This window comes from Phascolarctos cinereus, unplaced genomic scaffold (assembly GCF_003287225.1).
Source record: "Phascolarctos cinereus isolate Bilbo 61053 unplaced genomic scaffold, phaCin_HiC Scaffold_5;HRSCAF=322, whole genome shotgun sequence".
Lineage (NCBI taxonomy): Eukaryota > Metazoa > Chordata > Mammalia > Diprotodontia > Phascolarctidae > Phascolarctos > Phascolarctos cinereus.
In genome coordinates, this window is record NW_027555958.1 from 204324915 (window position 1) to 204397003 (window position 72089).

The 72089-nt window shown below is 34.1% G+C and overlaps 1 pseudogene; it reads left to right on the plus strand.

The window, feature by feature from the left end:
- Window positions 1-24994: 24994 nt before the first annotated feature.
- LOC110217932 (CBY1-interacting BAR domain-containing protein 1 pseudogene) lies at window positions 24995-50576 on the plus strand (annotated as a pseudogene).
- The last annotated feature ends 21513 nt before the right edge of the window (window positions 50577-72089 follow it).

Genomic DNA, 72089 nt, shown 5'->3' on the forward strand with positions numbered 1-72089 from the left:
AAAAAAGAAAAGGCTCTTTCAGTAGAGGGGAAACGGGGGAAGATGAGAGGGAATGAATGAATCTTATTCTCATAGGATTTGGCTTATTGAGAGAATAACATACACATTCAATTGGTTACAGAAATCTGTCTTACCCTACAGGAAAATAGGGGGAGAAGGGGACAAGAGAGCAGGGGGATGATAGAAAGGAGGGCAGATTTGGAAAGGGTAATCAGAACAAATACTTCTGAGGAGGGACAGGGTCAAAGAAAGAATAGAATAAATGGGAGGGCAGGATAGGATTAAGGGAAATAGAGTTAGTTTTTCACAACATGTCTACTGTGGAAGTATTTTGAATAACTACACACATATAACCGATATTGAGCTGCTTGCCTTTTCAATGAGGGTGGGTGGGGAGGGAGGAAGGGACAAAATTTGAAACCTAAAGTTTTTAAAACATATGTTCATAAAAAATATTTTCACATGCTACTGGAAAATAAGAAACGCAGGAAATGGGGTACAGAAGTCTATACTGTGCTACAGGAAAATAGAAGGGAAAGGGGATAAGAGAAGGGGAGAGAGATAGAAGATAAGACATACAAGGGGAAGGGATATTCATATTGCATGCCATCTTTGGGTGGTGGGAGGGGTGAGAAGGGGTGAAAATTTGGAACTCAAAAAGTTGTGGAAGTCCATTTTGAATTTCAAAATGTTTTCTGTCTCTTGTTTGGTCATAAATTCTTATGTTCTCTATAAATCTGACACGTAAACCATTCTTTGCTTTTCCAGTTTACATGTGGTATCAGCCTTTATGTTTAAATAATTTACGAATTTTTACTTTATTTTGATAGTGTAGATTTTGGTCTATGACTAGATCTCCCATACACTTTTTCTAGTTTTCCCACAAGTTTCATTCAAATAATGGATTCAAATAGTGAGAAGCTGGGGTCTTTGGGTTAATCAAAAAGTACATTTCTATAGTCATTGGCTACTGTGTCTTCTGTACCTAACCTATTCCACTGATCCACCACTCTATTTCTTAGCCAGTGCCAAGTAGTTTTGATGATTGCTGCTTTATAATACAATTTAAGATCTGGCATGGCTAGGCCACCTTCCCTAGAATTCCTTTTTATTAGTTCCCTTGATATTCTGGACCATTTTTTCCCAGATGAATCTTATTATTTTTTCTAGCTCTATAAAATAATTTTTGGTAGTTTGATTGATATAGCACTGAATGAGTAAATTAATTTAGTTAGAATTGTCATTTTATTATGTTAGCTCAGCCTACCGATGAGCAACTGATGATTTTTCCAATTACTGAGATCTGATTTTATTTGTGTGAAAATTTTTTTTTCTTTAATTTTGTTCATACAGTTACTTGATTTGTTTCAAAAGGTATACTCCTAAATATTTTATAATTTCTAAAATAACTTTAAATGGGATTCCTCTTTCTATCTCTTGCTGTTGGGCTTTGTTGTTAATATATATATATATATATATATATATATATATATATATATATATATATATATATATATATATATATATATATATATATATATATATATATATATATATATATATATATATATATACGCCAATGATTTATGTTGGTTTATTTTATATCCTGCTAATGTGCTAAAGATGTTTATTATTTCACATACTTTTTACTTGATTCTCTATGATTCTCTAAGTATATTATCATATCATCTGCAAAGAGTGATAGCTTTGTTTCTTCTTTGCCTATTCTAATGCCTTCAATTTCTTTTTCTCCTCTTATTGCTAAAGCTAATGTTTCTAGTACTATACTGAACAACAGTGGTGATAATGGATATGCTTGTTTCATCCTGATTTTATTGGAAATTCTTCTAGCTTATCCCCATTATATATAAAGCTTGCTGAAGGTTTTAGGTAGATACTACTTATCATTTTAAGGAAGATTCCATTTATCCCTATGCTATCTAGTGTTTTCAGTAGGAATTGATATTGTATTTTGTCAAACACTTCTTCTGCATCTATTGAGATAATCATGTGGTTTCTGTCAGTTTTGTTTTTGATATGATCAATTATGCTGATAGTTTCCCTGTATTTCTGGTATAAATCCTACCTGACATTGATGTATTATTCTCATGATAAGTTGATGTAATCTATTTGCTAATATTTTATTTTTAAAAATTTGCATCTATATTCATTAGGGAATTCCTATCTCTGTTCTTACTCTTCCAAATTTATGTATCAATACCATATTTATTTCATAAAAATAAATTGGCAAGACTATTTATTCATCTATTTTCCCAAATAGTCCATACAGCATTGGAATTCATTGTTCTTTAAATGTTTATAGAATTCACTTGTAAATCCATCTAGCCATGGACATTTTTTCCTAGGCAATTCATTGATGATATGTTCAATTTCTTTTTTCTAAAATGGGGTTATTTAAGTATTTTACTTCCTCTTCTCTTAACCTGGGTAATTTATCTTTTTGTAAATATTCATCCATTTCAGTAAGATGGTCAAATTTCTTGCCTTACAGTTGGGCAAACTAGTTCCTAATTATTGTTTTAATTTCCTCTTTATTGGTGGTGGATTCACCCTTTTCATTCTTGATACTAGTAATTTGGTTTTCTTCTTTCTTTTTTTTTTTAATTGAATTAACCAAAGATTTATCTATTTTATTTTTTTTCATAAAACCGTCTCTTAGTTTCATTTATTAGTTCAATAGTTTTCTTAATTTCAATTTTATTAATCTCTCCTTTGGTTTTCAATATTTTTAATTTGGTATTTAATTAAGGATTACTTAATCTGTTATTTTTCTAGTTATTTTTTTAGTTGCTTGCCCAATGCATTGATCTCCTTTCTCTATTTTATTCATGTAAGCATTTGGAGATATAAAACTTCCCCTAAGAACTGTTTTTACTGCATCCCATAAGTTTTGGTATGTTGTCTCGTTATTGTCATTCTCTTGGATGAAGTAATAGCTTCTATGATTTTTTGTTTGACCCATTCATTCTTTAGGATTAGATTATTTTGTTTCCAATTATTTTTTAGTCTATCTTTCAATGGCCCTTTATTACTTGCAATTTTTATTGCATCATGATCTGAAAAGGATGCATTTAATATTTCTACCTTTCTGTATTGGATTGTGAGGATTTTATGCCCTAGTACATGGTGAATTTTTGTGTATGTGACATGTACCATGGACAAAAAAGTATATTCCTTTCTATCCCAATTCAATTTTCTCCATATTTAACTTTTCTAAAATTCTATTCATCTCCTTAACTTCTTTCTTGTTTATTTTATGTTTAGATTCATCTAGCTCAAAGAGGAGGGGTTTGAGGGCCCCCACTAGTATAGTTGTTCTGTCTGTTTCTTCATGTAACTCCCTGAACTTCTCTTCTAAGAATTTAGATGGCATGCCATTTGGTATATACATGTTTGTTAATGATATTACTTCATTTTCTATGGTGCCTTTTAGCAGGATGTATTTTCCTTCCTTATTTTTTATAAAAAGATATATTTTTGCTTTTGCTTTTTCTGAGATCAGAATTGCTAACTCCATTTTTTTCACTTCAGCTGAAGTGTAATATATTCTACTCCAGCCTTTTCCTTTACCTTGTGTGTACCCCTGTTTCAAATGGCTTCCTTGTAAACAACATATTGTAGGATTGTGGTTTTTAATCTATTCTTCAGTGTAATTCTGTTTTATGGGAGAGTTCATTCCATTAATTTCCACAGTTATGATTATTATCTGTCTTTCTCTCTATCCTATTCTCTCCTTCAACATTTATGCTTTTCTTTCTCCATTTCCCTCCTCACTAGACTTTTGCTTTTCACCACCAACTCCCTCAGCGTGCCATCCCTTCTAGCAGCCTCTTCCCTTTTCTTTCTCCTTTTCCCTCCTCCTGCTTATATGGCAAGTTAAATTTCTATACCTGAGTGTTTTATTCCCCCATGTGCCAAATTTGATGAGAGTAAGGTTCTAATATTGTTCATCTTCCTCCCTTCTTTCCCTCTACAGTAATACTTTGTGTCTCTTCATGTGATGTACTTTACCCTTTTCTGCTGCCTCCTTTTCTCTTTTCCATTGCAGTTCATTTTCACCACTTCATTAGGTTTTTATCATGATATCAAAGTCAACTTAAACCCACCCCCTCTCTCTATGTATTTCCCTTCTAAATGTTTTAATAAAGATACAATTATAGAGAGTTATAAGTATCATCTTCCCATATGCAGATGTAAACAATATATTCTTATTGAACAACATGTTTTTCCCCTTTCCTTTTTACCTGTTTATGTCTCTCTTGATTCTCGTATTTGAAGATCAAATTTTCTGTTTAGCGCTAGTCTTTTCCTTATAAAAGTCTAGAAGTCCCCTCTTTCATTGAATACGCATCTCCTCCCTGAAAAGATTATGCTCAGTTTTGCTGCATAGTTCATTCTTTGTTGTAATCCAAGTTCCTTTGCCTTATCGAATATCATCTTCCAAACCCTCCAGTCTTTTAATGTGGAAGCTTCAAGGTCCTGAGTAATCCCGACTGTGGTTCCATGACATTTGAATTGTTTCTTTCTGGCTGCTGGCAGGATTTTCTCTTTAACCTGATAATTCTGTAATTTGGCTACAATATTCCTTGGCATTTTCCATTTGGAACCTCTTTCAGAAGATGATCAGTGGATTCTTTTGATGACCATTTTACCTTCTGGTTCTAGGTCCTCGGGGCAGTTTTCTTTGATCTCCTTTAAGATGCTGTCCAGGTTCTTTTTTTTTTTTTTTTATCGTGGCTTTTAGATAGACCAATAATTCTTAAGTTATCTCTCCTAGATCTATTTTTCAGGTCAGTTGTTTTTCCAGTGAGGAATTTTACATTTTCTCCTTTGTTTTCATTCTTTTGATTTTTTTCTACTAATTGTTGAAGTCTCATAGAGTCATCTTAGCTTCCAGTTTCCAATTCTAATTTTTAGTGAATTGTTTTCTTCAGTTAGCTTTTGTATCTCCTTTTCCATTTGGCCCATTTTACTTTTTAGTGAGTTGTTTTCTTCATATACTTGTTTTGTTTTGTTTTTACATTTTTTAATATGAATTCTTCAATTTTTCTTCTACTTCCCTTATCTGACTTTTAAAATCCTTCTTGAGTTCTTTCAAGAAGACTTTTTGGTCTTGAGGCCATTTCAAATTCCCCTCTGAGGTTTCAGATATAGGTATATTGACAAGGTATCGTCCCCTGAATTTGTGTTTTGATCTTCCCTATCACCAAGATACTTTTCTATGGTCATTGTTTTTCTATGTTGCTTATTGCTCATGTTGTTTGCCCTTTTTCTGGCTTTTACAGTTGATCTCTGCTTCTGAAGTATTGAGAGCACTATCCCAGGTTTCTTTTGCTAGTTGCTAGGGACTGGTTGCTGGTTTGCTGAAGTAGGGTTTGTCACTGGCTTGCTGGAATGCATCCATTCCTGTATTGGTCCCATTCAGCTACAGCAAGAAGAATTTTTCCCGTTATTACCACTAGCCTCATGAGCTAAAAGAACACTGCATTTAGTTTTTCTGCTAACTCTACTATTTCAGGCTTTTTTCCTGGAGCAATATTCTCTGGGTTTTACAAGGTCAGTAAGGGAGAGTGAGAGCAACTTGTTACTTATTCTGCTATCTTGGCTCCTGGAAGTCAAAATAAGTAACTTTCAAACATTCAGCGTGCAAGCTAATAGCTCCAGAGCTATTACTGCGGTTGCTGCCTCCACTGCTAACACAACCATTAATGATTCAGTTGCTCCCAAAGCCTGTTCCTGGTTTACTGGTGCAGGAGTTGTCTTGTATGCCCTGTAGCCCTGTGCTGGATTGTACTTTTCTCTTACTTCCAAAAGACCCCTCTCGCTGATGTTCTAACTTTTCTCTGGCGTCTTTGGGCTGAGAAGACTGGAACCTGCCATTCCTGCTCCAGCTTTGTTTAGACTGGGTCTGTTGCTTTGCCCTAAGTGCTGGACATTCTTCTCTCTTTTTTTTTTTTAACTTGTTATTTGTACATGAGTTATTAAGTAACATAGTAAGAAATATTATTCAAATCAAGCTTTGCAAATAAATGAGAATCATTGTGCCTTTAGCAATAAAATGAGTTTTTTCTAAGCACAGTTCTTGATTTATGTAAATTCACATTACACAAGTTTGACTTCAAGTAAATAATTCTGAAAAAAATCCACATTTCAAAAGAACACCTATGTACAATTTTGTGCTCCCTCTCTCCCCTTCTGTCCCTAAACTTGGTGCTTGTGGCCTCCCCAGCCCCAACCCACCCCATCATGGCCCCCCAAATAAGCCTAGTCAAAGCAGAAGAAAAGATGCTAAGTGGTCTGGAGCTTGACTTGAAATCTCAGGCACCAAGAAAGGAGAGCTTTGCTTCACTCTGCCCACCTGCGGGCTGGATAGTCATCGCTCAGGCTGATGCAACAGACCTTTCCTGTTGACCTTCCAAGTTGTCTTAGGGTAGAAATCTGCCATGCTCTGTCTCTTTATGGGTTCTGCCACTCTAGAATTTGTTGAGAATCACTTTTTAGAGGTATTTGAAGAGAATTAGGGGAGAGGTCAGGCAAGTCCCTGCTTTTACTCCACCATCATGGCTTTGCCTCTACATATATGTTTTAACAAAAATACTTAAAAACAATTTGGTTTAGGGACAACGTAACATGTGGTAATTCCAAATCTTCATAACTTCAGAACTCCATATGACATTCATATGTCCACAACTGCCAGCAAGAAAAAAAAAATAACACTGTCTCTGTGGAAATAGTAAACACATTTTTCCTAAATTCAGCTAATATAGAAAAAGGCTAGGGAAGTATCATGATACATATAAAAAGTCTTGTAGTTAGCAACAGAAGATCAAGTTTAAGTTCCCAAATCTCCACTAATTAGGTATCTAAAATTGGCCAACTCACTAACCTTAGTGTACTTAACAAATCTATGTTGGTTTATCGAATTGATCTTTCTGACTCTCAATTTCCACATTTATAAAATATGTGTAATAACACTTTGCCAATTGTGAGGATCAAATTAGGTAATTCATATAAAATAATTGTCAAATATATATGTTAATACATGTCCACATGTTCATATTTGTATATACCATATACACATATAAATATATATAAATATATATATATATATACACTTATAATTTTTAAAAGTATTATCATGTCCACCATCATATCTACACAGAAAAGCAACCAGCCAAAAAGACACAAATCTCATGTGAATGTCAATAGAATTTTCCCTATTTCATAGTATAAAAGAATACAAATAAGATCAAAAGAATGAGAAGGTATCATAATAAAGCTCTTTAAAAAAAAGTTTTCCATGGCCTATTTAACTCAAGTTTTATTTACTCTATCAATATTCTAAGACAACAAAACTGGGTCAATATATTGGACCTGATTTTAATAGAATTGGAGCTATTTTAAAATGTTCAAGGTAGAGAATCAAATAGAAAAACAAGATAGCAAATACATGTGGAATTGGATGACAGTAAAGGCATGAAAGCACATATTTAGAGCAGATAAATTGTGCCAAAAGGTCGATATGCGAACATTAAAATGTAAGTAGAAAGCAGTCTAAGTATAACTTCAGGCTAAATGCAGATGAGAATGGCCATTATAGGAGAAAAGTTGAAATGAAGAAAGCTGATGACTGATAACATGTGAATACTGTACATCCTAAAGACCTAGGAATAGATCATTTTTGTTTATTTTTAATTTCTATAAAATTGTTGATGACAGAGAATATAAAGTTAGGATCAATATATCAATTCCCTTTCTGATCACAGAGATACAATAGGACTTATAAATTGTAAATTAGCTTCTTTAGATTGTTTGCTTTTCTAATGTAGACTCTCTAAACTAGAATAATAATAAATTTCTATGTCAAGGCTAATATCACTTAGGAAATAGGGACTCTCCTATCAGGAATAAATAGTATAAATCACAGAGCTGAAAGAGACCAAAGGGTCATGTAGCTCAATGGTGCTGTTACTGTTTTAGGAAATATTAACTTTATTTGGGTCACAGTGACAAAATTTTCCCCCAGAGAATAGGGGTTTTAAAAAATACATATAATTTATATAGGTATATATTCCTCTGTGTATGCGTACTGTGTGTATATGTGCATAGCCAGAGAAAGCTGTTGAATTTCAAAGGCCAAGATCTATTTTTAGTGTATTTTTACTGAAGAGGGAAGAAACAGTAAAGCTACACAAGACCCTCATACTTGACAGGTGACCTCAGGCTGCCTGGTATACAAATGGGAGCATTGCCTTTATTTCTATCTTCAGAGCTTAGTCTAGGATCTGGCTCATAGTAAGCTCTTAGCTAATATTATTTGACTATTATTTTCCCCATTTTGCAGATGAGGAAAGTGAGGCTCAAGAATTTAGCAGAGTGCATATCACTTAGTAAGTGGATACTAAAATCTTATTTACTGAAAAATTGGCTCAGGAAATAAGAGAATAGAAATATCAATCTGATTAAGGGTTAAATGCTTAATTGTAAGCACAAATTAGCAGGCATATTTGGGCAAAAATCAAAATTCAGCATGAAGGGACACTAAAAGTTTGCCTGAAATGAAAGGTTTCATAACTTCAATGAAAACGTGTGACTCTTTTGTTCCAGCAGAAACTCCTAGGGAAAAAAAAAGAAATGAATTAGTTTTCTTTGAATATTCTGCTATGTTAATAGATTTCTGATTTCAATGATGTGAATATTCCTCTTAATAATGCAGATTATCTCAGTGTCACTCCTGTCCACAGTCTGCTGTAAGTCATCCATGGGCTATCTATGCTATATGCAAGGAATCTTCCTATAGACCTCTTGTCACTATGCAAGTACCTATGGAACATGTTGGCTAATTGTCTGTTTCTTGTCTTGTATTTCATCTTACTACATTGGAGCACTTTTTCTGGAAATATATCTCTTCTGTTGCTTCTTTTATGTCATTCTTCAATGTTAATGTTTCTGATTACTCAGAACCACCATAGAGCCCCTTATTGAACTTAGGGTGACCAAAACATAATCTTCATAAACAAGACGTATTCCATCATTTTTTGGAAGAAACAAGGAGGAAACATGTGCCAGGCAAACTTAAGTATCACCAGTACCTCAGCCACCATATAGCCTCAGACCCCAATGAAAATTGCCAATAATCCTGAATTCCAAAGCATTGGGATTACAGCAGTCCCCTCACAGAACATCAGTTCTGCTTCTAGTGTGGGACTAGTAGCTATTATTGAAGAAAGCAATCAATATGGAAAAGGAGCCCACCTTCCTGGCTACCACCACTAAATGCTCACCACAGGCCATTGGTCTTAAGGAAATTCCCAATAGCTCAGGGTGAAGGAGCCCTTCTTAGACCACTGCTTCTAGTCCAGGTTAGCACAGCTAAAATTCTGGGAAAACTCCAGAGTTATGGAGATTCACTCTGGCACCTTCTTCTGTGGGTACTGAAACTACAGCTCCTGAAGATACAGAGTAGATTAGAAAATTTTTTATACCAAAATCTGAGGCATTATCAATAGTTTAACATCACAAATTGATGTGTTTTTAATCAGGAAAAATGGCATCATAGAAAAAAATCATTGTATCTCTCTTGTACATTAAAAAAGAGTTAGGAGATCTGGTAGCTGAAACCTTCAGATATGTTGCTTTCCCAATTGAAATGCTTTATATTTCAGTTTTTAGATATGATGCTCAGTAAAGTGCTTTACACGTAATAAGCATTTTCATTGTATAAGCATTGTCCCAGTATCAAGCTACAATAAAAACAAAAAATAAAATAAAAATTTGTTTTACAAATTAAAAGGCATATATTATATATCTTATATACTATCACAAAAACAACAAAATTATATGTAACACATTTGAAAGTTTTACTTTCTGTTATATACACAAACATACAAACAAATATATATGTATGTTTGTATACATATACACATATAATTATGTTCACATATGCATATAGAGACAGGCACATATACATATATATGTAATCCTACTTAATATATATTATAACAGTATAGAAAGGCATATGTGTATAGTATATAGTATAGATATATGTGTATACACATGAGTATGCATATGTACACTGCTGTTAAGTGTGAAAAGTCAAAATCTATTTTCAGTATGTACTTACTAAAGGAATAAGAACAGTAGAGAAACACAAGATCCTCATATTTGATAATAAGTAGATGACTGCAGGTTGTCTGGTATAGGCATGGGGAAGGTGACAATTTTTTCTAACAATCTACTTCTTTAGGAACTGAAGATTAAATTGAGTTAGACAGAGGCAGTAATTTAGGAGAAACTGGCTGTGTATAGAATCATGTAATTTAAATTGTAGCCTATCACTAGTGACATACTTACAATGGGTGACACATTTGTGGATATTCCAAAGCATGTGTTGAGAACTGAGTATATTTATTCTACTTTTAGTTCCTTTTTTCTGAAGTCAAAAGACTGGGCAATGAAAATATGGTCTTCATGACTAGTTTTTAGCAATCTTATAGAATTTTGAAATCCATGAAATGGTAGTATTTATCCTTTTTGAAATAATAATCAGAACCTTTGAAATAACCAAATACTTGATGTTTATAGGAATTTTAATTTGATTTATATTGCATTGTTTGTGGATTGAAAAAATACCAATTTTAAAGTCATAGTAATTAATCTCTTCAGGAAAAAAATTCAATATGTTGTAATTTTTGACAGTTGTTATTGAAGCATCTTGAAGTATTCTAAGCATCATTCTTACAGTTAATTATTTCACTTCCAGAGTAAGAATTTTTCCCTTCAATTAAAAGCATTGAGAATACTATTTTAAGCTAATTATGTTTTCCAAGATTACAGTTAAATTTCATTTTCCAGATAGTACATTTACTTTAAAAAGAAACTTCCAGGATATTCTAATACTTTTAAAATTCAGAAATTCAGTAAAATAACAAAGTTATTAAAATGACAAAGTAATATCAGTATAATGATTTTTTTTTACTTATTACTGAGAATTCCTGTTCCCACTTCCTTTCAAACCCCACTTGTCCCAATCAATATCCTGAGTTGATTTTGCTTAATCATGTCCTAATGTTCATACTACGGTACCACATGCAAAAACACAAATGAACAAAATAAAAACTCCATATAATTATTAAAATAGTAACAGGGACATAGAAGAAATGTCAAGATGTCATGTGATCTATCTTTACAGCAGTGGGAAAAATTACCATAGTGATAGAAATCTAAGAGAAGCAAAGTAGGTAGACTGACAACTTCTAAGCACAAAAGGCTGATGGGAGGTCTGATTAGGGCTTACAGAAGAGCAGGAAAAACTCTTCTAAACACCTTTCCTGTGTTGTTCAGATGCAAACACTCAATCATTTCCATGTTGTACTACCTACTCACCTATGCTGAAATATTTTTTTTATTTTTTTCTCCACGTGTATTTTGAATTTCTTTATATATTTGCCTACTGTATTTTCCTAACAATGCAAGCTTCTAAGGGGCAGATAATTCTTTTATTTTTTTGCCTTTAAATCATTAGGGCCTAGCATAGTACTGTGAACATAATAGGTACTAAATAAACATTTGTTGAAGTGAATTGGATTGAGATGATCTTTCCAGGATCAGGGACTATTTTTTTTTTTTATCTTTAGGGGCTTCCTTAATCTTGTGTGAGTGCGAGTCTGTATGTGTGTGTGTATGTGTGTGTGTATCATACACTCCATTGGTAGATTATTCAAGTTTATGGACCATTTCTGGGAATAATGTGTTAAAATGCACAGAATAAAATAAGATTACAGAGGAAATGAAGTATACTGAAATTCAATTGGCAAAATAATAAAACTTTAAAAGTTTACAAAAGTTATGTTAAATAACCCTGACACAGGTTAGGCCAATTTATGGTCATTGAATAGTGCTATTCCTCTGTGTAAAGCTGAAGTAATCAAATCACCATGAGTATGTAGGTATCCCATATATTACTAGATATCAATAATTTCACTGCACAGAATTATTAATCAAGATTGACTACCTATCCTCTCTCTCTCTCTCTCTCTCTCTCTCTCTCTCTCTCTCTCTCTCTCTCTCTCTCTCCCTCTCTCCACACACACACACACACACACACACACACACACACACACACACACATATATATATAATATAAAAATAATTTGTATGCATTGTAAACTTTTTTTTCTCCATGGAATTTTTTTTCATACATATTCATTTCCTGAGCAGGAAAAAAAAAAGCAGAGGGAATATATGGCTGATTGTGTAAATGAAGATGGGAAAACATTGTACATTTTTTCCTTTAACAAACAGTGAATTCTGTCTTTGACTAAAAAAGGTAATTCACTAGGATTCACCCCCTTTGAATCACAGATTTAGAACTAGAAGGGACCTTAAAGATTACCCAGTCCAACCTTTTCATTTTATAGATAAGGAAACTGAGGGTACAAATGTTTAGTGACCTGCCCAGTGTCACATACCTAATAAGTGTTTAAGTCAGGAATTGATTCTAGGTACTACTGACTATAAGCCCAACTTTTGATCTACTTACTCCCAGCTGCTTCTCCATGGAAAGCAACAACTTTCAATACATTTTCAGTTGCATCTATGATCTCTTCTCTGTAGATACTCTTTCTGATAGGGAAGTCCTAAACCTGACCATCCTGTTCTACTCTTTTCCATATTCAGCCAACATTCTGGGGCTCTTCCTCTCATTCTCTTGACATTTCTTGATTATTAATATAATATTGTGAGCTAACATATAATGAACATATGAATATAATTTCAATAGAGGGCAAGGTACAGATGTACATTGGTGTTGAAATACACCTGCAAATAGTAAGTCTTTTCAATACATATTACTGCTATATCTTGTTTTTATGTCACCCAGATTTCCCCTTTATTTTTTTTCTCCTGTGGCAGGAGAAAGATGAAATGACTGAGGAAATAAAGGTTTCATCTTCTTAGTATATCTATTTATTAAGCAATGCACACTACTTGATCAATAAACCTGGACCAGGCTGCTTCCTCACCTTAGGGCTGGATCCTGAATGGAGAGGGAAACAGACTTTTATACATTTAAAGCAATTAATCAAATAACAGCAATTAATTAAAAAGAAGAAATACAACATTAGATAATCTGATTTCTAATGTAACAAAAAATTAGGGACTTTCCAATTTGGAAGGTGGATAATGAACAGGTTCAATTCCCTGAAATCAGAAAAAGAAAGTGTCCCCTTTCCCCTCCCCCAAGTGTCTATAAGCAATCAACGCAACATGGAAACAGTTAACCAATTTATCAGTACGGCGTCGGTTTTCAGAAAAGCAATAAGGGTTGCTTGAAATGTAAAAATGTGAGAAAATTCTTTGCATTAGTCTTTGGATCTGAATGTGCTTCTGTTGAGCATAATCTAGGTACTTAGTAAAGCATCTCTATGCGGCAGGTAGGCTTGGTCCAGCTTTCTAGCCCAGGAGGGCTAGGTTGAAAAAATGCAATAAGATTTTCTCTCAAATCTCACAAAATAATAAAATTTTCTCACAGCACAGGAATTGGAGTATATCCATAATTGAATAAAATATGCATACATGTTTATATATACATTTTTTCCTTTATTCTACATCCTAGCACAGCACCTTGAACATAATAGTTCTAAATAAATATTTGTTGAATGGAACTGAATTGGATACGGACATGCATCCACACATGCATACATGTAGTCTGTGGACCTCCACCACCACAAAAGAGGTGGTGACTTTTCACATTTTCTCTTTAAGGCCATTCTTTGTAAGTTCTTGCCATTCACTTTGTATTATTTTTGTTAGGCATGAGAATGAGCCCCAAAATCTAAAATAGATTAGAAAGAAATTATTTGTTTATTTGAGAAGGAAAGCCAGAAGGTTTCTTCCTCATTCTCTGCAAGGTTTACTTTATATAGGGTTTCAGAGAAGAGTACCAGCATGTAAATCGCATGTAGCAGTTAAGCTATAAAAGGGCAGTTCCTAGGCAAGGTACGTTGAGATGTATATCAGTAAGCATAAATGCTCAAATATGAGGAACCCAAAGCACAAGCTTTGGGTAAACTCAAAACCCGAGTGGGATTCAAGCATTCTCTGCAGCCATCTGGCTACACAGTGAATGTCTCTGAGGACATCCTGACCTCTACACCTCGGGATTAGAAATTTCTAGCCATATCAAACTAGGTTCAAACAATATTACTAACTAAGATTTTCTGATCAATGTAATATAATATTTCCTTAAATGTTGCAGTTGTCCTGTTCTTTTATATTGTTATAGTCATTGTGTATGTTGTGTTGTTGGCTCTTTTTACTTCTATCTGCTTTAGTTCATGTTTCTCTGCATGCATCATATTCTTAATTCTTACATTACAATAATTATATTCATGAACCACAATTTATTTAGACATTCCCTAATAAGTGGGCATCTATTTTGTCTACCTTGTAATTCTGAAGAATGATTTATGAATTTATTAATATACAGGTTAAGATGATTTTATCCAAGATTAAAATTAACCCTAATAACATTGTTCTCTGCCATCACAATCCTTGTACACAAAGGTTATACTCAATAAAAGTTTCAGTTAATCTAATTCTACTGTGTTTTATAACCTTGCTTTTGGATACAGACTGCTTCTAAATAATCTTCCTCAAAGTGGAAAGGCCTCTAAACTTGAATGTTATATTATTAATTGAAATTAATTAGAAATAAAATAGATCAAGAATTTAAAAAAATCCAAGAAGCATTGATAATTTAATCCATCTCTCACATATATAGTTGTTTTTTTTTTTTTTCTGATACCTTTGTAATACAGCAAATAGAGTCGAATCCATATTTCCTAGGAGCTAACTTATAATCTACATGCAGTAATAAATAATAGAGGAAAGATGCCTACCATATTTTACCTTCAAAATACATTACTATTCAAATATGTAACACAGTAAATATTTGATGGTTTTTAATACTTGTATCTTTAATTAACTTATATAATGAGCTAAAAACATATAATGGAGTCAAGATCCAAAAGAATCTCTCGACACATGTGATAAGACCAGAGGTTTACTGATACTGTTTCTGTGACTCTGACACAGTTTCCTCCTCCCATCCAACCTGATTGCCTCCAGCTTCTTTGATACCATTTACTGCTCTAGGAGTATAAAAATTCTAGTCAGTGTGATCAGTGACTCTCAGATTTGGTGAGTTCTCAAGACCATATGAATTGTCATGTACCATTGAGTGACCAGATGTGTTTCTAAATGGGGATGCATCCAAAGAAGCTCAGTACCACTTTTTTAGTGTAATCTTGTTCAATATCCTTGTTGTTCTAGCACAAAATAAACATATTCCTTTAAAACATTCAGTGACTTGTGAGTACCCCATTTAGTCCCACCATGGAAACTGACCTAAGAGAGTTCTGGATTTAGATTTCTAACTATAATAGTATGTTAGAAAAAAAGATCTGATCCAATAAAATAATATATAATTTATATTTCTATGTTGCAATGAACCATATGAACATGAGTACTGTCCCAAATGATATGGATCCCAACGCACGGACATCAGATCCTTCGACTTGTCAGTAAGGTTCAGAAATAAGACTAGAAGCAAATTGTCCATAGTTTTGTGACAAACTTTCTACTTTCTATGCCACACTACAAATTATTTGTCCATATCTTCAAATCAGTCCTTGAAAGGGTATGCAACTGTCATGACTGGGACCTTTGTCTAAATCTCAAATATTATATGAATATTACTGTACTGTACAGTTTCAAATTTTTAACCAATTCTTTAGTTACCTGATTAGTCCATCTTTTTTGGGTGGTATATGTCATTAATTACATATTTTCTTTCATACCACATGCAATTCAGCATTGGTAATATATTATAAACTGCATATCTCCATCATAAATCTTTCCATATCTCCTCTATCTTTTTTGACTCCTAATTTTGATTCCTAAGGTATTATAGTGTTTCAAGATTTTCTGATATATAGCATCACTCAAAGAATATATGATTTTCAAATATTTAAAGACATAGGATAGAGATAGTGGAGTGGATTACATTTAGGAACTTTCATAATGCTTCTAGTTCCCCAGGTGTATCATATACAACCCAGATATAATCCCCAGCTTCCTCATTCTATACATCGAGTCAGCTGCCAAACACTATTATCTCAACAATATCTTTCATATCTGGCCCCTTCTCTGTACTCACATAGCTATCATCTTATTTGAGGTCATAATGTCCTGAAGTATTGTATTAGACTCCTGATTGTTTTCCATGTTTGTAATCTCAACCCTCTGTAGTCCATCTTATGTGCTGCTGCCAAAATTATGTTAATTAATACAGACCTGACCCCATCATTCTTCCAATCAATCAATTCCAGTGCCTATCTGTTGCCAACAAGATAAAATACAAACTTCTCTTTTGAGTTTATAAAGCCCTTCTCAATTTGGCTCCAACTAATCACTCCCCTTATATGGTATACATTAACCTCCCTCTCTATCCTATCCTTTAGATGAAACCAAACTAACTTTCTCTCTGTTCCTAAGACATCACTTTGTATTTCCAAGCATTTGTGCTGACCTCCCTCCTCACCTCACCCTCACATAATCTGTCTCTTCTTTCAAGATTCATCTTATGGCCCACTTTCTAGATGAAGACTTTCCCAACCATTCCATCTGCTAGTACCCTCCTTTTCAAGCAAACTTGTATATAAATACTTCGTTTTTATTTTTATTAATTTCTTTTATATTTATTCTATGTATGCTTAAATTTGTAAGTATCATTCTCCCACCTAGAATGTAAACTACTTGCAAATAGGGATTATTTTATTCTTTGTATTGTATACCCAATGACTAGCACATTGCTTGGAACATAATAAGAACTTAGTAAATGTTAGTTAATTGAATTATTGACATGCAAATTAAATATTTTTGATAAAGCTACACATATACAGAATAAAAATATATCACTACAAAAGTTCATGTAACGATGAGCTGGACTACAATTTCAGTTTGTGTTAATGTGTTTTCCTCATTCCCACATCCTTCCATCCTCATCCCCTGGCCTTCAGTTTCCTCATTTATAAAATGAAGTTTTTGGAATTGATGACTACTTCAATAGCCTACAGTCAATGAATATTTATAAAATGCCTCCAATGTGCTAGATACTGTGCTAAGCACTGGCAATATATATATATATATATATAAACAATCTCTGCCATCAAGGCATTTGCAGTCTAATGAGAGAAAACTACACAGAAAAGAAAGCTTGAAAGTGAAGGAAGAGAGGTAGCAAACTTACCTGGTCCATGGGTCATGATGGAAAAGACGTTCAAAATTAGTGAGCCATAGAAGTAAGAAAAAAAGATCTAGAATGGATGCAACAGCACATAAGAAATTATGAGACATCTGAGGAGAAGCCTTTGATACCATTCAGCTCAAATTTCAAGGAAATTTGTCAATGATACTATCATTTAATGGTAAGCAAAAGCAAACAAATATGCAAACATACATACACAGATGTACACATTAGTAATTTCTTTCTTCAATATTGCAGTGGAACTGGGATCTCATCAATCTTGTTATTCCTTCTTTCATTAAAAATCTCAATCCATTGCTAGATGATTCTTATCTCATACCATTCTTGTCCACATTCTCCCATAGATCATTTACAATCTGTCCAGTATGCATGAAAATTTATTTTTATGTTCTTTCATATTCCATGTATACTATAACAGTACCAGAGTTGTTGATCTGTTATCTCTTACTTTCATTTCATGATGGGTCAACTTTTATAGCCGTATATTTCCTTGAATGGATAGCTTATAGTATTTGGACCATATAAAGCAAAAATCTTTGGAACTGTGCTTTAGTCTGCTTAACCTACATGGATTTCTCTATTGCCCTTTGGCTCAGCTGTCAAATGGATTTACTTGATTATGCCTTTAAACCAAAATCACTCTGGCTCTCACCAATTGGCCAATAATAAGTCACAAACCAAGCCTTGCTTGCTCATTATTTCGGTTTTGATTACTCAGAATGTGTATAAGTAGCAATAGTTTCTCTTCTGGCTAGAAACCCTGAGGATCTTCCTCTCCCAGAATGATGCTTTTGCCTAGGCAAACTAGGCCATGTTTTCCTCAATTCTTAACTTGCTTTAAATCACTAAGTGGGTATTGCCTCAGACAAACTGAGACCTGGGAAAGAACTTAACTTAAAAAGGCCCACTCTATCCAGGACCACTTCTAGTCATACTGACCTATCTCTTAGCACTAGACTCAGATGACTCTGGATGAGAGTGAGGTTTTGTACTTGACTTTGCACAATCCAGCCTCACTTAAATCAAATTCACTTGAAAGTCAATACATCACCCTTATGATGTCATTGGTCCTCTTTGAGAATGAAGGATGAACAGCAACAACGAATTTTAATTATTTGGTGATTATAGTTTCCCAGATTTAAATACGAGAGAACAAAGGGGTCAAACACTATCACAAAAGTTGCATGTAGTCTATAACACTCCCAACTGTGGTCTTAACAAGAATAAAATACAATTAATAAGTATCTAACAAAATTACATATATATATATGAAATAAAACAGATAATATTACATTTTAAAATCAAGTCAATATGTACCATATAGGGATCTTTATATATAATTTATAGCCTCCATTTCTATTTGAGTTTAATACCTCTGCCATAGAGTATCATTAAGAGAATATTTGTCATGTAGGATATATCTTTGTGCTATGAAGAAACGTGAAACATTAAAGCACTATGAAATTTTACAAAGGTGACCCCCACCCAACTTTCTTCAACTATGCTGTATACATGGTGCTAGATTTAGAATCAGGAAGATCTATATTCAAGTCTTACCTTAGTTACTTACTGGATCTGTGAACTTTTATAACTAATTTAACCTGTCTGAGACTCAGTTTTCTCATTTGCAAAATGTAGGGATTGGATTCATTGACTTGTAAGGCCTTTAGTTCTAAATCTAAAATTATGTTTATTCAATTCTTAGCCCAACTCATCACCTTTGTATCTTCTGAAAAACCATTCAACTGAATGACATACTCTGATCAATAAGCATTATTTTTTAAAATTGCAAAACTTACTTGATTTAAGGGACTTTTGATTTTCAATGGTGAAGGATTTTAATATTCTTAGACTGGGTGCAAAATATCTTCTGTAAGCAAGGTAACGTATGAGAGCTTATTATCTACTGGTAAATTTTCTTTTATTTGGATACTGTTCAGTACATTCTCCATGAAAATGACATGAACCTCTAGTGAACAAAAAACTTGATTTGTGCGTTGCTTGACATTGATAACCTGGGCGTTATTTCTGTAAAGATATCTCCCTGATTTGTTTTACCAAAGAAAGTTATTGCTTTTATCTAGGATTTGTAAAGTCATAATCTACAGAAAGAAGGGGATATTTGCATTTCACTCTGCACAAGGCAGAGCACACAGCAAATATTTCATTAAGTTTTATACTATGCATTTTCAGGACATCAACAAATTAGTATATCTGCGACCAGAATGGTAAAAGACTGAAAACATGAAGTGTGAGCATATTTAGAAAGGAGGGACAAAAAAGGAAAGATTTACAAGGAATATAACAGCTGTTTTCAGGTATTTGAAGAATAAGAGAACTTAGAGCTGAAAAAGGCTTCATAGATCATCTAATTTTCCTCATTTGTAAAATAAGGAAACAGATGACCAATGAAGGGAAGTGACACATACAGATCAATCACTGTAAGAGAGCTGACAACCAACCCTTTTTTTTCTAAATCTCAGTCCAGTGAACTTACTTACAAAATTGCACTGCCTCAAAGAACCATTATATGGAAGATAGGTTAGATTATATCTTTATCTCAGAGCATAGAAAGTAAAGAGAAGCTTCTAGCTTTAGTTGGAGGGCTCAAATACTTTGCATTTACAGGAGCTTGAGAAATCATTTATTCCAACCTACACCTGAATAAGAACCCCTTGTACAATATATTTAACAGTTGCTTATTAACTATCTCCTTTAAAATGTCCATTGAAAACAAACTCACTACTTCCCATTTCCTTTAAATAAGTTTTTTTGTTATGATTCTCCCTTATATGAAGCCAAAATTATCTGCTTCCCAGACTTCATCCATTGCTCCAAGTTCTACCATTTATGACAAAACAAAACAGGCCTAATCCTTGTTTCCCATGAAAGTCCTACAAATACTTGCACAGCTATTATGCCTCCTTTATTTCTCCTCTTCCAAAAGATAAACATAGATGGTTCTTTACATCTGACCTTCTAATGGGAAATAATTCAATTCCCTCACCATCATAGTTGTCTTCCTCTGGATGCACTCCAACTTGTTAATATCCTCTTAAAAAGTGGTGCTCAGAAAGAAATACAATATTCCAAATGTGGCTTTATCATGGAAGATGCTCATTCTTAGATGTTAATAACGTTTAATGTAGCCTAAAATTGCTATAGCTTTTGTTTATTATTTGACTAGCTATAGCACACTGTTGAGACACATATAAAATTTTGTATCCCAGCTGTGATCCCTGATCATTTCTCCAAGAACTGCTATCTTATCATGCCTCTATCATCTCTTTTTGTGAAGCTATTATATTAAAGTATATGCTATATAGAATAACATTTCAAATCCATTTTAGATCTAAAATTCTGTGATTCTCCTACCAAAACCCTGCAGGGTATAGATTAGCAAGTAGATGAAAGAAAAAAAAAAGTTCTTTAGATAGCATGCATCAAGATGGCAGAACAGGGGCAAGAATTCATATGAACACTCCTAGAATTCCACTTTAATCCCCTTTAAAATACTTCTTTAAAATGAATTCTCAATTAGCAGAGCAAAAAATAAAAGATAAAGTTGGGGTTAAACAATTTTCCATCCTAAGACAATTTAGGAGGTTGGCAGGAAATGTTTGTCATTGGGGGGTGGGGGGGGGGAGTTGAGCCTATAGTAAGCCAAGGCAATGCCCAGAGCAGGCCTTGGAGGTGGCTGAACCAGTGGCACCAGCATCTTCAGAAGCTCTCAACTTATAGATATTAAGAGGGTCAAAGAATTGTACAGAAGAGATTTTGCTGGCTCTGGGATCAGGACCCTGTTGCATTCCCCATATTGAGCTCCACATGGAAGTTCCCAGTCTCAATTCCACAGTGAAGAAGAGCACTAACACTTGCAGCAGAAACATACAGGAGCCCTAATCTTAGTTCCAAGGTGTAGAGGAGCACTTTTGTTCATTCACAAGGGAGCAGGTGCACTGAACTTGGTTCTAATGTAAAAATTACCACTAACTCTAGGGGCCACAAGAAAGCAGGAGCCAGAGTAATGCTTCCAGGGCCAAAAGCATCTGCAACACTTGAAGGCAGAGGTGAGAAGGGCACTGATCATAATTCCAGGGTAGAGAAGACTAGCTGTGGTTGCTCACAAGGGAATAAGGGTCATGTTCTTGGATCCAAGGCAAAAAGGAGAACTTATACTTATAGCTTCCAGAGAGCAGGGGACCTGGTCATAGTTCTAGGGCCAAGAAGTACAACAGCACTTTTGGCTATAAAGGAACAAGGTCCCTTCATGGGTAAAGATCAGAGTACAATTCAGGATAGCAGTGATAATACAAATCTTTAGATCACATCAGCTTGGAATCACTGAAAACTTGTAGACCTCTGGAACTGCCTCTGAAAAGAATATCACAACAAGAGAAAGGAGAAGAAGGAGAAGAAGAAGAGTTAGAAGAACAAGAACAAGAACAACAACAACAACAACAAGAAAGAGAAAAAGGAGAAGGAGGAGAAGAAGAAGGAGGAGGGAGAGGAGGAGGAGGAACAGAAGAAGAAAGAAGAAGAAGAAGAAGAAGAAGAAGCACCTTGGGAAACCCCCCCCCCCAATGTCAGGAGCAGAGCACAAACTATTATAAAGTTATAATTCAAGAAATAGGGTGAAAAAATGTACAAAAACTACAACAAAAAAAACTGACCTCACCATAAAATCTTAGTATAGTGACAGGGAAGATAAAGGTATAAATTCAGAAGAAGGCAATTATGTCAAAACAGACAGAAACAAAGCTTCAAAAGAAAAATGAGAACTGGACACAAGGCCAAAATGATTCTAGAAGAGCTCAAAAATAATTTTTTAAAAAGTAAGAAAAGTAATAGAAAACGTGGGAGAAGAAATGACATTGATGGAAGAAAATTATGAAAAAAAAACAGTCAATAACTTAGTAAAAGACAAACAAAAAATACTGAAGAAAATAACATCTTAAAAACAGAAATGGCCAAATGATAAAAGAGGCATGAAAATCCTCCAAAGATAGTTCTTGAAAAAGCAGAATTGGACGTATTGGGGGGAAAAAAAACCTACAATAGCTTCCTGAAGAAAATCATTCCTTAAAAATTAGAATTAGGCAGCTCAAAGCTGATGACTCTATGAGAGGTTAAGTAATTTTGTTTGTTTGTTTGTTTGTTTTGATGAGTCAATTGGCGTTAAGTTACTTGCCCAGAGTCATATAGCTGTGGAGTGTCGTGTGTCTGAGATTGGATTTGAACTCAGGTCCTCCTCTCTCCAGAGCTGGTATTCTATCCACTGTGCCACCTAGCTTCCCCAACATTTCTTTAAGCCTAAAGAATGAAAAAAATAGAACAAAATGTGAAATATGTCATTTAAAAAACAACTAACCTGGAAAATAAATTGAGGAGAGATAATTTAAGAATTATCGGACTACTTTAATAGCATGATTTAAAAAAAATGCAGACATCATATACCAAGAAATTATAAAGGAAAACTGCCCTGTTCCATTAGAACCAAAGGGTAAAATAGAAATGGAAAGAATCCACTGATGACCTCCTGAAAGAGATGACGAAATGAAAGCTTCCAGAAATATTATCCCTAAACTTCAGACCTCCAGGGTTAAGGAGAAATTATTTAAAGCTGCAAGAAAGAAACAATTCAAATGTCATGGAGCCACAGTCAGAATCTCACAATGTTTAGAAGCTTCAATATTAATGGAATTGGAATATGATATTCTGAAAGTCAAAGGATCTTAGATTACAAGCATGAATAACATATCCATTAGAGCTGAGTATAATCCTTCGGGAGAAAAATGGATACTTAATAAAACAGAGGAGTTGCAAGCATTCCTGATGAAAAAAAAAAAAAAACTAGAGCTGAATAAAAAATTTGGCTTTCAAATACATTAATCAAGGAAACATAAAGATAAACATGAAAAAGAAATGATGAAAGATTAAATAAGATTCAACTGTTTAAATTCCTGTATGGGAATATGATGCTTGTAAGTCCTAAAAATGTTGTCATTGTTAGGGAAGTTAACAGAGGTTTACATAGAGGACATAGGTATTAGTAGACTATGATGGGATAATTTAAAAAAATAACAAAATTAGGGGGTGAGAAATAAGAATGCACTGGGACAAGAAAAAGGGAGATAAAGAATTGGGAAAATTATGTTATATGAAAGAGGTGTAAAAAGAAGAACTTTTATGGGGTGGATAGAAAAATGGTGGGTCATACTTGAACCTTAGTTTCATCAAAATTTGCTCAAAAAGGAAATAACATATAAACTCAGTTTCATGTAGATATTTATCTTCACATATAGGGAGCTAGGAAGGGAAGGGAATAAGAAAAAGGAGAGTTTAATAGAAAGAAGGTTGCATAAAAGGAGGCTATACTGAAAAGCAAAACAAGAGGGGGGGAAGAGAGAAAGAGAGAGAGACAGAGAGAGAGACAGAGACAGAGAGATAGAGAGATGGAGAGACAGAGAGACAGAGAGAAGGATAAATAGGGAAAAAAAAACAGGGTGGAAGGAAATATCAGATAATAATCATAACTGTGAATGTGAAAGGGAGTAACTCCCCATAAAATGGAAGCAGGTAACAGAATGTATTTTAAAAAAATGTGGTTTACCAGAAACACACTTAAAATAGAGACAAAAAAGGAGTAAAAATAAGGGGCTAGAGTCAAATCTATAATCTTTCAGCTGAGATTACAAGAAAAAAAAAACAGGGGTAGCAATTAGTATAACAGACAATGCAAAAGCAAAATTAGACCTAGGGAACTTCATTTTGCTAAGGTGACATAGATAATGAAGTAACATTAATACTAAACATATATGTATGGAATTGTTTAACATCCAAATTTTAAAGGAGAAATTAAATGAGACGTAGAAGGAAATAGACAACAAAACTATACTAGTGGAGGACATCAAATTTCCCCTCTTATAATTACATAAAGCTAACAAAAAAAGTAATAAATTAAGTAGGTAAATAGAATTTTAGAAAACTTAGATATGATAAAACTGTAGAGAAAATTGAGAGATTAGAAAGAAATATAGCTTCCTTTCAGATATACATGACACCTTTACAAATTTGACCATATATTCAGGCATGAAAAAACCCAAAAAAACAAATGCAGAAAATGTGAAACATTAAATGAATCCTTTTCAGATCATGATACAGTAAAATATGTTCAGCAAAGGGCCTTGAAAACATAAATTCAAATTATTTGGAAACTAAATATATAATTCTAAAGAATGAGTGGATGAGAAATAAATCATAGATAAATAATTTCATTAAAGAGAGTGAAAACAATGAGATATTAAACCAGAATTAATGGGACACAACCAAAGCACTACTTAGGGAAAATCTGTAATTCTAAACTTACATCCAGCTATTGATTAACAGGAAAGCTCACTTTCATTCTGGTGGAAGGGAAGTAGTACAGGATGGGAAATGTCCCAGCAAGCCAGAAGCAAGACCCACGTCAGCAAACCACTGGTAGATCCTGAGCCCCAGGGTAATGGAGCAGGCAAGCACCAACACTAGGACCCTTCAATTGCCTGAGAACAGTCAGAGGAACCAATAGACTCTAGCAACCAAACCTATCTCTGCCTCAGCATAATTCCATGTAGTCAGACATCCTTGAGCAGCCAAACCTTCATGTGCTTCAAAGCAGCTTGGGTGAGCAGGTATCATATAAAGGCCAGATCACACCCCCACCCTGAGAGCTTCAGTGTTGCTGACTCTAGTTCAGCAGCAAGTAAGCTGTCAGACCTCTACAGCCTCCAGCTGCTGGGACCTGAGGCCCTAGGGCACAAAGCCAGTGATCAGGCCCCTGGAACTCAGTACAAGAAGGCTGGAACTGAGCCCCCTGTGCTTCAGCAGGAGAGCTCAAAATTAAAATCCAGGTAATAGCAAACATCATGAGCCAAAAGCAGAAATGGAAAATGGCCACATATTCTATCTATGGGGACAGGGAAGATCAAAACACAAATTCAGAAGAGGACAACATTGTCAACATTTGAACCCTCAAAGGGAATATGAACTGGTCTCAAGCCCAAAAAGCCTTTTAGAAGAGCTCAATGAAGATTTTAAAAGTCAAAAAAGAGAAGTAGAATAAAAATTGGGAAAAGAAATGGAGGTATGTAAGAGAGAGTCAACAGATTGGAAAGGGAAGGACAACAATTGACTGTAGAAAATACAATTGACCAAATGGGGGGAAAAAAAAGTACACTGAAGAAAACAACTCAGTAAAAATTAGAATTGGCCAAATGGGAAAAAAAGAGGCTCAACAATACACTAAAGAGAAGAACTCCTTGAAAAGTAAAATAGCCAAATGGAAAAAGAAGGGGGGGAAGGTAATTGAAGAAAATAATGTGTTAAAAATTAGAAATGGGCAAGTGGAAGCTAATGACTCTATAAGACATCTAGAATCAGTCAAACAAAATCACAAGAATGAAAAAATAAATGAAAATACAAAATATCTCATTGGAAAAAACTGACCTGAAAAATAGATCCAGGGAAGATTATTTAAGAATTATTCATCTACTTCAAGGTCATGATTAAAAAAAGTGCATGCACAGAATCTTTCATGAAAACAACGACGAAAACTTCCCTGAGGTCCTAGGACCAGAGGGCAAAATAGCTATTGAAAGAATCCACCAATCACTTCCTGAAAGGGATCCCAAATTCAAAACACTGAGGAGAATTGTAGATAAACTCCAGCATTATGAAGTTAAAGAGAAAATACTGCAAATATCTAGAAAGAAATAAATTAAATATTATGGAACCACAGTCAGGATTATGCAGGACGTTGCAGCTCCTACATTAAACGATTGGAGGGCTTGGAATATGCTATTCCATACGACAAAGGAGTTTGGATTCCATTTAAAGATAAATTACCCAGGGAAATTGAGCATAATATTTTGGAGGATGAAATGGACATTCAATGAAATAAGGGACTTCCAAACTTTCCTGATGAAAAATCCAGATCCCAACAGAAAATTTGATCTTCAAATGCAAGACTCAAGAGAGGTATAACATGTTATTCAAAAAGGGCAAACTGTGTATATCCCTACAAAGGAAGCTGACACTTGTAACTTTTGAGAACTGTATCTATTATGACATTCAGAAGGGGTACACATAGATGGAGGTCATGGGTATAAATTGATTTTGATGTGATGATAAAAGGCCTAATTAAGTGGTGAAAAAAATTGTACTAAGAGGAACAGAAGAGGCAGAAAAGGGTAAATTAAATCACATGAAGAGACACAAAGATCTATTACAATAGAGGGAAAGGAGGGAGGGACATGACATTGTTTAAACCTTACTCTCATCAGATTTGATTCAAGGAGGGAATAACATACTCCATTAGGCATAGAAATCTAACTTACCCTATAGGAAGTAGGAGGAGAAAGGGGAAATAATTAAATAAAATAAAATAACTGCAAACAATATAAAAAAACTTGTGAGTCTGCATTCCAAGACAAATCTAGGAATTATGTGAAAACAATTACAAAACACTTTTCAAACAAATAAATTCAGGTCTAAACAATTGGTAAAATATTAATTGCTAAAAATGACAATTCTACCTACATTATTTTACTTATTCAGTGTCATACCAATACAATTAACCAAAAAAAATAGTTATGGAGCTGGTACAAACAGTATCAAAATTAATCTGTGAAGATTAAAAAGTCAAGAATTAAAAAGTCAAAGTCAAGGAAATCAATAAAAAGAAATGTGAAGGGAGATGCCTTAATAGTACCAGATCTCGAATTACAAATCAGTAATTATCTAAATTAGTACTTGTTAAGAAATAGAGTGGTGCATCACTGGAATAGATTAGTGAAATAGTGGAATAGACAGTAAATTACAACAGTAAGCTTGTGTTCAATAAACCCAAAGATCAAAACTTTTGTGACAAAAACTCAACATTTGCCAAACAAAATGGGAAGATTGGACAGTAGCTTGGCAGAACCAACATCTCACACTGTACACCATTGAGGTCAAAATGAGCACATGGTTTTGACATAAAGAGTGATAAGTTAAGGAAGTTACAGGAACATGAAAAAATTAATTGATAAATCTATGGCTAAGAAGAATTTATGTCCAAAGAAGAAATAGAATTACAGATGTGAAATGGATAAAAAAATGACAAAAACAAAACCAATGTACCAAAAACTAAGTAGAAAGGCTAGTTAGGAAATGTCTGAAAAATATTGCTTGAGAAAGTATTTGGTGAGAACACGAAATAGCTAAGCAAAGAAATTAACGATGGAAAAACAAGCTAGCTCATAATCATATAATAAGTGAAGATTAACTATTGGACAAGTTGTGGGCTAAAATCCTTATTTTATTAAGAGAAGTTGAGTAAGGCTCCCAGTAAATGGTGAGATGCCCTGTGGAGAACTTATGGGAAGACATGGATGAAAGTTCAAGAGAGTGATTAACTTTGTGTCTTGTATCACTGAAAGAAAAATCCACATCAAGGGATCACATATCCATTGTACTATTAAAGTATCAAGGAAAGTAATATTTATTCTGAGAAGAACAGAAAAACAAATTATTAGCAAGACTTCTGGATCATATGATGAACAAGATGAAGAATTCTATATTTTCCTGATCCCCATTCTCAAAGAAAGGTGAAATTCTCTGACAAAGACAGAGCAATGTTACTAAACCAGGAGGTTAAGAATAGAAGGAGCCAAGAAGTGTAGTGGCCTTATAAAGAAACAGTGATCCATACAGTACTCACATACAGCACTCCTTCTACCACCTCTGTTCTTCAGTAGAATATACAAACTAATAGATTTTGGTTTGGGATTCAGGGATTTCCTTTGTGATTCAGAAACTATTAATGCAGTTATTCAATCAAAGAATGCTTATTAAGCATGTACTATTTTGCATTGGAGATACCAAAAAAAAAAAGGTCAAAAATATTTATTCTCAAAGAGCTCACACTTTTGCTCTTTTCCTAGCTTCCTGCTAAAACAAATAGCAGATAATTTTTCTCTGCCACATGAAAAAAGAAAAGAAAAAAAAAAGAAAAGAAAAAGTTATGCTTTCTTCTGCCTGAGAAAGTTCTTTGGTTTAGGAACGCCAATGAAACAGAAATGGTGTTCAGAACACCCACCCTCCTAGCCTTCATGCCTGCAAAAAGTGAAAGATACTGATTCAAACTAGGTATAGAATTAAGACCAGAAAGAACTGAAGAAAGAGTCCAGCATATATAGATAGACAAAATTTGAAATAAAGGGACTTGAAATCTATTACTAGTCAGTCCTGTCTTCTCAGAGGCTACTTAAGTGGAAGAACAAGCTTCAAGAAAAGAAAATTCTCCCTCACTGGAGGAGGCTGAAAAACATTTGTGATCCAGATCCAGGATAAACCCAGCATCAAAGGGAGGAATCAGTAAGTAAGTGACCTGAAAAGGAACAAAAGCTAAATAGATAAAAAATGTCAAGAAAAAAAAATGCAGTGAACATGTGAAGAGGATGAAAACTAAGTTTAAAATAGAAGCACAAAGAGATGGCATGGAATATAGCCAAAATATCTAATTGATTACAAACATTTCCAAATAAACATTACAAGAGAAAAGAAATGACAAAAAGAAAAAAAGCTTAATGAAACAAGGAATTCTGGAAATTTGAAAGTGAACATAGAACTGCAAAAGAATGTTCCCGAATGGTTCAAAACATAAATAAGTTACAATGAACCACATGGCATAATTTGTACCTTTCTCACTAATAATAATAATAATCAGAATGGAAAAACTGGGACCTACGGTATCAAGATTCTCTAAAGACATGAATAAGATGAATATCAGATTGCTAATCCAAATATTCAAAAGTAAAGGAAACACTGGAAGAAAGGAAGTGGGAAAAAAAAAAGAGGTACAACAGAAAAAAATGACTTCCATACAAACAAAAAACAATACTCTCATTGATAAACAAGATTCTCAGAGACAAAATTAGGGATTACATGCCAATAAGAACATGACTACTTGAGAAACATGAAAGCTGTCAGGCAAGAATAATATAAGAATACTGGCCAGACTTTCTAAATAAAGAAAATAAATCTCCAATGAAAAAAATCCACAGATCACTTCCAGCGAAGGATAAAACAAAATTACTTAAAAAGGAACTTAAATTCAGGATAGAGATAATAAAAAAGCATCTACTGACTTTCAGTGAATACAAGTCACTAAACCTAAATAAGTATGCTATAGAGTACCCCAACAATATTTGGATGTGATTCTTTAATAATCAATGAAATCTTAGAGAATGAGAAGCATGCTTGAGGATGAACAAATACTGCAATTAAAAAAAAAGGGGGTGGGGAATATAGATCCCTGATCCTTGTAGCCCTATAATTTCTACCAGCACTTTAACATTATTTATTTAGAAAGCCACCTGGATTCTTTAAGTGCTAAGTTGATCTATCGAGAAGAATTAATTAACTAATTTCAATTCCTCTTTCTGTTAGAAAGGAAAACAGGGATATTTTTGAAAACATAACATACTTGTATTAACTGGGAGACATTTGTCAAAGTTCCTCATGAAATTATTGTAAAGCATATGGAGAGATCTGAGGTGTATTAATTGGATTCAAAATTAAATGATTTAAAACTATATAAACCAAAATTTAGTGATTAAATTGTTCAAAGTCCATATGAAGAATGTAGAGTGCCTTTCATCATGTTGTATCAAAAGTATACTTAGATAAAAGCAAAAGTTTCAGGTGATATAAAGCTAACAGTGGTAATATAGACAGAATTCATATCCAAAACTATCTTAAAAGACAAAATAACAGATTTCCATAGGAAATAATTGAAAATGGCTTCACTATTAAACTATTGGAAAAGTAAATCACTTTAAGTTTGAATAACCTTTTTATTAAAACCATGCTTGTTACTAGGATTTGTTATGTCTTTTGGTAAGGGATCACAAATAATGTTTTAGAATTGGTTCTTTAAGTTTCCTGAAGCTCATGATGAAAATATCTGGTTTTTACATCACAAAATGCATTCTCCCTTTCCTTTTAAAAATTTAGACAGAATCTTCTTGACTACCAGGTCTTTTCCATAATTCATTAAAGATTATCAATAAGAATTTAAAAATATGAGAAATTATACATTTATAAGCTTGTCACAGGAGGTTCCAGTAGAATTTGGCTGTGCTTATTGGATTATATTTATTTATGAGCGATCTTGTGAAATTCACTGCCTTAATGTCATTTCAAGTTCAAGAATATTGATATTCCTATCTGTCTGTTATTTTGTGTGACCCATAAGGGGAAAAAAAGGACAAGTCTTCAAGATAAAAAGAAAATATTCCATGTACCAAGTGGATAACTCTGTGCTCCCCTGAATCTTCTATATTTTCATATGGGCTTGGTCTAGATTTGTTGATGGAATAGCCTGAATAATTCTATGGGTTATAGGGATAAAATACAACTGACATGCAAGCAGAAAACAGTGTGCATGGGAAAACACTAAATCTGAGCTACTTTTGAGCATCTTTCTATCTCCTTACAAGTCTACCTAAAACAAAACAAATACAATTAAAACAAAAAACTCATGGACATAACATATCATAATCCCTATTCCCTTTTCTACCACCAAAAACACTATATACATACATTTATGTGTGTATAACATGTGATGTCCCTCATTTAACAAAATCATATCAAAGAATTTATTGCATCAAGTTGAAGATTTTAAATAGCTCCCTCTTTATGTAGACATGCATAACTGGTCAGTGAAATAATTTCAAAATTTATTTTGAAATGTAAATGAAATTGAAGGGGACTTGGATCAAATTAAAATTCTTCTTTTTTATAAATGAAAATCTTAGTAGATCATTAGCAAAAGCTATTCTTGTAATTCTACAATCAAGTAACACCTTGGTACTATCATTTTAAATGTCAATGTTCCTAATGCTTCATCCAACACAGTAACAGAAACAAAACTGGAAGAAGTGTAAATATGAGTTTTCAACTGCTGAATGAACTAATTACATATCTCAAAATTAAGAAGATTTGTAATTCAAACCACAGGGTTTATTTCTGCTAAATTAAATTTGGTTATTAAATATTTACCTTGCCTGATCCCTTTTTCTCTCTCCCTTTCTGTCTCGGTCTGTCTGTCTGTCTGTCTCTGTATCTCTGTGCCTCTGTGTTTCTCTCTGTTTCTCTGTCTCTGTCTCTGTGTGTCTCTCCCTAACTCTCTAACTTTCTCTCTCTCTCTCTCTCTCTCTCTCTCTCTCTCTCTCTCTCTCTCCTACACACACACCACAGAAAAAATATTGCTATATTGCCTATTTCTTGAATCATTTGAGAGCTTGATAAAAAATTAAGCAAAGGAAGATTAGCTATTAACTTTTGGGGGATATAGGTAATTGGTTCTAATGAAGTGTGAGGTGTTTGTAGTAGTTATAGCATTGAAATAAGTTGGGAACATATTTTGTCATTCATATAGCTTTTATCTTTTTTACGAAAAAATAAAAAAGATTGAATTCAAAACATATGTTATAAAAGTTATTTGACTAGCATATTAAATACTTAAATCCTTTAAACATGGGGCCATTATCTCTGTAATGTACTGCTTTTCCAAAAAATACTTATGATAACTATTTTAAAAAAATAATCCTTTAATACTTGGTCTCTGTCACCAATTTTCCCAGTATTCAATATAGTTTGAAAATACGTATTATTTTTTTTCTACATGAGCTCATATTATTTTGACTAAGGGATATTCCAAGTCCTCTATTTGGAAATTAGCATATAAAATTAATGTTTCTTCCATTATAATTTGCTGTAAAATAGCCTTTAGGGACTTCATAGTATTTTTGATATATTTTGAATTTTCAGTTGTCCTTAACTTTCTAGAAGTTCTTGCCAGTACAGAATGGCAAAATTTTGCATAAGAAGTAGTACAGACAGAAGTCAACATGTATCTTCTGTGCATTTGCTTCCTCTGACATAACTTCTTATTGCTTTCATAAGACACTGTTTAAAAATGAAATCCACTGTCGCACACCCCCAGCTTTAGAATCTTATGGTTCTCACTGCCACCATATCTTTAAAAGGATAACAGATAACTGTGTTTATTTAAACTTCTCCATAACCACACAGCAAAGAATATTTAAAACAAAAACAGTGTCCACCCTTCTCAATTACCAATAGAAATCATTTAGAAAAAATGAGATATTCTGTTATTAAAGTGATTGAGTATTTTTCTGTTTTTTTTTTAAATGTGATAAATACTTATTTATTTTAACAAAAGTTTGAAGTACATTTTCTCTTTGGTACTCAATAAGCTGTATGGTAAACAATATGTTATGAGTATGATTGAGTTTAGTCAGCTTTCATAACTAATTTTTTTGTCTTTGTTATTTGAAAGATTGTTTATTTTTATTATTTTTCCTTTTTTTGTACAAATTTATTTATTTTTAGTTTTCAACATTTACTTAAACAAGATTTTGAGTTCCAAATTTTCACCCCATCTCCCTCCCCCCATCCCAAGATGGCATGCATTCTGAATACCACCTCCCCTAGTCTGTCCTATCTTCTATCTCTCCCCCTCACTTCTCTTATCTCCTTCCCCTTCTATTTTCCTGTAAGGCAGGATAGACTTCTGTACTCCATTTCCTGTATTTCTTATTTCCCAGTTACATGTGAAAACATCTTTTTAAACATGTTTTTAAAACTTTGGGTTCCAAATTTTCTCCCTTCCTCCCTCCCCACCACCCTCATTGAAAAGGCAAGCAACTCATATAGGTTATACATTGCAGTTATGCAAAACACTTCCATAGTAGACATGTTGTGAAAAACTAACTCTGTTTTCCTTAATCCTATCCTGCCCCCAATTTACTCTTTTCTTTCTTTTGACCCTGTTGTTCCTCAGAAGTATTTGCTTCTGATTACCCCCTTTCCAAATCTGCCCTCCTATCTATCAATCCCCTGCTCTCTTGTCCCCTTCCCCTGTATTTTCCTGTAGGGTAAGACAGATTTCCATACCCAATTCAGTGTGTATGTAATTCCCTCCTTAAGCCAAATCGTATGAGAATTATATTCACTCATTCCCTCTCACCTTCCCTGTTTCCCCTCCACTGTAAGACTTTTCTTTTTCTTTTTGTGAGATAATTTACCCCATTCTACCTCTCCCTTTCTTCTTCTCCTAGTATAATCCTCTCTCATCCCTTAATTTTATTCTCCAGATATGACCCCTTAATCTTCAACTCACCCTGTGCCCTCTATCTATCTATCTATCTATCTATCTATCTATCTATCTATCTGCCTCTCTATCTATCCATACACATAATCTACCCTCCTCCAACTACCCTAATACTGACAAAGTCTCATGAGTTATAAATATCATCTTTCCATGCAGGAATGTAAACAGTTCAATCTTAATAAGTCTCTTATGATTTCTCTTTCCTGTTTACCTCTTCATGTTCCACTTGAGTCTGTTTGAAAGTCAAATTTTCTATTCAGCTCTGGTCTTTTCATCAAGAATGCTTGAAAGTCCTCTATTTCACTGAATGACCATTTTTTCCCTGAAGGATTATACTCAGTTTTGCTGGGTAGGTGATTCTTGGTTGTAATCCTATCTTCTTTGCCCTCAGGAACATTACATCCCATGCCCTGTGGTCCTTTAATGTAGAAGCTGCTAAATCTTGTGTTATCCTGATTGTGTTTCCACAGTACTTGAATGATTTTTTTCTGGCAGCTTGTAATATTTTCTCCTTGACCTGGGAACTCTGGAATTTGGCTACAATATTCCTAGAGTTTTCCTTTGGGGATCTCTTTCAGGAGGAGATTGTGGATTCTTTCAATTTCTATTTTGCCCTCTGGTTCTAATATATCAGGGCAGTTTTCCTTGATAATTTCTTGAAAGATGATGTCTAGGCTCTTTTGTTCATCATGGCTTTCAGATAGTCCAATAATTTTAAAATTCTCTCTCCTGGATCTTTTTCCAGGTCAGTTGTTTTTCCAATGAGATATTTCACATTGTTCTATTTTTCATTCTTTTGGATTTTTTTTTACAGTGTCTTGATTTCTCATAAAGTCACTAGCTTCCAATTGTTCTATTCTAATTTTTGAGGAAGTATTTTCTTCAGTAATCTTTTGGACTTCCTTTTCCATTTGGCCAATTTTGCTTTATAGGGCATTCTTCTCCTCATTGGCTTTTTGAACCTCTTTTGGCATTTAGTTTAGGATAGGTTTTTAGGTGTTATTTTTTTCAGGATTTATTTTGGTCTCATTTAGCAAGTTGTTGACTTGTTTTTCATGATTTTCTTGCATCACTCTCATTTCTCTTCCCAGTTTTTCCTCTACTTCTCTTACTTGCTTCTCAAAATCCCATTTGAGCTCTTCCAAGGCCTGGGGTTGATTCTTATTTTTTCTTGGAGGCTTTGGATATAAGGGCTTTGACTTTGTTGTCTTCTTCTGGTTGTATGTTTTGATCTTCTTTGTCACCAAAGTAAGATAATATAGTCTGACTCTTTTTGAGCTGCTTGCTCATAATCCCAGCCAATTACTTGAGTTTTAAACTCTTTGTTAAGGTAAGAGTCTGCTTCCAATGTGGAGAATGTACTGTCCCAAGCTTTGGGGGTTTATACAGCTGTTTTCATAGATACTTGTAGGGACCTGTAAATTTTCAGTTCTTGCAAGGTGGTATGATAAGGGCCAAGGGCTTTCCTCCTTTCCTGGCTTGTGTTCTCATCTGTCAGTGACCACAAACATTCATTTCTGTCCTGGAACTGTGAGGAAAGGTTCCTCTCCACTGCCACTATAAGCTCCACCATGACAGCACTACTCTTCACCCCAGGACACTCCCCAAAACTGTGACCCAGATCCAAGCATGGGCAAAGCAAGAGATTCCTGCCTCAGTACTGGCAAAGAGATCCCTGCAATCACCCTCTGATCAGCCACTCAATTCACCCTCAGTCTGTGGGCTGGAAGCTCAGGACACAGCCACCACCCTGGCACCCACACTCTGCAGTCTGCACTCTGGAACTGGCTCTGAGACCTAGCTCCTCTCTCTATGTGGAAACAGACTCTTCACACTGACCTTCTAAGTTGTCTTTGGTGTTTGTGGGTTGAGAGCTCTAGAAGCCACCACAACTGCCAAGATTCAGTCCTCGGGGTCTGGTCCATGCCACACTGCGCTCCTCTACCCACCTGGTGAGATATAACTTTCCAATCAATCATCCATATTATCTTGGGCTGGAAATTTGGTTCACTCTGTCTTTTTGTGGGTTCTGCTGCTTTAGAATTTGTTTAGAGCCACTTTTTATACATATTTGGAAGGATTTGGGGGAGAGCTCAAGCAAGTCACTGCTTTCACTCCCCCATCTTGCCTCCACCTCCTGAAAGATTATTTTTAGACAATTATATACATAAAGTGTTGTTTAGGTCCTAAATCCTATGGATTTATATTGTAATAAGACATTATTTCATATGCTATACTTATAGAATAAATAGCTTCAGTTTAAAAGACTGACTGATTATGACCCAGCTGAGAGGTCAGAGACAATTACAAAAATAAAATATAAGATTAGTTGAAGTTTTTTTTTTTTAATGTAGTGATATAGGCAAGGGATAAAAATGTATACAATACCATTCAACAGAATATATGCTTCATTAATGTTTTAAAGATATGAAGAAAAATGAAGAATGCTGCAGTGCATTAGGTCTGCTCCTATGGAAAATTTATGGGAAGCCATGACAATTGTTTCAGATGATGAGAGGCTGTGGATAGATTGCAGTGTTAGAAAGAATACCCACATTGATGAGATTCCAACTCCTTTGAATATTTAAAGTTAAATTGTTTTTATTATTTTCCCTCTAATATTTTTATTTTAATTTAAAACTACTACTAGGCGTGTATAGATTATTTTAATTTAAGCAGTTGGATCCTCATCTCTACACACTAACACATAGGTACACACAAATGTACTAAACATGGACTAATTACTCAATATTTTTATTTGATGTGAAACTGTTTATGCCTTCCTTCCTTCCCTCCTTCCTTCCTTCGTTTCCTATGAATTTGCATTTCAAAGACCCTATTCTTATTTGCTCTATTTAGGAATGAACAATTGAATTGAATACATTTTTTTTTCTCATTTGAAGAGAATGATCATTTTGTAGGGTAGGGTATTTTGGTCATGAAACTGATTTCTTTCTATTTTTTTTTTGCCTTATTCTTTTCTTTTTGGTTAGGCAATTAGTATTAAGTTACTTGCCTAGGGTCACACAGCTAGTAAGTGTCAAGTGCCTGAGGTCAGATGTGAACTCGGGTCCTCCTTACTCCAAGGCTGGAGCTCTATCTACTGCACCACCTAGCTGCCTCATGAAACTGATTTCTATTGAAGTTTTTGATATGTCATATTCAGGCCTTTTTTTTTTCCTTCTCACTCTTGTCTTATGTGAAATTCTTTTCCTATCCACTTGAAATAATATTTATCTGACAATGAAATTCTTACCTTTCTTTGATTGTCATACTATACTTTGTTAAGCCTGTGGCTCCTCTATTTTGTAATTCTACAGATCCTAACAATTTTAATTTTATTTTCTGTTTCCAGTGTTTTTGAGCAATTTTCTCATATTATTTTTTGAAACATAATGTTCATACTGTTTCTTTTACTATATTTTTCTGGTGACTAACACTGATTTTGTTTCCTAATTCTGTTTCCTGGGTAAATTATTTTAATTTGGAAATTCATTGTTTTCTTATAATTTAACCATATTTTGATTGTTTTCTGGTATTTTTATTGTATCTTTGATTTTTTGTTTGTTCTCTGTGTCTAACAGTTTGCTAAAATTTTTCATTAGTCAATACTTTTAACTTAATTTTATCAAACTCCATAATTTCTGTGATTATTGATTCCCTTAATTCTTCCACTGAGCATCTAAATCACTCTGGATTTGTGTATGTCTTTTGTGTGTGTGTGTGTGTGTATGTTCACATTTCCATTCTCATATGAGGAGATCATGTTCAAATTATTAGAAATCAATTATTCATTTTCTATATGGAGTTTTCTTTATGATGTAGTTTCCCCACATAACATTTATTTACTGCATTAAGTTTATTTTTTTTTTAATTTCTCATTTCTTCAATCTCTCTAGTGGTTTTTCTCTGTGGTTTTCTTTTTGAGGATTTCATTCAATTTTCCTTGTCTTTCTTGTTATGTTACTCTTCTTGGCAATTTTACTCCCGTTTTGAGGTGAAAAAGTGGAACTTTGTTTAAACAGGACAATTAAGTCAAATTCTAGAATTCAACACCATTTTACTAATTTCTTATATATCCCAAGATCTTTTTTTAGAATCTTTCTCTATGATATTATATACACAGGTACATATGTGTACATTTATTTAAGTTTCACATGTTAGTTTTGTGTTCATAGTACTCATTGGAGATCACTTAATGTTACATTTATTAATTTATTCATATTTTTTCAAAATAAATTATGACATGCATGTATAATTTATATTAAAAATAGTCCACTGAAAAGAAAAAAATCTAGTGAAAATTTTTTTTCTATATACTTCTATTTGATATTATTTAGCCAGTCTATGGTAAAAATCTTAACTAAGTAGACAAAAAAATCAACATTCTCTGAAATATCTATGATAATGTCATGTAGTTCTCATACTGTATTGTAATTGCATATATCTCTGCCCCTGGATGATAGCAAACAACTTTAAAAAATGTTATTTATAGATATGTAAAATTATTTAATATAATTCAATAAAAATGTAAACACATGCTTTATAATACACATAAATTTAATGTAATATATGAATATAAATACATCAATATCAAGTGAAATAATAATAGTAAACACTCAGCACAATGCCTAATGTGTAAAAAAAAGTCGCATAAATATTATCTAACTGAAACATTGCAAAAATGTTGGATTATATTCAACTTCAACTCTCCTGAATATTTTAAAGTGGACAGAAAAGAAACAAATAATTTCAGTACACATTCTTGAAATTATAAACTATTAAACCATTAAAATAAATTACATATATGTATGTATGTTTTTTTGTGTGTGTGTGTGTGTGTGTGGGTGTGTGTAATATCCTATAGGGAAAAAAAGCAAATTGTTCTATAAAAGATACATTAAAAATATTTGGAATAATGACTGGGGGAAATAAACACTAATAGACATCAACACACATTGCACATGTTAAAAAAGTACCTGTTGAGTTCACGAATAATTCAAAAAAGAGAAAACTATTTATTAAAAGAATAACTACCTCCAAATTACATAGAACTGATGAATCTTGTTGAATATGAATATTCTTGAATATTGCTGGAATCTATCAACTACAGTTGTTAATTTTTTTTCCTTGGTTTGTCACTTAGATTTCTTCTAACTTCGAAAATCAGCTTTTTCAGTGATGATGGGTATTCATTAGCAATATAGGCAAATTGTTTGCAAATGTTACATCTACAACATGATGAAACTATTTGGCCTGCTATTTCCAATGAAGTACTAGCTGTTTCATAAAGATTTATTTCATAGCACACATCCTTATACCTTCAATGAACATGATGATATTGGCCTCAAAGTTAGAATCAACAACTGCTTCTCATATTTCCATTTAGTTCTAAATCTAATAAACTTACATGGTTCCTATTATTAACAAACAACAATAATAGAAAAAAATACCTAATGTATCACAGTCATCTTCCTAAAAATAAAGAACAAAGCCAGAAAATATAATATAATGGTGAAAGAACATATCAGTTAAATATCATTTCATGACCATTAAGCAAAAATTTCCGAAAGAGCTGTATAGTGGGAAGAACATTGGATTTGAATCATCTACCTTACTCTGCTACTGAAAGGATTTGTAATTATTTCATAATTGTACATTTACCCTCAACCAATGTAAATTAGAATCTTTATTAGTTGCGTTCATGAGTTACTATGGCAAACGAACCAAAAATAACTTATTACCTGTAGGCCAGCCTTCCCAAGGAAAGCTGCTTGATACTTATCTAGACAGTTCTTGATCCTCAAATAAAATGCATACAGTTTATCCTAGGTCCATTCTGTAAAACCCTTTTTGATTGGTAGGAATTAGTCTTATAGAGTTTCCTTTAAAGACTCACAGTCATCTACAAGCTTTGATAAAACATTGGATTAAGAATTTATTAGATATTTTAGCATTATATTATTAAGTATACTATAAAATAAGTTTGATTAATATATGCAGAATGATATAAGAAAGGCTTAGTATCATGTTTCTATGAATGAGCACAGTATCACATAGTGGGAAATGCCCTGAAATTTGACTCAGGAACCACTAAGTTCAAATCTTTTCTCTAAAACTTATCAGAGTTATATGACCATAAGAAGATCATCTTATTCCTCTGAGACTCAATGTCTTTATCTCTAAAATAGAGATCTCATAGAGGTGTGGTAGTGAAAGTACCTATAATCCTTAAAGGGATATGTAAATATAAGTTAATGTTCATTCTCCAAATTACCAACCCAAAGATTATGTAAAATAAATACTATAATACAAAGAAAATGCAGCAAGTAATGGCGGGTGTGAAGATGAAAGCCCTGTGGCATTGCTGTCATTTGTGACCTCACTCAATATTTGGATGCTTTTTAGAGAAGAAAATTACTTCTTACATTTGATATTAGAGGCAACAGCAGTGAAGATTCTTTCCCTGGATACCTCCCATCATTACTCAACACCAAATGTCAGTATCATAACTGTGTCAACTAGCTGGGTTTCTTCTTAGAGGAAATTGTAGTTATAACATCTTTCTCTCACTGCCATACATGATAAATGTAATTTTTCTAACATGCTAGAGTTTCCGAAAATGTAATAGACAATTACATAGCAATTGCCGAGGTATTGTTGATGTTTTCAATTTAAAACATCATCAACAACAACAAACACAACCTTCCACAGCCTCAGTTTAAATAAACGTGCATCAAGTGCTACATCAATATAAATGATTTGAGGGTCATGTGATCATTTAAAAACAATGTAGAAAGGTAATCTATCTTTGAAGATCAGGTGTAAATTGGAAATACACAAATAAGCATTTAACATAAAAATAATTAAGAAACTGAATTAGATTTTAAAAGGAGCAAAAGGTTCATTTGCTTCCCACAGTCCAAATTTGAATAATTATTTGTTTCATGCAGACATATATTGTACCTACTTTATAGTATAGGCCTGTTAAAAGTTTATTTGAACAATTTCTGAGGCAGAAAAGGAAGTTAAATTCATATATTTAATAACTCTCAATCTAACCACATACCTTCCAAAATAAGGTTACATAGAGATTTTCACATTTTAATAAAATACACAGCCTTAATTACAGCATATGCAGAAAGGATTTGTACACCTTTCAGAGGCAGTGGTTTTGCTGTTCTTGATGAACTTGAAGGTAGCTTGAGAGATGATTATATAATACTTTCCTATTTAAGTACAAGTTAGACTAGATGACCTTTTGGCTCCCCTACATCTCAGAGAATTTTGGAGCAGGGAGAGGGAAAGAAAACTTTTAGATTTTGGTTTAATTGGTACATCTATCTTTATATCTTCCTTTTTAACAAAAATCTATTTAGTGCTTTATTTTTTCTCCAATTACATGCAAAAAACAATTTTTAACTTTCACTTGAAATTTTGAGTTCCAAATTCTTTCTCTCACTCCATCCCTACCCCCCTTATTGAGAGAGCAAGCAACTTAATGTAGTTAATCTAATGTGTTGTCATGCAAAACATGTTTCCATATTCATCATGTTGTAAAAGGAAATATAGACAAAAAAAAGAAACTAACAAAAAAAAAAACAAGGATGCTTTGATCTGTGTTGAGATTCTATCAGTTCTTTCTCTAGGAATGAATAGCATTTTTCATTATAATTGCATCAGAGTTATCTTGAATCATTGTATTGCTGAGAACAGCTAAGTCATTCACAGTTGATCATCTTACAATATTGTTGTTGCTGTGTACACTGTTCTACTGGTTCTGCTCATTTCACTTTGCATCAGTTCATGTAAGTCTTTCCAAGGTTTTCTGAGAGCATCATGCTTATCATTTCTTAGTAGCATTCCAACAAAATCACATACCATACAATGTTTTTAGCCATTCCCTAATTGATGGACATTCCCTCAATTTCCAATTCTTTACCATCAGAAAAGAGCTCTTATAAATGGTTTTTATACATACAGGTCCTATTCCTTACTGGTTTATTTCTGTCTTTTGGAACACAGAACTAGTACCAGTATTGCTAGGTCAAAGGGTATGCATAGTTTTGTAGTTCTTTAAGTATACTTCCAAATTGCTGTACATATAGTAGAGATTCTGAGAAGAGTACAGAATCCTTAAAAAAAATCAACTCTATAACTGTCACTGTGGCTCTTTTCTAAACCCTGTCAAAATTCTCCACATATTTACATCTTTTTTTTTAAGCTGTGGAACCCTAGATTAACACTTCAATAAGTTCATGTTGCTATAAAAATACCCACATATATATACACATATATGTACATACATTCATATATACATAATTGTGTATATGTGTATGTATACACATACATATGTACATACATATATACAGAGAGAGAGAGAGAGAGAGAGAGAGAGAGAGAGAGAGAGAGAGAGAGAGAGAGAGAGAGAAGAGAGAGAGAGAGAAACTGTCTTCTGGGTCCCTGAAGTCTCTCATCATATTAACCTAAATCAAGAAAGGAAAAGATACAATTATAATAGGAAAATGAGTCAGGACAATTAATATGCACTTGAATAAATTTGTAGACACATCCAATTACCTGAAGACAAATGCAAAGAGAAAAGAAAAAAAAAACTTCCACCTTTTAGCAAAAAGGTTTCTATTACTTTTCTATCTCTTTGCAACTTATATTCTGCATCTGTGACTTTCTGTGTATCCAGGGTAATTGTTAGCAAATTGAAAAAGAAAAGAAAAAAAATAATACCCACCCCAAAGTAACTGGTTTTTTTTATTATTTCTAATATTCATTTTCTTCATGATATGTTGCAAAAGTACCTCCTTGTCAAGATTGATCTCTATAGCTCTTTTTTTGGGGGGTGAGGCAATTGGGATTAAGTGACTTGCCCAGGGTCACATAGCGGGTAAGTAGTACATGTCTGAGGCCAGATTTGAACTCAGGTCCTCCTGACTCGAGAGGCAGTGCTCTATCCACTGCACTACCCAGCTGCCCTGATTGCTTTCTATATCTAAAATATACTTCCCCTTCCCCTTCATTCCCTGGAATTTCTAGTTAACTTCCAAATGCAGCTTAGTGGACAACACCTAGGTGAGGGCCTTTTCCCCTAATGCAATTGCTTAGTATTTATCTCCAAAATCATATATAACATTATATACACATTATATATATAAACATTCCATTGCTATTTGTTTCCTCAGTGACTTTCAAATAGAAGAAGTTTGAAATAATGCTAAACAAACAATAAAAAACTTGTTGAATTGTGTTCTATAGCTTTTCGTATTTGTGTGTCTGTTCTCCCTAGCTAGATCGACAGCAAGGGACATATGTTATTTATCTTTGTATGATTTATAGTGCCCACTATAGGCTGCTATTAAAGTTACTTTTCCTAGTCTTTCAAGGCATGGATCCAATTCTGAGAACAGAGGGGTAGAATTAAAAAGCAGATATTCAGACAGAAGCAGGCAGAGTGTGGGTGATGGGGATATCAACAAACCCAGTCAATGATCTATACATAACAATGATAATTGATGGTACCATTTGGTTTAGGTATACATATACATTTTATTTGTTTTCTATTCTCTGTTTTTCTATGTTTTCCTCAAAATATACTTCTCTGTGTATGTGTATGTGTATACACACATACATGTGTATATTTCATTATTTTTAATGAGAACTATATGTTTACACTAAAAAAAAAAGTAAACAATTTGATCTACAGAAATACTCCATTAAAGTTTCCAACTAAACTTGCATTACTGCTTCTCTTCCTAAGAAAGTATGCCTGGAACAATTTTATTGCAATTGCTCAAAATAAAAATTTATGAAGCACCTATTTATGAAGCCAGGCAATGTGCTAGGTTCTGGGGATACAATAAGAGGCAAATGATAATACCTCTTCTCTAGTAGCTTATAATTCTATGGAGGAGACAATATTCAAATAAATATATGTACATCCAGCATGCTCTCCCTCCCATGTAGATAGATAAATAGATAGGTAGATAGATAGATAGATAGATAGATAGATAGATAGATAGATAGATACAGATACAGATACAGATACAGATACAGATACAGATACAGCTACAGCTACAGCTACAGCTATAGCTATAGATATAGATATAGATATAGATATAGATATAGATATAGATATAGATATAGATATAGATATAGATATAGATATAGATATAGATATAGATATAGATATAGATATAGATATAGATATAGATATAGATATAGATACAGATATAGATAGATAGATACAAATAAAAATAATTAACAAAGTGAAGGCATTAGAATTTAGAGGGGTTAGAGTAGACTTCCTATACAAAGTAGGATTTTAGTTGGGACTTGAAGGAAGCCAGGGAGGTCAGTAGTGAGGAGAAGAGGAGGAAGAGCTATTCACGCATGGGGAAAAACCAGAGAAGATGCCAAGAGATGAGAGATTCAGTGTATCATTTATGAAACATCCAGGAAGTCAGAGTCACTGGAATGAAGAATACAAGTTGGAAATTAAGGCATAAGAATACTGGAAAGGTAAGAACAGGTTAAATTGTGAAGTGTTTGGAATGCCAAACAGAGCATTTTTTGTCATCCTTGAGGTAACAGGAAGACACTGGAGTTGATTGAATAGAACACGGACATGATTGGACCTATGTTTTAGGAAACTTTAGTGGCTGAATAGATGATGGATTGGATTGTGGAGCGACTTCAAGCAGGCAAACCCAACAACAGCAGAATATTTTAATAACCAAGACATGAGTTTATGAAGGCCTGCATTAGAACAGTGGCAATGTCAGAGGAGAGAATATTTGAGATATGTTGGTTACTTTAGAACAAATATTAGAACAAATACAACAAGTATTAGAATAAAGAATATCATCCATTTTTATTAATTTTCAAATGATAATATTATATAATATACTTAGTAAATAATTATATACTGACATAGAAGTAAACTTTATTGTTGAATATAAATATAACCAGAAAAAAAGGAAAAACAAAATGGATAGCACCACTGTTTTAATTCAAACATTAAAATTCTTTTAAAACATTAAAATTTAAAAAAACCATTAAAACATCAAAATTCTTTAGTCAAAAAGTAGTGAAAAATGATATTTTAGTAAGTTTTGCACCAAGCATTTTCCCAGACAATAAATACATTTATTAGACTCTACTTCTATTTTTAAAAACAATTATCTAAGTGAATCCAACATGGTGGGGTAAAGGCAAAGATTCCCCTAAGTTCTCACCTAAACCCTGCCAAATACTATTAAATAATTACTCTATGCAAATTTTACAGTGGTAAAACCCACAAAAAGAGTGAAACAACTTCCCAGGCCAAGACAACTTAGGAAGTCAGAAGGAAAGGTTTACTGCATCACGGTGAGAGAGGAGCACAGTGTAGCACAGGCAGTATCAGCACAGACCAGGTCCCAGCAAACAAGTAGCAGGCCTCAGAGTGATGGAATCAGTGGCAGCCATGGTAGCTTCCATACCTCTTAGCTCACAGATACCAAAAACAACCTAGAAGGTCTGTAAGAAAGGTCTGTCACACCTCGTCTGGCACAGTCTAATGCAGGCTGTACCAGAATAGCCCTGGCACCAGTAAACCAGGAGCAGGACTTCTGAGTGGCTGAATTAGGAGCAGCAGTATCTGCTTCTGGACCTCTGAGCCCACAGATGTTAAGGGGGTTGAATAACTGGTGAGAAAGAGATAACAGGAATCTCTTTGCTAGCATTGAGGCAGGACTCTATTTCTTTGCCATACTCAGATCCAGACTGCCTGGGTGGCAGTCTCAGGCTGAGGAGGAGCATTAGTGTACACCAGGGCTTGCAGCCACAATGGAGTGGGGATGTTCCTCACAGGTCACAGACAGAGTAAAGTGCTTGTGATCACTCACAGAACAGAGCATAGTCCAGGAGAGCCATAAACACCTCCCCTTAAATCATACCACCTTGGAAGAACTGAAAACTTACAAGTCACTAGAAATATCTCCTCCTCCTTCTTTTCTTCCTTCTACTCTTTTTCGTCCTTTTCCTTCTTCTCTGGATGGGGATTATTAGTTTTCATCCTTTCCTTACTTCTTCCATTAGTAATAACCTTAGGCATTCTGTGTCATTTCTTTAGTATTAGCTTTTAGAAATGCGTGTCCGTTTTGTCTCAGTTTCTTTCAGAAATCAAGAGCTGGTTGTAATCTTTTATTCAACAAAGGTAAACCAACCAAATCTCGACGTATTAATGATTGGCAGATGGAGATATTGTAATTTCATAATTTATCACATTGCGTCCACTTTTTTCATGAGCCATCTACAACACAACTTCTAAATTTGTGTTGCTAAAGTCCAGTTCAAACCAAACTTTTCCAAATAAGAAATTTCAATTCTTTTACTGCATTAAGTAAGAAATTCTATGTGACTTCCAAAGACCTTCATATTCTACTTCTAGCTGATCTTTCCCTACTGAGAGGACCTTATTTTTTTTTAACCTTCCCTTCAAGCCATTCTAACCTACTTGCTATTCATAATATACAATATCCCACATACCTCCTCCATACCTTTGTGGACCCTCTCTTCAGAGAGAATGTTCACTATCTGTGAAGTCATTCACAGATCACTTAACCTCTGTTTGCCTAATGCACTGGAGGAGGAAATAGACGTTACAGTATCATTGCCAAGAAAACCCCATACAGGGTCAGGAAGAGTTTGATATGATTGAATGGCTGAACAATAAGTCAGAAGCCAAAGATCTCAGTGTCTACTGGTGGAGAGGATGGAAAGTCACTCATAAGAAATAATGATTTGAGGGGAAGAATCACAGCTTCATCCTAAGTGTCATTCCTCACTCTTTGCCTGGAGAAGAATTTTATGAATCTGAAAGGCCTGAAGAGCTTAGACTAATCACCAGCACCCTAGAGCAAGACATATCTCAGAGTAGAAGATATAATATGTGAATTGGGAGCAAAGGGCAAACAATACTTAGATTCCTGGATATACAAAGAATCAATAATTTTTTTAAAGACTGTCTTATATAAGGGGGGTATGTCGAAAACAAAAGGAAAATTACCCCTTGAGGCTCTTATCCTTCTGCCACACGTGCTTTCTAAATTTGTGTCTACTTTCCTCTAGATCCTGTATGTACTTGTGGAAGAGACTTTCAGTTTTCTTTTTTTATTTTTAGGTGGGGGTTATGTTACTTTTATCAACTGTTGTTATTATACCACATTAGGAAATAGTATTTCCTTAAAAAACTTATTAAGAATGGCAGACTAATTTATATTAACTGATAATCATAGCAGGAGGCACTGTGGTGGTTGTGGAAGAGATTTTTTTAGATTATATTTAGCATTATAAAAACTGTCTTTATTTCGTCAGAGTTCATTTAGAGCCCCAAGGGGATTATAGTCACTTTCTGGACACCTAACTCAATGCAACAGAGTTAGGATAGTAGCTGCAGAGTATACAGGAGCTATAATACTATTTCTTTTCCCAGTGATTAAAGCATCACCCAGAACATTATGAAATATTGTTAATTGATGGATGGATTACATACTTTTTCAACCTATGGAAAGTTCTCTTTTGCTATTATTAAAAGAGCATTTAGAAAAGCATAGACAGAGGCAGTACAATGTAACATTAATATACCAGAGTCCACTGATCACATTGATTACTCACCTTCCTTTAAATACCTTCCACTCTAAGCTATTAAATATGAAGTGGAATTATTTTATTTAACCTTTCGTTGAGATGATTCTAAAGGAATAAGTGAGATTGATTCCCTATTTCCCTTGCAGGAATACAGTAGTTCATTATGTTCCTGGATTTTGAAGTAAGAACAAATTCATCTTTTCCACTCCGGGAAACAATTTGGAACTTCTAAGTAGATCTGAACATTACAGTAGTGTACAGCTTCAATTTAGGGCTTTTTTTTTAAGTGTTCCTCCCCAATGACACAGCTTTTTCTCTTGTTACATCTCTGACAGTAGGTCTTCATCTTCAGGCTTCAGCAATTGGAGCTGCTCAATTCTTAATGGGCTGGCTTTAGTCCAAACTTTTAGAATTCTTAGATTAGATTCTTAGACTAGATTTTCTAGTCATCCTGGCCTTGGCCTAGTTTCCTTGAACCGACCAAGAAGCATTTTATGCATTTATAACCTCCTAAGTGTCTCATACTTTAGGTCCTGTCTCCTTATGATATGATTTATTGTATGACAGTCATAATGGTCCCTGTCTTTGTTTCCTTTATTTCATCACAGCTCTTTTTCATTTTTTTTTTTTTAGGCAATTGGAGTTAAGTGACTTTGCTCAGGGTCACACAGCTAGTAAATATCAAGTGTTTGGTCTGAGACCGGATTTGAACTCAGGTTCTCCTGACCTCAGGGCCAGTGGTCTATCCACTGCGCCACCTAACTGCCCCTCTTTTTCGTTTTCAACAGGTATTCCTCTTAGTTGCTTACTCTACTTATCACCTATCATGTCTTAAGAAGTCCTGTATGAGTTCTCAAGGTTCTTTTGAATGCTCTCAAGGCTCTATAATTGTAGAATGGGGACTCATGATCTGTTGCTCAATGAAAAATAATAAAATTGTGACATATGATTCTAGTTAGTCATATAGGTATGTCTTGTTATGTATTCAGTAGGTGCTAAATTTCTATAGAATGCAGTGGTGTGTTGCAGAGTCTCTACCCTTTCCTTATATAATCTTCATTGATCATTTAGTCTTTTCTTCTTAAGGATAAAACTTCTCTAATTTCTAGCTGGCAAGTCACTGGTCCTGAATTTTCAGCATAAACCTTTCCATCACTTCATATAAATCTATCAATTACCCTGGCTATGCTGAGGCATGTGAAGGGGTCCTGGCATTGGCATTTGCCTGGTCCACTGCTCTGGGGCTCAGGATCTCCTTCTAAGTTGATGAGGTGGGGCTTCTCACTGATTTGGACTGAACTCCTCTTTTGTCTTAGTGAGATAGACATTTGTTGCTGATCTTCCAGGGTTGTTTCAGCCTGTTTTATGTTTGTTTGTTTGTTTTTTGCTGGTTCTGCTGCTTTAGGATTTGTTTTATGGTTGTTTGGAGATGAATATGGGACAGTTGTAGTGATTTACAGATTACTCTGCCATTTTGGCTCCTAGAAAATGCAGTCTCTTTAAAAACAAAATTGTATTCAATGTATGTCGGATTATTATCATTGTTGTTATTAATATCATTGTTATCTATATAGAATTGACTATTAGAGAGTAATGCAGTTAATAAAAAATGTTGGAGTATGCTATTTATTATTTCCAATATGCAGAACCCAATACATAAAGGTGTTTAAAAAGCTAAGCAAAAAACTGGCGACAACAAAGGTACTTTATTGATTGCAGTTTCCAAGTTTATTGCAATTGACTCTGGGATAAAGAGGAGTACACCTTAATTTTGATACATGCTACTTAGAGGGCAGAAATTATAAGGGAAACTAATTAAAGACCCAAGAGTTCTCACCACATAAACATATTTTAAGACTATAGAACTTAAGACTAAATGCAAAATAAAAGATGGAAATTTTGGAAAAGCAAATTTAAAATAAACTTAAACAACTTTGAGTTTTTAAATACAAAAGCTATCGCTAAAAATGTTAAATAAATGTCTTAGAATCAAACTCTGACTTCTCTTCTTACTTTTACCTCACTAATACTTCAGAGTTTACTACTACTTACTAGAATTTTACTCTTTCTTACTGATATAAGCTAAGGAGAATCTGTTTTAGACCAAAGCCTTAAGAAAATAGTGGATAAATATATAAAATAAATAAATAAATTATATAATTGAAATTCTATCATTATATTGAAAAGGCTCAGAAGGAAAGAAAATACAGGCAGTGTTTCAGAGTACTAAATGGTCCATTGGTTTGTGAGTCTTCCAGGATGCTGCTGTGGGTGGAGTTTTCTTGAGTTCATTCTGTTGTCCTAGAATTGGGAATCAGTTGGAAAAAAAAAAAACTACTAGATAACAACTCAGAGGATCTATATTATGATGCCTTTCTTGATAACTCTGTGATCTTGGGAAATGCATTCAGCATCTCTCAGCTTTAATTTCTTTATTTGTAAAAAATAAAGATAATATTTTATTGCCTCTTCTGTCTTCATAAACATGGGTATAAGTTGAAATAATATTTCTAAAAGTAATTTTAAAAGAATGGAATCCAACTCAGGCTCTTGTCCTAGAATGTGCCATTGAGGCTCCATGTCAGGGCTCATTGTAGGCTCCAGCCTGTGGTCTTGGGCAATGTGCAAGAAGTTTTGAAATTCTGGCTGCCCAGAGAAGACATTTGATGGATGTGGTCTCCAATGTGGAAAGGTACTTCAGGGAGCTGTGCCAACTCTTCTCAGCATATGTGCAAAAAACTGCTCTGTTACATGACAAAATATACCCCCCTGGTAAATGAAATTAACACTTAAGACTCCACCTACATGCCTAACCAGAAGCAGAGCCTTAAGAATTTTACTGAATTTGTTGAACTTCAGGATTACAGACAAGTGGAGGGTAAAAGATTTGAAGTCAAAATAGTTAAATATTTGGTAACTTAAAAAACTCATGAAAATGGAACAAGATGATCTCAAAGCAACTCTAACAACAAAGAAGCAAGAAGCTAAGCAGCTAAGTCAACTAGAAAGTACATGTTAGCAGAATCAATAATATAAGCATGTCATATCACAGGCTGAAACTGAACTACAGAGAGCTACAATGGATACCATCAGAACAAGTCAGCAGCTGGAAAAAAAATGAGAATTTTGAAAAGTAAAAAAATAAAGGATACAAAGAAGACAGAACAATTGAAATGCTCCATCATGGCAAAGCGTTAGAAGTCTCCACTCCTACTTGCCAAAATATACAAAAGATTGATGAACTAAAGATTTTTCAGAGTTCTCTGTCCAAATGACTATCCAACTACTTTAGATATTGTTCAAGGGAATTCAAAATCCCCACTTCAAAGTTCTCTTTCTGCCAAATTATATCTGGAATAGGATACCAGACTCCCATCAGTTAGATAAGAAAATATCAACAAGATGGCAATGAAGAAAATGATTATGAATTAAAAGTTATACAGGAAGAAAATTAATTTTATATGTGCTTTTAACCATTTCCCACAAAATCAACTGGACTTCAGTTATTAAATTAATAAATGGAAGCTTGTAAATTGTTAAAATAGAAAGAAAAACTAAAAAAAAATTAATATATGTACATACCATCAGCAAAATATTTTTTAAAACCTAAAATTTTCAGAATTTAAATGCTTTTGAACACTTATCCACATAATATAATGTGATTAAAGAAAATTTCTGTAGTCCTCAAATTAAGTAGCTAAAATCAAATTAAAAACATACTGTTAGTTTGATTCTTTTACCCAGGGTTGGAATAGTTGTTTAAATTTCATCTTTCTAAATATATAAAAAAAAATTCAAAATAACTATCTTGAAAGTTATCTTTCAGATTTCATTTCACACAGATAGGTATGACAATGGCCAAAAGAACTATCACTTTCTCTTGATTCTTTATGTAGGTAACAGATTTCCATGTCTTCATTGAAAAATGAACAAACAAAATCTGTCAATTAAAATTCCTTTAGAATCGTATTGACAAATACCATTCCATAAAGTACTTAAATGCAGTTGTTTTACTACCTTATTACTAAATTACCAAAATGGGGGGGATCTTCATTATTTTCCAGGTCATATCTACCTAGTTAACACCTTTCATAGTTGTGGGGAGAAGGAGGGCATGATCTAGCATAGTGTGTAAAATAATTAGAAGGCTAAAGAAATTGTTTGTGTTTTTAATATATTCCACAAAATAGTATGAATTGAAGTGGGTAGGTTGTTAAAGGTTGAAAAAAATGGCAGTCTTCACGAATTTCAAATAGTTATGTGCAATTCTGTCAGGATAAAAATTATGTGATAAAACAAACTGAGGCACAAAGTTCCAAGCAAGTCTAAGAGGGCTAGCAATTGCCAATAAATGGGATCTAAGGCCCTTCAATAGCAAAGGACTCTTCTGACAGGCAGATTAACTCTTTTATATAGTTGGTTATATAAGGTCTAGTGATACAAACTAAACTATGATTGGTGTAACACAAAGATGAGGGAAGGGCTTATATTTGACTTGACTCAGAAAGGGGATTTCTAGAACCCACGGCAAATGGAAAAACAGAAAATTGACCAATACACAGGAAAATCTTCTGGTGGGCAAACATCTTATCACTAGGTTGACTTATATCCTCCCAAGTTAGCAAAAGCTGACAGGTTTTGAATCTTTGTGGTCAGTCTGTAGCTCATAGGAATAGGGAAGTTAAACCCTTACAAACTCTACCACTGAGGCCTATACGATCAAGATAAAATCTGATCCATAGATATTGATAAACTGATTTGATACAATGCTCAATCAATAATTAACAAATAGTGCAAAATAAAATTTGATATCAATTTTCAATTTCACAATACTGACTTTGAAGAATTTACTATTTTGAGATGCTGTTTCCCCATAGATGGATAAGGTATAGGACACTAGAAAAAGTAAAGAAATTCTGAAATTTTATTAGGATTTCTAAACACTAGAAATTATTATTATTTTTAATTAATGAATCTTGTACTTGGAAATATCAAATTGTATCATAAGGACATAGAATTCAGATATCTCTGTGATTTTTTTTTTCCATTTCCAAGATTTGCTTCCAGGTAAACATTTGTAATCTCTGTTTTATTTTACTGATCCAGACAAGCATATTTTAATAATTGTGAAATTATTTCCTTTGGACTACTAGAAAAGCCAACTATTCATACCATATAAAAATGAAGACTTTACAGAAAAAAGCGATACAATCCAAATTAAACTGAATAGTAACCTTAAGAATTGTCTGTAGGTAGTTGGGGAAGGGAATAAATAGGACAAATGCAAGTCCAAGTAAAAGTAGCTTGTTTTAAGATGTAGTAGAAAGATTCCTTTTCCTGGAGTCAGAAAATATAGAATTAAGTTTATATAATACTGGTGACCTACATGGTAGAGGAACACAGAATGTCTTCTCCCAGAAACACGTCCCTGGCATCTCCAATATGGTAACCTCCATCTTTGGCAATCTGGGAATGTGTCAATGACCCATTGCATTTGGTTTCAACCATTTACTTATTACCTATGTAACCTTGGGATAATAACTTCCCTTCTCTGAAACAGTTTCTTGTATATCAGTAAAATGAGAGGATTGTATTAAGTCACTGTCAAGTTTCTCCCAAGTCTAAAAAATCCATTGGTTATGACATAGCTGAAAAATATTGACATCAGTGGATTTAGTCAGGGTTAAAACTTAAGAGCAATAGAAATGATGGGCATCTTTTCTTCTACTTTCAAGACATTTATTACTCTTCTGTACTTACAGAATCACTGATTAAATGATGGAGTGATCTTTATCCATATATAACTGTGCTAGTCATCCAGAATTTATTATTTATTATAATTTGTCTCATTGCTGGGGCATCACTGATGCCATTATTAAACATTTATTGAAGCTCAATAACATTTCATAAATTTCAAAGCAGATTGCTTTGTGTATAGGAAATTTATATTCATTCTTGGGGGAAAAGTGGGTTGGGGTGTTGTTAAGATTGAAGGAATGTACCAAAATCAATCTTTAATATCATGCCACCTTTGGGATTGGTATTATGAAACAATTCAATGATTATTTATTAAGTACTAATAATGTGAAAAGGTCCATGGTAGGGACTTGGGAAACAAAAATATTTATGATATTGATACTTCTTATAAGTAGCTTCTAATAAAATGAGTTAAAAAGGATAAGTCTGTATGGAATTCTGATACAAGAAAGATTGAGTCAAGCATAAGAAGAGATCCAGGCAGCATCCCATTAGAAAACTGAAATGACATTACTTTCTCCTAAATCAAGGGAACAGAAGAATCAGCAAACACATTTTAGTTGAGTTTTGAAGGAAGGGGAGAACTTATATAGATGAAAATTGCTAGAGAGGAGATAGGTATAACACTCATTAAATGGAGGAAAGAATGTGCACAAAGTCCCAAAGAGAATGAGGGACATAGGATATTTCATTTCATCTGTAACAGAAAATATAGTAAATGGAACATATATTTTGGATAAGGCTGGAAATGTGGTTTGGAGAATGTTTGTGCAGGTCTTTGATTGCCACAGTCAAGGATTTATATTTATTCAGTTATTCATTTTATTCAATTATGTAGTGGTTATGGAGACTTGATTAGAGATGGAATTGACAGGTGGCAAGAATATAAAGAAGGATAGATAGATAGATAGATAGATAGATAGATAGATAGATAGATAGATTTTAATTAGGGTAGTGATTTGATCAATATAGAGAACTCTTGGTGAGAAAAACTCAATAATTGTCTGGGATCATGAGCAAACAAAGGCGCAAAAATTTCAGATCATAGGATCTTTCTTTGGTAACAAAGAAGATCAAAACATACAACCAGAAGAAGATAATGATTCATCTTTCACTGTTCTTTCTTCTTGACTTCACAAACCAATCACATGATCATAGATTTAGAGCTGGAAGAGACATTAAAAGTCATAAAGTTTGATACCTTTATTTAACATTTGGAGAAATTGAAGTCTGGAGATATTAAATGCCTTACACAGGGTGCATATAGTAGGTATCTGAGGAAGGATTCAGACTTAAGGCTTCTTGATTGTAAATCCAGGGGCCTTTCTAAACTTTCTATAACTATCTTTCCTATATAATCAAAAACTTAAGCCCAGTTTTTGGTTTTCATTCCCACTGTAACCACCTTAATTCTCCTTCCCACCCCATTAAGTATCATTATACTCTTCTATTCCCATAGCATCATGGCATAGTGAATAGATAGCTGGACTTGTAGTCTGTAACACCTGTGGTCAAGTTCTTTCTCTGCCATATACTTACTATGTAACCTTGAATAAATTGCTTAACTTCTCATTGCCCTACCCAGGCTATCCTTTATGCCAATAATTTGAATAGAAGTTATTGATCTGTCTGGATAGTAGAACTTTCTCTCACCAAGAGAAGAAAGGAACAAAGCAAGATGCAAGGGTCTTTGCTAAATGAGAAAGTTAGAAAAGGAAATTGGAAGTTAAAGAGAAAAGATTTTGGAATAGTTCTTGTGGGGAACATGATCATGATACAATTAAAGTTTAATAACAATGAAAAACAATGGTTTTCCACTGCCACATAGCCAAGATGGCCCAATTTAGCATAACAAACATACTTGGCAGCTTTTTTTTTCTCCAGAAATATTGGCAGCCTACAAGTTGTAGTTGAAGTATTTGGTAGGATTTCCTCAGGATTTGGGATAGACAAGAAGGAAACAGTGGAAAGCCAAGAGGACAAAGGATTCAAGGCATTTTTCAAGTGTTTGACAATAAAGTAAAGATAAGGTATCAAGGAATGTGAACCTTTTTAATCACCCATCCAGGTTGTCTTTGGCTGGAAATTTGTTTCATTCTGTCTTTTTGAGGGCTCTGCTACTCTAGATTTTGTTTAGAGCCTTTTTTTACAGGTATTTGGAGGGGTTTGGGGGACAGCTTAAGCAAGCCACAGCTTTCACTCTGCCATCTTAGCTCTGCCTTCCTTTCATTGATTTCTTAAAGCCTGTATTCACTTCCTGAATCTGTTGTTGTCTCTATGACTGCTCTTGGAATCAACAGGCTTTGAAGTCAGAAGATTTTTTGCAGACCTGCATTCAAATAGCCATGATATTTACTATTTATCTGTGCCCTTGGGTAAGCTGTATATTCCATGGGTTTCGTTTTCTCAGTTGAAAAACAAGTCTGTCAGAATAGAGAGCCTTTCAATACTTTATTTTTGATTCTAAGTACCCCTCTGGGCCTCACTTTTCTTATCTGCAAAAGGAAGTTTTAGTTATCTTTAAGATATATTCCAGGTATAAATCTATGTGACCATGTTTCTATGTTGGATGGTAGAGATTCACTGATGCTAGAAAGCATCACTAGTAAAACAATTTCTTTAAAATGTTGACTTACTCTGTATGTCCAAAATGTGGATTGATCTACTTGACCTTTTTCGTTTGTTTGTTTGTTTGTTTTTAGCTTCTGTTTGTCTCTCATTGTCTAACATAATGCTCTTTATATTTATTTAAGTACTTTAAATCATATGCACAAACATATATACAGATATAGTTTATGAGATCTAGTTCTGCTCATTTTCCTTAGACATGTATTGGTACTGACAAAATAAAGCATGCAGAATTTTCTATGTGCTTACAGTAAAAAAAAAAAATACAAGTAAAAAAATACAAGAAAAATACACTTGAATCCACAGTGCCTAGTATAGTGCTTGACATGCAATACATATTGATTAATGGATTTCACCTTTATATATCTGTGCACTCACAAAGCCAAATATTATGAATATTTTGTAAGGGAAGTAGGGGAAGAAGCTGACATCTCTCTGCATTATTGCTTTCTATTTCTCATGAGTCCAGAAAGATCTTCTAATTTGGTACAAAAATTAATCTCTTTGGGGACAGGCTCATTAGAGGAGGGATAATTGTTCAATATCCTTTAAAATGAAAGGTACAGGGACAGGTCACAAATCCAGCTTTATAATAAAACTTGTTACAGCTTATTCAACAATTGGCAGAAACATATGACAATGCACAGAGCAATTTCAAAATGTAAGTACACAATTTTAATGTAGAGAATTATAAAACATTTGAGTAACTATGATGTGTAAATTTTAGGGCTTTTTTCATGGTGGCTCTTTGCAGGCAGTTAAACTGTTTTGCTTCATTGAGTATCTTGCAAAAAATCTATTTTACAAGTAAAGTTAAGTTCTAACTAATTTACCTGAGAAAAATAAATTACTCCATTACAAAAAAAAAAGAGTTCAAGCAAGATGTCTGTCCTTCATATGTTCTTTCAAATTACTTTAATATAAGTATCTTCCTAAACTATATTATTTTCACCGGTGCTTTTTTGGAACAGGGAGATTTTGTTTGTGAAATATTTTATACTTACATGAATGGTTTTATATGTTTTGAGCTCCAAAGGCTTTATTATTTATCATATGAGCAAGTTATAGAGTTTGAATATTGGTACAGGGAGTATTATTTACTTTAGTATAAGTAATCCATCTCTATAGATATTCTTTCATTTTATTTTCCTTCTTTTCTACTCTTCTATTATCCTTCCACCACCTCCTCCTTCCACAGCCATGCCTTGTAATTTTTTTTTATTTTGTTTTGTTTTATGAGGGAAAATTAGCAAAAAAGCATCACCAAGCCAAAAATTCTGAAAAAGAGAGAAAGAGACAGAGATAAACAGAGAAGCAGGAAGTGAGGGGAGTGAGGAAATGTCATGGAGTTCAACTGATAAGCCAGTAAATTTGATAACAATTTCTTGCAGATTTCTGGAATAATTGATTAAAGATATGATGCATAACTATCTAGAAAAGGAAGTCATTATCCAAAATATTTATAATGGCTTCCTCAAACATAGGCAATTCTTACTAATTTCATTTCCTTTCCTGATTGGGTTAATAGAGGGATTAGTTAGCCAGTCATTCAATAAGGAATGTTTCAAATAGAACTCATGAGGATTTTATCAAAGCATTTGACCAAGCCTCTCATGCTATTCTTGTGTACAAGATGGAATGATATGGGCTAGACAGCAGCATATTGGTAGATTCAAAGCTGGTTGTATGGCTACACACAAATAATATTAGTCTGCCTTCTGTGTTTGGCTCTGGATCTTCCCTGGCTTGACTACTCCAGGATTCTTCCTAGCATTTGAGGAGAGGGAGGTTTGTGAATCCCTGAGTTGGTTGGGGAGGCCTAGAGGTGATTCTGACTTTAGTTTAGTAGAGTGATTCATCTCTAATTCCCACTAGAGAGTTTGTATAGGTTCTGAAACCTTCTTCAACCTGGAATATTGTCATCGTCCCACCGGGACTTATCTGATGAAAGTGTACCCAGGCTACTTTTAGAACTTTCATTAAAAATTCCTGATCAGCCATATAGCTCCTCATTAGAATGCATGCTTGTAGCAACTAGGTTTTTTTTTTTGTTCTTTATAATTTTATCCCCCGAACCTTTCATTGTTCCCTTAGTAGTAGCTAGTTAATAAATGTTTCTTGATTAATAGCATGTTTATTAAGCACATTAAAATTTGAAAAAAATCCTATTTTGCAATTGAAGAACATGAGGCTCTAATATCTTATATGATTTAAATATATCTATGTGACACTAGGCAAATCAACCAACCTCTTTTTCCCTATTAAATAAAATAAGGGGGAAAAGCATCTCTGAAGTCCATTTCAACTCTAAATCTATGAGTGTGAGATATATTGTACTTTTGACTTTATGTCTACCATTCTTTCTAGTACTCAGTAATGACTCTCCTAGATGCCTAAATTAATAACATTGTAGGACCATTAAATTATAAAAGAGTATCTTCAAACTCATCTAGATCAAAATTTAGTGACAACAAAACTTATGTCAAAATATGGTACATCTCACCACTGTCTTACTCCAGCTTGTATAAGATTCAACAGTTCCTGCTTATTTTTTGGTGAATTTGGAGGAACCCCTGCTCATACTCTTTATAGGCATCAATGAGTGATCATTGTGATTTCAACTTTGTCTCTAGGATATCAGAAAATAGGTGTCAGTTCATCACTTTAAATGTAAGGTCCTTGAGATAAAGTACTATATCATTTTAGTGTTTATATTTCCATTGCAGGTACTATAACTGGCATGTAGCAAATATTTTGTTAATGATTATTGATTGATTATAGAGTCCTATACTCTCACCTGAACCCATAATAAATGAATCTTAATTTGAGGACAAAGATTATCTCTTGGTTTTGTTTGTAACCCCAACACTTAGTATAGTGCCTGCTTCAGACATAATCATTACAACATCCTCATCATTATTGTTATCCTCGTTATTATTGTCATCATCATCATCATCATCATCACCACCATTATCATTTAGCACTTTATGTTTTCCAAAGAGCTTTACATAAGCAAATTCATTTGATCCTCAAAATAATCCTTTTTGGTAGGTATTTTATTATCATTATTATCCCCATTTTATAAATGATGAAACTGGGGCTGAGACAGTTTAAGTGATTCTTATGTAGCTAATAAATTAATAAGGCTAGATTTTAACTCAATTATATGTAACTACTTCTTCTGGTTCTTCTTGTTGTAGTTCTTCTTCTCCTTCCTCCTCCTCCTCCTATTTTTTCTTTACCTGTTTTCAAATATCTTAATGTTAAACATTATGTTTAGGGGGCATAGATACAGAAAAAATAATTAAGACTTTCCCAATAAAACCTAGAATTGGAGGAAGGGAAACCCAATAGCTACAGACTTCTGATTTAGAACCAATGACAGAGTGACTTGCAAGAGAAAATAAAACTTTAATAAAATATTGTTTAGGGGGCAGCTAGGTGGTGCAGTATGTAGAGCTCCAGCTTTGGAGTCAGGAGGACCTGAGTTCAAATCTGGCCTCACACACTTGAAACTTACCAGCTGTGTGACCCCAGGCAAGTCACTTAACCCCAACTGACTCAAAAATAAATATATAAATGAATGAATAGATAGATAAATAAATAAATAAAGCAATAAGTAAGTGAATAAATAAATAAAACATTGTTTAACTAAGTTGCAGCTTTCATAAACTGAACATTCATTATAGACTGACTCACGACAAACCTTTTGTCAAAGATCATTTCAGCTAACTGAATGGAAGAAATGAAGAAAATCAAGATTTTCCACCATAATGGATATACAAGCCTATACACTACTAATCTGAACAAAAAGATATAATGCTAACCAATAAGACAACATTAGAATATCTGGCAAGGAACAAAACTTGTCCTGCTGTAATGGGAAAAGTTATATAAAAGTCACACAGAAAGAATTTTAAGTGCCAGACACTGTGCTGAGTGCTGGGGATACAAACAATGGCAAAAGACATTCTCTTCCCTCAAGGTGCTTACAATCTAATGGACAAAAATTATCAAGAAAAAGTGTACCTTAAAAATGACTGAAGGAAATGTAACTTTTTTTAAAGAAGAGACTGAGGTCTTCTAATTCCAAATCTGTTGATCTTTCCACTATCCTCTTCTATCTCTGTCTTTTGTTTTTGTTCTGTTTCTGCCTCTCTCTGTCTCCATATTCTGTCTCTTTATTTGCCTTTCTGTCTCTGCTTGTCACTAACCTTGTGTCTGTTTGTCTCACTCTGCCTTTATCTCTCTCTATTCTCTGTCTCTGTCTCTTTGTCAAAATTTGCTTAAAAAAAGCACAAAATATACAACAATTGCAATTTTTAAAAAGAAGGAAAAGAAAACCTTAAGTATGTAATAATAAAGAGCTACAAAAACTAAAACAGGAGTCATCAATCTTTCAAAATTGAAATAAAAATGTCAAGTCACTTAAACTAGTTCTTTTGATTTTGTGGGAAATGAATTATGGTTGGGGATAAATCCTAATGGGCTACAATCTGGAATAAGGCAGCAGTATGGGTAAACCCTACTATTGCCTGCCAAATGTATATCTCATATACACTTTAGTTAATACAATAGAAAGAGCATTAGAGTTAGAGGAAGGTGACCTGATTTAAAACTTAGATTATTTTCTTTACTAATTATTACAAATTACTAATTCATATATTACCACACTTAAGTAATGAAGCCTTAGAGTCTTAGGTTTCTTATTTATAATGGAGTTTATAATAATTTTACTTCCTACCTGGCAAGGTTATTATCATGAGATACATGTTTTTAAGATTTTTAAGGTCCACATAATTACATGATAGAATCTTTTGCAGGTTTTACTTTCCTCCTTTAAAATGGAAATACTCAAACGGGGGAATGATGAAGCCTTTCATTCTGCCACAGCAGATTGGGGAGTTCAAGCATAAAGTCATCAAATTCTTTTTATCAGCATACCTAAATAAGTGGATAGAGGCACTGAATGTTTTAACCTTGCTAGAGGGGCAGAGAAGGTGGTAGTAATTTAGGAGGATGAGACACCTCAAGTGATGGCAGGTGTCTTCTAAATTGACTTATTTAAACAATCAGAAGTTAGCATAGAGTTACTAGACATCTCTGTATGCAGAGAGAGAAGGAATACTCTGAGGTTCACAAGGAATACATGAGAGAAGTTACAATTGTATCTTTTTGTTTTTTTCAATTATATCACGACCTTGATTTCTGGCAACCGTGTGTCTCACATTATATTTCTCTCTTGCTGCGATTCTTTCATAGTTCTTTCAGATTTCTTTGATTATTGCTAATATCACTCTTCTTCTCTTCTCTCTTATCCACTCTGTTCTTCTTTCTTCTCTTCTCCCTTTTATTTTCTTCCTTTCAGTGTCCTCTCATTTCTTCCCTTTTCTATTTTTTCCCTCTTTTCTTTCCCAATTCCCATTTACTTAATTCTTACCCAGAGCTAAGCTTGACCATTATAATTATATAGTATTAAACTTCATTTTATTGTTTTTCCCCCTGATCTTATTGCTGTAGTCATTTGGCATAGTTTTTCCCCACCACACTTCTGCTTACTTTGCATCACATCATATATCCCCTTCTCTATCTATTCTTGTAGGTCTTTTAAAAAAAATATGTGTTTTTAAATACTATTACATTCTGCTACAATTTCTTTATCCATTCCTTATTCACTATTCATCTAGCAATGCAATCTCTGGGTCAAAGAGTAAAGAAGGACATAGAAGTGACTTTTTGGGATAATTCCAAATTGCTTTCCAAACTAGTTGGACTAACTCACAAATTCACTGAATATATATGAGTGAAACCACAGAGTATAATTTACACACTTGTTTCAAAGCACTATGCCTGACTGCATTCATGTTTTCATATTACATGTGTATCATTCCTACCAAGAGCAGACTTTTAAAAGATGAGTGATATTATCATCGTAAGTATTTCCTTCCACAATACAGATTACAGCCCACTTATGAACTTACATGGAGGACATACTGATAAAATGAGTTCAAAAAGTTATAAAAAAAATAGGTTCGGTTGTATGCAGAGATTTTCCACTGATAGATCCTACCAGAACCTACAGGCCACTGGCATGGCTTTAAATAACTCATTGTCATAGTCATTCCAAAATAAGGAATTAGAGAAGGATTTTAGTGGACAATCAAAGAGATGAAAGTAATGAATTATGTTTTTCAAACATGTTGAAAGTTAAGCCAGGTCCAACAATATGTAAAAATTCTGATGATTTCCCAAGGAGCTCAATGATTATAGAAACAGTTGTAATGTTAGAGTTCCTAGAGGTTCATTCTGTGATAGCTAAAATTCCACAATTTTTTCATTTCTAATTTATAAAGGAAACAAAAAACACATTTTTCTTGGTTGTGGTTAGATTTTGTTTCCTTTATGTTTTCACGTTCACTTTATTGTTTGAGTCTAGTTCGCTTTTCCCCTTGTTTTCAGTTCTATTAATTTGGTTAGTGTACTCAGTTATGGCTCTCATTTTCAAGAAAAAATTAAATTGTTATTCTCTCTGGAAACATGTGGCTGGCAACCTACCTTAGTTATTCTTGGTGAGCAAAAAAATAGATTCTGGTGACAAGGAAAATAATGATACCTGAGATCCACTTTAGTTTCTTTGTAGATTTTCCCAATTCAAATCCTCAAGCTACTGTCAATACAGATAGAATATGATACGATGATTGCATACATGATAGATAAATATAGAGACAGTATATAATGATATAAAACTATGGACTGATATGTAACTAGATGTATTGTCTTTGATTTTTACATGATTATATATGTAAGTGGACATACTAATGACATAATAGGGAAATATCATCAAAAAATGTGCAAATTGGAGGCAGAGCCAAGATGGAGGAGTAAAAGCAGGGACTTACTTGAGCTCTCCCCCAAACCCTCCAAATACTCATAAAAAATGGCTCTAAACAAATTCTGAAGCAGCAGAACCCACAAAAAGGCAGAGTGAGACAAATTTCCAGCCCAAGACAACCTGGATGATTGATCAGAAAGGTGTATCCCGCCTGGCTGGGAGCGCAGCGCAGCACAGCACAGTGTTGGCGCGCAGGTCACAGGGAGCCTGGAGCAGGCCTCAGAGGACTGAATCGAGGGCAGCCATGGTGGTTTCACACTTCTCAATACAGGAATGCCAAAGACAACTTAGAAGGTCAGTAGGAAAATTCTGTTTCTGCGGTGCTCAGAGAGGAAGGCAGGGTTTCAGCTCCATTCCCCAAGAGCCTGGCGGGGAGGGGGGGCAGCTGCTTCCTGAGCTTCCAGCTCACAGACTGAGGGGGAATCCAGTGGCTGATCAGAGAGGGATTGCAGGGATCTCTTTGCCAGTGCTGAGGCAGGAATCTCTTGCTTTGCCCGTGTTTGGATCTGGGTCACATTTCTGGGCAGCAGTGCTGAGGTGAGGAGGAGCACTGCCGTGGAGGGGCTTGTAGTGGCTGTGGAGAAGAGTGCCTCCTCACAGGTACAGGACAGAAAGGAGTACTTGTGGCCACGGTCCAGGAAAGGAATAAACACCTCGCCCCTTATCATTCCACCTTGCAAGTACTGCAAATTTACAGGGCCCTACATGCATCTCTGAAAACAGCTATACAAACTGCTGAAGCTTGGGACAGTACATTATCCACATTGGAAACAGACTCTTACCTTAACAAAGACTTTAAAACTCATGTAATTTTCTGGGATCATGAGCAAGCAGTGCAAAAAGAGTCACACTATATTACCATATTTTGGTGAAAAAGAAGAACAAAATATACAACCAGAAGAAGACAACAAAGTCAAAGCTCCTACATCCAAAGCCTCCAAGAAACATATGAAGCAGTCTCAGGTTGGAAGAGCTCAAAAGGGATTTTGAGAAGCAAGTAAGGGAAGTAGAGGAAAAACTGGCAAGAGAAATGAGAGTATTGCAATAAAATCATGAAAAAGAAGTCAACAGCTTGCTAAAGAAGATCCAAAAAAATATTGAAGAAAATAACACATTAAAAAATAGCCTAACCCAAATGGCAAAAGAGGTCCAAAAAGCCAATGAGGAGGAAAATGCCCTAAAAAGAAAAATTGGCCAAATGGAAAAGGAAGTCCAAAAGACTACTGAAGAAAGTACTTCCTTAAAAATTAGGAGAGAGCAATTGGAAGCTAATGACTTTATGAGAAATCAAGACACTGTAAAACAAATTCAAAAGAATTAAAAATTAGAAAACAATGTGAAATATCTCATTGGAAAAAAACTGACCTGGAAAATAGATCCAGGAGAGAGAATTTAAAAATTATTGGACTATCTGAAAGCCATGATCAAAAAAAGAGCCTAGACATCATCTTTCAAGAAATTATCAAGGAAAACTGCCTGAATATTAGAACCAGAGGGCAAAATAGAAATTGAAAGAATCCACAGATCTTTCCTGAAAGAGATCTGCAAAGGAAAACTTCTAGGAATATTATAGCCAAATTCCAGAGTTCCCAGGTGAAGGAGAAAATATTACAAGCTGCCAGAAGAAAACAATTCAAGCACTGTGGAAACACAATCAGGATAACACAAGATTTAGCAGCTTCTACATTAAAGGACGCAGGGCAAGGAATGTAATATTCTCGAGGGCAAAGGACATAGGTTTACAACCAAGAATCACCTATCCAGCAAAACTGAGTAAATCCTTCAGGGGAAAAAATGGTCATTCAGTGAAATAGAGGACTTTCAAGCATTCCTGATGAAAAGACAAGCTGAATAAAAATTTGACTTTCAAATACAGGACTCAAGTGGAACATGAAGAGGTAAACAGGAGAGAGAAATCATGAGAGACTTATTAAGATTGAACTGTTTACATTCCTGCATGGAAAGATGATATTTATACTCATGAGACCTTTGTCAGTATTAGGGTAGTTGAAGGAAAAAAAATTGTATGTATGTATGTATAGATAGATAGAGGGCACAGAGTGAGTTGAAGATTAAGGGGTCATATCTGGAGAATAAAATTAAGGGATGAGAGAGGATGATACTCGAGAAGAAGAAAGGGAGAGGTAGAATGGGGTAAATTATCTCACAAAATAACCAGAAAAGAAAAGTCTTTTACAGTGGAGGTGAAGCAGGGGAAGGTGAGAGGGAATGAGTGAATCTTATTCTCTTAGGATTTGGCTTAAGGAGGGAATAACATACACATTCAATTGCGTATGGAAATCTGTCTTAGCCTACAGTAAAATAGGGGGAGAAGAGGACAAGAGAGCAGGGGGATGATAGAGGAAGGATAGAGGGGGGTGGGAAAGGGGGTAATCAGAAGGAAATACTACTGAGGAGGGACAGAGTCAAAAGGAAGAATAGAATTAATAGGAGGGCAGGATAGGATTAAGGGAAATAGAGTTAGTTTTTCACAACATGTCTACTATGGAAGTGTTTTGCATAACTGCACATGTATAACTTATATTAAGTTGTTTGCCGTTTCAATGAGGGTGGGTGGGGAGGGAGGAAGAGAGAAAATTTGAAACCTAAAGTTTTTGAAACATACATTTAAAAAAATGTTTTCACATGCTACTGGGAAATAAGAAATACAGGAGATGGGGTATAGAAGTCTATCCTGACCTACAGGAAAATAGAAGAGGAACGAGGTAAGAGAAGGGGGAAGATAGAAGAGAGAAGAGACTAGGGGAAGGGATATTCAGAATGCATGCCATCTTGGTGTGGAGGGAGGGTGAGATGGGAAGAAAATTTGGAACTCAAATCTTGCGGAGGTGAATGTTGAAAACTAAAATTAAATAAATTTATATTTAAAAAAAGAAATGTGCAAATCACAGAAAATATATAAGGTTGAGATGAATTGGGTTGACAATGTAGCAAGATAAAGGGAAATCTTTTTTATTATAATTAATAACTCAGTGGAGAAGAACTCAATAAAGTAATTCAGAAAAAAAGTTTACATTGATTTTTGAAGAAAAACATTTAGACTCTTTTTTCAAAGGTAGAAGACACATTTTCTGAATAATTATTTTAATTTATTCCTTTGCTTTCCTAAAGAAGACTTAGTTTAAGGGAAGAAGAGGGCCAGCAACTTTCTGAAAATGTAAATTACATGAAGACAGATAGTTTCATTTTATTTTTGTCTTCCTATATGCAAATGAATTATATACCCTCACATCTTATGCAAGTGGCATGCCAATAAATGTTCAAAAATTAGTTCTCAGAGATGTATCTATATATATATATATATGTGTATATACACATATGCATACATATAAATACACATATGTATACATACATGCATGCATATAAACACACATAGATTGTGTATGTATATATGTATATGTATACATACACATGTGTATGTATATATGTATATGTATATATGTATACATATATATGTATACATATATATGTATATATATATATGTATATATATATATATACATATATATATATATATATATATATTATATATATATATATATATATATATATATATGGCACATTTTTAATTCTAGATTTTATTTTTAACATTTTGTCCATCAATTGATGTCTAGTGTCAACAAACAAAATGATGAATCAAGTCCTGCTTTCTGGTTTACTGATTTTTGACATTCAAATGTTCTTACTGAAAAAATTCACAATAGGCTCTCAGGAACTGTTATGTACTGGCTCCAGAACATTACTGCATAATAGTCAATAAATGCTTGAAAAATTGAACTCAATTTATGAATTAGGGCTGTGTAGCTTGCCTGATAATTCAGGATTGAGACCATAATCCTTTTCCCCCTTGCTTTATCCTCCTTTTATTTAGTGGTGATGGATGCCAAAATTACATAGATTGGCAAGTGTGCTGTCTATATTTACTGAGTTCATCCTTAATATCTGACATATAATTGGCTATCTGCCCATGAAAACCTAAAACTTTTACAGTTTATGTTACATTTATAGCACATTTTAAAATCCGCATAAGCAACTGAACTTGAGAAACTTCTATCCTTGAAAACTACTGAATTCACATCTATTAAAAAAACATGATGTGGTAAATTTAGCTTATCATTTAGATAACTGAAATGAAATACCACACTGCCACAACAATTCAGAAAATGCCTCACTTGTCTACTTTACATGAGAGTGTTCAATAGGAACTTGGTTTTATTAAAGTAAGACAAACACTTATTTCTGTTCAATTCTGCATTATATTTATGTTTTAAATATTATAAAAAAATTTTTACATTTTTCTTCCTGTCAGAGCAATCAAAGCATGAGATCATTTGATATATACTTTCCAGCATAGCTCTGAGTTATACCAGGCATCAGATCATTTTTGCAAGTTCCCTGGTGTAGAAATGGAAGATTAATAAAAATGTTACCTCCAACCCTATAATCTATTTGTCTGATGGATTATGTGCTGATGCAATGGGATGAGATTGATCCCATGTCAACATGTTCATGCTTCATCTTGCATTGCTGGGGATTTCAGGAGTTGTACTGGTTCTTGAAAAAGATGTGGGGCATTTGGTATGAGATATCCGTATTGACCAAACATTTATATTGGCCAAACATATCAATTATAACATATAAGCTTTCAGACAACCATCATATATCTCTTATAAATGATGACTAGACTTGTCACAGGCCACAGAGTTTGTATATTAGAACTGATACATTGGCCTTATAAAAGCAAAGCAATACTATTGGCCTCTGTAACTTGCATTGTAAAGGGTTACTGTCAACCATCCATACATTAAAATATTGGTGGAAGTATCAGGAAACTGACCAATGGATATAACATTAATGCTTTCAGAAATAACTCTTTACATGCATTTTAGATTTGGAACATTCTTTTGGTCTTCTTGTTTATTGTTGTTTTTCTGGCAGGTCAAGGAATACATGTGAACCATGATATATAAATATTACATGTCATATCACTAATACATTCCACGTAATTTTTCCACATTTAAAGTTCACCTGGATGAGAATACCTATATGAAAAAGTTTATCATGCAATTTGGATTGATGTGTATTTTCTCAGTCTCTTCTGATTTTTATTTAATAAAAGGATGAAGAAAAACTACTCTTTATATAAATAGTTGTCTTTATCACCAACATACCTTATTATTCTTATCATGAGGTTATTTTCCGGATAATTGTAACAAGTGGTAAAGATGATGAGTTAAATTCCCTCTTTCTGTAAATATGTACACACACACACACACACACACACACACACACACACACACATATACACAATACACACATACATGCATACATATACATATACAATTATATATACATGTAAATACATATGTAACATTACAGAAAGGATTTAGTAATTTTTCTTAAGTTCATTTTCATTCATAGGAGTTTTTAAAATAATATACAGTATATGTGGTAGGTAGCAATGATCTATAAGATTCTCCCACCTAACCCCACTGCCTGCAGTAACAGCAACAAATCTGGTAGAAACTTTAAAAAATCCTCTGAGAAACATTTTTGTTGGGAGGAGGGTGGGGAGGTTTCACCACAAAATTCCTTGGCTGCATTGATTTTTTTTTTTACTGAATTGACTATTTATTTTAGTATCTCATAAGGATAACTCCCATTAATGTTGCATTCTGCAGGTACCATCAGTATTTGTATGTGCCTTGGATATGTGTGTATACTTCCTAAGGCTACAATATACATTCCTTGAAAGTATGGACTGTTTAACTTTTTTCTTGGTGCTTCTTCTTTGACTGATTGATCTACATTCAAAAGTGATCATAAGATCAAGCAGATAGAAAGGAATATTAACTTCCAAGAGCCAAGATGGTGGCATAAACAGTAAATCACTGTCACTCTCCTATATTGACCCCCCCCAAAAAAAAAAGAAAACAGTGCCCTAGGAGCAATCCTGGAACAGCAGAGCCAGGAGAAAGACAGGGTGGAGCAATCTTTTAGCCCAAGAAACTTGGAATATCAGCAATAAAGGTGCATTTCTCTTGAGTAATAAGGGAACACATTCCAGGAGAGGAAGCATCTCAGCAAGCCAGCAGCAAGCTTAAACTCAGCAACCAATGGTAATTCCTGAGCCCCAGGGTGATGTAGCAGGTAAATATCAACCAGGACCCTCCACATGCCTTAGCACAGCCAGGGGAACCAGAAGACTCCATTTGGAAAACTACTATGTACATCAGCACAACCCCAACCAAGCAGGCATCCACTAGGATTCAGACAGCTTCATGCTCCAGCACAGACCTGTTATTTGACCTCCACCTGCTTCAGTGTAGCCTTGGGAAGGCAGGTGTCTTCCAGTGGCCAGACCTCCATGTTCTTCAATGTAGTCCAGGGGAAATTGAGAAAAACCCAACTGGCCTCAGCATATGCAGACACCATCACTAGGACCCCAGCTCAGTACCAGGGGAGCTGCCGGGCACCTACAGTACCCAGCTGCCAGCCCCTGAGGCTCCAACACACAAAACCAGTGACTAGGTATTTCATTCACAGTACAAGAACCTTGGGACAGTGCTCCATGTGATCCAGCAGGAAAGATCAACTTTAAAAGCCAGGGAATAGAAAATAGGATGAGGAAAAAGCAAAAATGAACACTGACCATAGTTTCTATGTGACAGTTAAGAAGTTAAGAACAAAACATAAACTCAGAAGAGTACAACATTCTTAATATACATATATATGAAACCTCAAGGGGGAATATAACTTGATTTTAGCTCAAAAACCTCCTTGGAAGAACTCAAACATGATTTTAAAAGTCAAATAACAGAGGTAGAAGAGAAAAATTGGGGAAAAAAATGAGATATTCAGGAAAGATTCAACACCTTGGAAAAGGAAAAATAAAAATGGAGAGAAAAAAACAATTCCTTAAAAAATATAACTGGCAAAATGAAAAAAAAATTCACTGAAGAAAAAAACTCCTTAAAAAGTAGAATTGACCAAATGGAAGAGGAAGTACAAAAGTTAACTGAATAAAATAATTCCTTAAAAATTAGAATTGGGTAAGTGAAAGCTAAAGACTTTATGGAAAATTAAGAATCAGTCTAACAAAATCAAAATAGTAAAAAAAATAGAAGGTAATGTAAAATATCTCACTGGAAAAACAATTGACTGGAAAACAGAACCAGGAGAGATGATTTAAGAATTATTAGTTTATGTCCAAAGGACTATAAAAATGTGCATGCCTTTTGAACCAGCAATAGCACTTCTAGGGCTGTATCCCAAAGAGATCATAAAAAAGACCCACATGTACAAAAATATTTATAGCAGCTCTTTCTGTGGTGGCAAAGAATTGGAAAATTGAGAGAATGCCCAGCAATTGGAGAATTGCTGGACAAGTTGTGGCATGTGAATGTAATGGAATACTATTGTGCCATAAGAAATGTCGGCAGACTTCAGAAGAACCTGGAAAAACTTGTACAGACTGACTCTGAGTGAAGTGAGCAGAACCAGGAGAACATTGTACACAGTAACAAGCCATGTTGTGCAATGACTAACTTTGATAGACTTAGCCCTTCTCAGCGATGCAAAGATTTAAGACATCTCCAAAGGTCTCATGATGGAAAATGCTATTCACATCCAAAGAAAGAACTATGGAGTTTGAAAGCAGATTGAAGTATACCATTCACTTTTTTTTCCTTTTGTTCTGTTTTTTTTTTCTATTTCTTGTGGTTCCTCCTACTGGTTCTAATTCTTCCTTACAACATCACTAATGTGAAAATATGCTTAATAGGAATGTATATGTATAGCTTATATCAGATTGCACACCATCTTGGGGAGGGAGGCAGAGAAGGAGGGGGAGAACAATTTAAAACTCAAAAGCTTATGGAAGTGATTGTTAATGAATTAAAATAAATTAATAAAAAATGTAAGTACACAGGAGTGAAATCAGGTGGAGAATAAAGAGATGGCTGAACCAAGGGTCTTCCTTAAATGGGAGGTCTGGGAAGAGCTCTCAGCCATGTCCTCCAATCCAAGGGGGAGAGAGTACTGAGTAACTATGGGCTCTGCTATTGCTATTGGTGTGAATTGGTCCAGCCATTGTGGAAAGGACCATGGTGCCAAAGTCACTAAACTCTTCCAGCCTTTTGACCCAACAGTCTCACCGCTAGTGCTGTGGCCCAAAGAGACCAAAAAGAAAAGAAAAGATGTGTACATTTATACTGGCTGTTTTTGCAGTGGCAAAACAAAAACAGAAACAGAAACAGGTACCTGACAGGTTGTCCATCAATTGGACCATGGCTGAAAAAGTTCTTTAAATGAATGTGGTAGAATATTGTCATACATCAAACATTCTGGAGGAGATAGTTTCTGTGAAAACTGGGAAGACTTGCCTGACATATATGTATGACCTACACAATGCAGAAATATGGCTTGCTAGCCTAGATATGTTTGGAAGTTGAGTTTTGGGTTTTCTTGATTTTTTTCAGTTTAGGGAGATAGAGGAGAGAGACAATGCAGTTCTTCATCTGAAATATATCCATCCATCCATCCATCCATCTATCTATCCATCCATATATACACACCCATATATGTGTGTATTATTCATGTATGAGTATGATATACCTATAAAATATAAGTGGATTGGATAAGTGCTTATATGTTTGTAGTCACATGTACATATGTGCACATATATGTGCATATGCATTTAAGCCTACATGTACAAACAGCAGTTTCTTATTTTTTTTTTAAGATGAAGAGACTGAGTAGAGTGCATAGCAATTTTAGGTAGTTATAGGCTTTTGACTTTCTCTCTAATCAAGCTTTCTCTAATTATCCATGGTGCCCAGGCCTTTTGAAATTGCAAAACAATACAGCTGGAATGAAGAGCTATATATTAGCCCCTGGAAGCATTAGATTTGATGCAAAGGCAGAAGGAATTTCAAGTCATTTTCTGTTTTTGTGTGGCTCAGTTTGATTTTTGCTATTGTGAGGGATGTGCTGTTGGCAGTAATTGTTGCTGTGGTTGTTTTATTTTTATTTTTTGTTCCCATATGGTCTTGAAGGAAGGTGTGAGTAACCAAGAAAAACTGAAGCAGCTCCATTTTGTCTGCTGTAGCTCTATCTTCCCTTGTCTCTGTTTGCATTGCAGCCCCTGCCCTGTCTGAAACCCTTTCTGCTGAGACAGTAAGGAGAGTAGTGTTCATTATGGTGGGGTTACATGAAATAATGACCTGAAGAACAGCCTTTCCTGTTACTAGATCATCAACAGGTCCTATCGAAAAAGGAGATATGACATCGCCGATTCCTTCCCTGGAGGATGTTCCCTGTCTCATCCCATATCCAATTTCTCTCCTGCCTAAGTTGAAACCTATATAAGTTTTTCTTTTTGGCTCCTTAAAATAAAAATAAATTTAATTTTTTTTTAATTTAAAAATTTTAGCTTACCCAAAAGCCATGATAAAGAAAGAAAAAAAGACCTCGGACAGCATCTTTCAGAAAATGATCAAGGAAAACTGCCCTGAGGTCCTAGATCCAAAAGGTAAAATAGTCATTGACAGAATCCACCCATGATCTGACAGACA